General features: G+C 32.3%; 1 protein-coding gene across 1 annotated transcript; it reads right to left on the minus strand.

Annotated features, from left to right (window-relative positions):
* Positions 1–11,802: 11,802 nt before the first annotated feature.
* Smp_211020 (putative dock) lies at positions 11,803–60,426 on the minus strand (the record flags this gene model as incomplete). Its single annotated transcript, XM_018796812.1, has 10 exons — positions 11,803–12,113; positions 14,017–14,373; positions 16,347–16,539; positions 20,623–20,691; positions 28,082–28,254; positions 41,039–41,179; positions 42,750–42,888; positions 48,012–48,122; positions 56,972–57,189; positions 60,303–60,426. 10 exons carry the CDS (start codon positions 60,424–60,426, stop codon positions 11,803–11,805), a joined length of 1,836 nt encoding a protein of 611 aa, XP_018651917.1.
* Between the last annotated feature and the right edge of the window lie 522 nt (positions 60,427–60,948).

Consider the following 60,948-nt stretch of genomic DNA (forward strand, 5'->3'; position numbering starts at 1 on the left):
TACATTTTATCGTCTGATTTATTTTTTGAGGATTAAATGACATGATCCCAGAAGGATTTATGTAGCCGGCGTTACTGCAATCACCCCAAGATAACCATTATATTTAGAAGAACAAAGTGACCAACCTCATGAAAATTCAACCAACGAGCTTAAAATTTGTAATCTACAAATGTTAAACCTAAACAACCTAGAAACATGTCCAATATGTTATCACTGGGTTTACCTACTCACCTACTTGTGTATCGGGAAAGTTATGTTTTTGGATTGAGTGTAATAAAGTAAAATTAATCTTTAAAACGTGGGTATTATATTATCATTGGACACTGGTTATGTATGGTCTTAAAAAACATATTCTTAAAGTTTTGGAAGACGAATCACTGTTCGATGGGAAATCAGATTTGAAGACGAAGCAACTGAAAATAGTTATGTAGTAGGATGACACTAAACATGTATTATACTGAAGCTGGATAGTGCAGAATATTCATATTTCCGGACAACAAATTGTAGCCTGTAGCGGTATATTAATCCACAAAATCAATAGTTTAGTAGGTGTTTGACATCAGATATTGATCACACTGGTTTCAGTGAACTACCGTAGCCGAAAGTTCTCGGTCATGCATCTACATCAGGTCACGAGTAGAAACGCCGTACTCAACTTCTGCGAACGCTGTGCTGGTCTCATTTCACAACAACGCCGTCGACGAGCTGGCTGCATCTGCCGACCGTATTTTTGAGACCACTGAATCTTTTAACGCCGATGTTTTTCAGTCATAGAAAAACCTCAACTGACACAGAATGACATTACGGAACTATGTCATACCCTGACAATTTGCCTTCGCATTCACAATAACCGTAAACGGTCACAAACCCTTTGAAGTATTTCACCAATGCAATCGGTCTCTAGACCATGAGGGACTGATAGCCATGACTGGTGCTAGTATGGTTATGAGTACGGAAAATCTCGAAATTGCAGAAAACCCTGCAATTTTCTGAAGTCCAAACAGACCGACATGAAAAACGTCTCAGAAAACATATTGACGGCAACCGTAGCCGGCAAACACAACCGTCTTTTATACGTCCACGATAATATAACGAAAGTTCGTTACGTCGTCAATACTGGCGCAAAAATCAGCGTTCTACCAGCTAATTTTAATGATCGACTGTAAGAATCGTTTTTAAACATACAGGCGGCAAACGGAAAACCTATCACCACATTCGATAAAAGGTATGTCTATCCTAACGTGGGTTTATGCAGACCCATTGACTGGATGTTCGTGATTGTGGATTTTTCTGTGCCGATCATTCGTATAGACCTGCTATAACACCACAATCTACTCATTGATACACGCAAACGGAGGCTAGGAGATGAAAATACTAATTTATCTGTGTGCGTAACTTCTTTTTCTGGTTGCAGATTATCTGCAGTCACAGTTAGGCACCCTATAGATCATGTATATCATAAATTGATCGATAAGTACTTTGAGATACACCACACGCAACCGAAACTGCCATAGGTAACCAGCAATGTTGCACATCACGTCACGACTACGGAACCGCCTGTATTCTGGAAGGCGCACTTACTAACTCCCGGAAAACTAAGGTGGGCCAAAAATGAATTCAATCACATGATAGATCTAGGAATCATTCGGCCATCAAAAAGCCCATGCGTGTCTCCCCTGTATATTGTCTCTAGAAAGGATAGCATCGACTGGCGTCCTACTAGTCACTATCGACGTTTGGATGCGAAAACCCTTCCTGATCGCTACCCGTTGTCTCACATTAACGATATGACAGATACTTTGAAAAGTACAACTGCTTTTTCTGAAGATCGACTTGACTAGAGCATATAACCATATCCCCGTGGCTGCTGACAATATTCCCGAAACCGCTATCATTACTTCTTTTAATCTCTACGAGTCTTTGTGCATGCCATTCGCCCAATGGAACGCTGCCCAAACCTTCCAAAGATTCATCAATGACGTTTTCCGAGATCTCAGCTTCGTACATGATTAAGTTGATGACTGTTTGATTGCAAGTCCGGACAGAGAATCTCATCACCAGCATCTGAACCTTATCCTCGAGCGACTACAAAAGCATGACATTACTGTGAACACTCAGAAATGTCAAATCGGTACTCTAGATCACCCAGAACCGAGCACAATCAAACAAATACGTACGTTCAACGGACTGGTAAGTTTTTATAGACGGTTCATACGATACTGCGCATGCCTTATGAAGCCTCTAACCAAACAATTTCGTGGAAATGCAAAGTCCATCAACTGTGACGATATCGCGCGAAAAGCATTCTCACAGTTAAGGAACTTGTCGCAAAGGCAACCATGCTGGCACATCAGTACACTCAACTGCCTATTAGTATCACAGGACACACATCCGAAACTGAATCGAGGTGTAGCACTCTCAACAGTGAGCAACTAGCTATCTATTGTGCTGGAGAAAACAATTCGGTTTCAGACGTCTTGTCTCAGTGTAACTTCCTTGTATAGTTTTCAAGAAATCGACCTTCTTAATCTCGTCCAGCTTCAAAAAGAAGACACAGATGTTCATCACAAGTTGTCTTCAACAACCTTAAAATTGCGCATCAAACAGATTGGAACAGGTAATGAGACCTTAATATGAGACACATCTACAGGCAGGGATTATCCTGTCGTGCCAAAACATTATGGACGCAACTTTTTCAATACGTCACACAAACATTCTCTTCCAGGTGTTCGAGCATCCATCAAGCTCATCGCAGGACGGAATGAGCCAGCTCCTGTGTAAGCTGCCAGAAATCTAAACACAAATAAACACAAATAATGTCCCTCAGGCTCTTTCAAAACTCACGGTGCTCGTTTCGATCATGTTCATCTGCATTTGGTAGGACCTTTATCAGATTCAAATGGATACTCTCTTCTCTTAACATGTGTAGACCATTTCACTCAATGACCAGAAGCAGTACTCATCAGATCCATTATTGCTGAACCAGTGGTCTGCTCCTTCGTCGAACGATGGGTAGCAGACTTCTGTTGCCCTTGAACTTATACTACAGACTGTGGACGCCAATTCGAATCTAGATTTTCCCGTTTTCTGACTACACTATTAGTAATCTCACGGTTCCGAACGACTGCATACCACCCACAAGCAAATGGGTTGATAGAAAGCTTTCACCGACAACTAAAAGCTTCGCTATCAGCTGCAAGCGTTTCACAGTAGGCCGACGCTCTCCCACTAGTCTTACTAGGAATTCACAATGCAGTGAAAGCTGAGACTGAATACACGGCAGCTCAACGTGTATATGAAACAACACTTTGACTTCCAGAATTCGTTGGTCCTTCGTTTTCTCAGGTCAATATGGATCTAAGCTCATACACACGCAGGCTCACAAACACAATGCGTTCAGTTAAACCTGTTTCCATTTCAACTTGGCTGACAATACAGTACACAAGTCTTTGTACGTCCAGACTCATTTTGACGACCTATTGAAACAGCAAATGAAAGAATCTTCAAAGTTCTTCAGCGTTAACCTAAGTACTAATATCAGGAATAATAATAACATCAGCATCAATCGCATCGAATCAGGGTATTTAGAAGGAAACCTTATTGACGTCGATTATCCTTCGGTACAATCCATAGACACGAATTCTACACTTAAGATACCTCATCCGATAGGCAACAATCACGTTGATACTTTTGTGGTATATGAGGACAGACTCAAAACAACCCGTTCTGGAAGAAGAGTTAGGTTAACAAGAACACTTAAACGATTATTGAAATTAAGACACTAATTAACATTTTGTTTCGCCTCGATTTTCCTTTGCATTATATATATATATACATATATATATATATATATATATATATATATATATATAACAACCAACTTTATTATGCTCATATATATATATTTGTCGCAAAAAACAAAATTTTTCTTTTTTTGTTTGCTAATATGTGTATGTTGAAATATTTTTTTCAATAAAGAAAACAAAAAAAAACGTTTTTCAAAATCTGTTTTACGCTGTCGCAAACTGGCCCGTCCGAAAGCTAGAATAACCTGTAGGACTTTAACAGAGAAGCCGACACTACAATCCTCATGGTCGAACTCATTGCTTCCTTAAACTGTGTTACAACGTGGTATTTAGAACTTATCTTTTTATGGAGTTATTTATCGCTCCTAAGTTCACCATAGTGTTGGTATTGCTGGAATGTAAAGGTATTCTTTATGTGTGAGTGATACCGTGAGATGTTACCATGAATATTCAGTTGTCTATGTTGAACAAACCTTCTGCACAACTCAGCAACTCGTTTCAACATTCTGAACAGAACAAATTTACTGGTGAGCGATGTTGGATTTGTAACGGTAAATAAATCCCCAAACTGAATAGTTCTGTAAGGCTTCGACATTGACAAAGACTTCTTTGATTATACTAGACACACTCTTGCTGAAGACAGTAAATCACGCATCCGCATCAGATCAATAGTAAATATTCTATGCTTCGCATCCCTTACAACTACTAGCCAGCTTAGACCAAACGTCTCTCGACATATCGATAGCTTTCTAAATGTATCTTTGAGCCACTTCGTTTCTGACTTCTCATTTGATCGGGTTGGTGTACTACGGTTGTAAAGATTTTACCTTTAAAAATATTGCCAAACCCTGAATACCTGTGGTATCTTTAGATGTGATTTCATCAATTTAATGCATGTCTTCACTAGAACTCTTTGTGTCTGGGAAGCATTTTCTTCTTCATGATAAGACCATCTCTCTCGAGCACATTTTCTCTTCTGTCAAGCTTGCGTTTCGCGGGTTCCACTTATTCCAAGCACTGCCATGTTGTATCTTTTAACTTCCGTGGCTATTTGAATTGTCCTCTCGGTCTACTGTATCTCCTTGACATTCCAAGTACCTATGTTAACCGTTGCTATGATTGTTATAAATATCATTGGGCTTGTTACTATCGGGAATCTTTGTTTTCATTATGAGGAGTCATAACTCTCCTAAATGAAGGCTCTTCAACTCTCTGGGAGGGTATGAATGGTTTAAATGATTTTTTGGTTGTAGATCTTTTGATATAGGTTTCCACCTTTTGATGAAGTCACACACATTACTACTTTTTCCAACACTATAAGCCGATAAACCTCCAGGTGATTGGCAAGCAAGTTATACATGTTTATAAGCAGTGAGTTGTATCGTCTTTTCGGCAAGCATACAACGATATCTAGGACGATGCTTCAACCTTTGAATCATCTTTACGCTCTCATAATTAAATGTAACTATTATACAAGTTATATGTGCTCATTCTGTTTCTTATGAACTCATTTTTTATACGTTTTCTCGACTTCATTTGCATTGACATAATACTTGTATTTTTCTTGTCCACCGCAACTTTCTATGCAGTCAAATTTCCGCGTAATGTTTATATAGCTTACCATCGGTACCACATTGCTCACAAAATTAGTTATTGATTCCCGAGGTTATAGTTCACACCAAGCGCTCCACAAGTCTACTTTATAACGACTATAAACCTAAAAAGTCGCATTGCGTAAATATTTAGCACGACCAAAATACTAACACAATTTTGACGAGATTGGACCTGGTGTGTAACGTGGACGCGATACCACCTTGGAAAATATTTTGAAGATTGCAAAGTATGTCTAAACGAATCAACTAATATTCACTTTTATAGATTATATTTATTAAACAACCCTGCTTGGGATGCATACTGTGAACCAAGAAATGTTGTAACTTGTTGATCATGCCTGTAAAAATGCCGTATACCTGTCATTGCAGAAATATATTATTATAACATGTATGTCTCTGTCTGCTTCCTTAACTTGTTCGTCATATATTAGAACTATATGAACCAGGCCATATCTGATTTTACAGTCTAGCTTATTCGCACATTCATAATATGTACATCTTTTGTATTTGTTCACCTACAGCTATGTATGGACGAACTGCAAAGCGTTTTTACTTAACTTTATAGTTCTCTGGATAGTATCTATCTATGTAAGATAGATGATGTTAAACTTTAGGTATATTTTCTAAAGGCATTGCATTTGCTACCAATAAGAAACGTCACTGCGATTCGGAAACTTAAAAATAAAGTTTTCATGAATGACAGTTTATTCGGCTACTTGTAGATTCATAGTTATAAGCACGCTAATGGTCTGACTAGTGACATAGAGTATATTGAGGACAACGATTTATTCCTTCAGGAAAATTTGAAGTAAACATTAAACCTATTTGACAAAAATACCGTTCTCCGACCATTCACCCTTCTACGTAACTTACCCGCTCCTAGAAATAGTCTTAAGTTATGAAACAGTTTGTAGAATTCAGTTGTTATATCTGGAGATCAGATTCCTGACATATGGTGTACAATTCGAGTACTCAAACACTGTTACCCTCGAAGTCACAAATGAGGAGACGGAAATCAGGTTAAAAGAATGCTATTCCAAATAGTGTCAAATATGGTACAAAATTCTCAGGTGTTTATAGGTTTGGCAAGTTTGTGTTGATGATGTTGTTCAGAATAACGATAAAAGGTCTAAGACCAGACCATCCAGCTCAGCGAATAAAACTTCAAGAAAAGTATTTATGTGTCGCTTATCATGTTCATCACTTATCTTTAGATTATTATTGTCTGGCAAAAAATATTGACCCACGCTTTATAAGACTGAGTTGACAACCAGCCTTCTCCGATTCGCTTCGCTTTTCTCTTTTCATTTTAAATGTCAGTCTGCATAAACGAATCCCTTAAATAAATTCATCCAAGGCAAGTCGTATTCGGCTTATGAGTACCGCAGTCCAACAAACAGGTTTGCCTTGGCAATATTCAGAGTTGAGTGGAATATATTGTTATATATATATTATATATATATTATTATATATATTATTATAAAAAAAATTTTTAATATGCTCATTTTTTTATTTATATAAAAAACAAAACAAAAAAAACAAAACGTTTTTATTTTTTTGAGCGTATATATATATTTTTTATATATAAAAAAACCAAAAAAAACATTTTTTTCCGATCGCTTTTACGCTGTTTGTAAGTGTATTAGTTTATCCTTTTTTTCTCCCGCTCATCTTGTGTCCTTACGCAAGTACGAGTGTATTTTCGACATGCACTCACACGTTTTATTTTTCCTCTTTTCCAGGACGGCTGGAAAAGAACGACGAAGTTTCGCAAGGAACCGAAATTTTCATTGTACTTTATTTCTTTATTGCTACGTTGTACATTTTGGTCCCTTAGTTTAAGGAAAGACGACCAGACGCTGCTAAACGAAGCAAGCTATCAGAAGAGTGTTTACCAACGACAAGCTCGTTGGGTTTAAACTTCTGGCTGGTCACGTCTTAGGGGCATCACTACCTCACTAGGGGGGGAATGATCTGTAGCTGTAAATAATTCCCCAAAATCAATAGCTCATTAAGTGTTCGACATTGGATGCTGACCACGTTGTTTAAGTGGACTTGTTTAGCTGAAGGCTTTCGGTCATGCATCCGTACCAGATCACGTTGCAACACGGCGTGGGACACAGCTCCTACGTTACAATAGCCAGTTAAGAACGAAGTCTCTCGATATATTGGTGACGAATCAAATATATCTTTCTTGTCTCTTCTCATCTGACTTCTGGTTTCTATTTGACTGGGAACGGTCGATTATAGAAGATACTACTGGTTGCTAGTTGCAAAACTAGAATATCCGTGGTATCCTCAATATTTTATGACGAGCAGAATTATTCCAGTTAATGTACCAACTAAGAATTCCCGAAACAATGTAATTTAGGAAAAGTAAAACTAGGTGAGCACAAATGAATGTACAGCACTTGGAATTCGTGATAAGCAGGCAATAAAAGTACAAAGGAATAGTTAGTTCATACAAACACTGCAACTGCCACAGCTCAAATGGGAATCCAAACTTCCATCCTTTACCATGTCTTCTTCTTAGGTTATATGTACGTCTATCAGACTGTGTATTGGATATAGACTCTGTATTATTTACAATGTACTCATTAGTAATGGAATTAACAACTGACATCGGAACAAACTAACCCGGATCCTGGAATTGTATTTGATCGGCGTGTCGGTTGTGTGTTTTAAAATCAATAATATCTATAATTCGAACCACAAGATTTCCAACACCACCCTTCCCCTGAAATAATGTGGGGTCCTTATGTTTCAAAGTTATGACCAAGTTGACGTTTCTAGTTTGCATTATCTTCTCATATCTCACACTTTGATTATTATGTGTGGGTATTTGAGGATATACACTGACATAAAATTTAAGACATTCCATCATGTGACTTTGACTTGCATATAAAATATGATACATATTCCTTTTGCTTTTCCCGTCAGACTCTGTCTAACCTAGAATATACTTATTAGTATTAGAACTAACGACCAAAATTGGGACAGACTCATCTGATTCCTTATGACCTATTCACTTGTTGTAACTGGCTCGCATATCAACCACAGGTTTATTTACCTGTTTTGGCAGACCCTCCATAGATTGTAGAAAAGGAGTTCTTTTACAGAGATTATTATGTTTGAGCAATTTTACCATTGTTCCTTCTGCGTACGGTCTAGTTATTCTGCACTGATAAACTTTGTCTCCTCTCTTCTCCGGGTGCCTTAACTTCGAAGCAGTAACAGAATTGATGTTTGTTTTCAAGGTTTTGAAATTTCTTGCTTGCATATGAGAATGAGGAGACTTTGAAGTCGTGTGTAAATTTTCACACTTCGGTCCCGCAGTTTGCAAGTTAATAGGCACATCATTAGGTCCATTTTCAGTGATCAATAAGGAGAGCTGACCCTGAAGTATTCTTAAATTTCATAGACCCAGGATAAGTATTACACAATCTGTGATGATAAATCCACAATTAGGAATTGAGGACTTATCATCTCTGCTTAAAATATTACAACATTCGGCAATAGAATGTTTATGACCAGTGATACTCGAGATAAAACTTTGGTAGGCATAATTATAGAATCAAGACTTAATGGCTTCAAATTTTCAACCAAAATTATGAACTTAGTACTGTCACTGCCGACAATAAAATCGTGAAAAGCATCATTGGTCTGACATGATCGTTTTCGAATATGAAGTGTATTATTGGGTGATGTAAATGAGGATAATATATGACCATTAAAAGCGCCCGAATTACTCGGATCTGAATAACAATATTTGGTTTTACCTGTGGTCAAATGCACAGTAGTTTTTCAAACTGACTCGATGTGTCCAATTTCACCACACTTATGGTATTTAGCATTACGAAATGCACGTGAATCATGAGAATGAAATTTACCCCAGGACAAACATTTACCGCATTTGTGCTTACGTATGTAGCCTTCTTTGCAATTCCTCAATAAGTTGTTATCTTCATGACTTTGATTACGCATTAGATTGGGATAAAGTAGTAATATAATGAGATTTTCAATGTCCTGGAAATGAATTTCATGTAGTGCCTTGTAATTAAAAACACAGTTCTAGCATCTTGTAAAGAGCATTTGAGTGAGCTCTCTTTCCAGATTTAGTTTATTCATCCCTTGAATCGATCAAACACGCAGCTGCACATGAAGTTGGTCATCAGAATTACACTTGGCAGCTTGTTTTTGCAATTCAAGTACAAGTCCTCTAACCTTTCGGTTTTTCTGATGAATCATTTCATGAAATTTCTCTCTTTTACGGTATTCGAGACCAGTATACGTTGCATGTTTCAATAGTTGTTCTTTGATAGTTGCACGGCAAAGGTTTTATTAGGCTGTAGGCATCCTTTCCGTTGAATGTAAGGAAATGATCCACAATTTTTTCATCCAGAATATCTTTCCTGGTCATACTCCAGATTCAGAACCCTTCCGTGTAATCTTCGAAACCTTCAGAATTTGAATATATATTCAACTTACCAATCAAAGGCCTCATCGCGTCACGAATATGATGATTAAAAGTATTAGAATTATTATACTAATCAGGGATCTTTGAAGCAACACAATTTAAGCCAGAAAGAACTAGATGAGAACAAATGTACGTATTGTGTTTGGAATTCGAAATCGGCGGGCAATCAAGTACAGAGGAATCACAAGTTCGTACAAATATCACAGATTCATGTTCGTAGCATATTTATTCATCCATCCAAATTAAAGTCTTGTCAACGGGTCACAAGAAGCCAGCAATTATACCAAACTAAATATATCTGAGTGATTGATTTTTGGCCAGTGATTATTAGCGGGATAACTGCACAAGAATATAGTAAAAATATTATGGAACATATCACTTGTTTATGCCTGGTAAGCTTAAAAGAAATTCTATGGCTTGTACGCTTGTTCCAAATAGCTCGTAGATCATTAGCGTAAGTGCTCTTTGTTGGTGACTGGGTACTTGCTGAGACTGAATGGGTATGGCATGACTAAACAGCTTACGTTGAAGTCACACCTTTAGATTAAAACCTGACGTGGATTATTCTGTCATCGTATCCATGTACAATGGCTACTTTGAAGGCTGTACAACACAAACAACGTTATTATAGAAATATATTAGTAACAGTACGTGCAATAAACACAGTGAAACCAACGCTGCATTGGTCAGTCGATCGCATTGAACTGACTGATGTGCGTTGGCTGTCCCTGATATTGACGAGGACCGATAAACTGCTTAATATTCAATGACCTAAATACCCAATGGTTTGGCTGGGGTCGCGACATTGTACAAGCTTCACAGACTTGAATTATTTGCGAAGTTCATCATCACTGAAGCTGAATGTAAAGTTTCTACTAAAACGTTAAAGGTTTTTAAATAGTTTTATCAGTGAAAGCGAAACTCTTCTTTTTATGGTATTTAAAAGCATAAGTTGGTGATCCTATTCTTGATCAATTCTTTCCATGGCTGTCTTACAATTTAATCATATATCTTTATTTAAACATGTACGATTTCCACTGTTTCCAAGTCACTCCTTCACATATAGTTATTTTTCTAGCTCTAACCTCCACAGTATTCATGTGGCGAGATAAACCCTTTACCAGACTAGTTCTATATATTTGCTGATGCGACAGGAACAAAATATCTAATCAAATGATAGCGAAATTAAGTAAATTTTAAGAACACTGCGAAGTAATCACTCTTTTGAGCTCCTAATCATCTTCTGGGTAGATAATAAAACAATACAACAGCGAGACATTATTCAAAACACTTTTGTTGTCAGAGTTTTATTTCAAAAGGATTTATTTGTGAAACAATTTTCATCATTAAATGTAAAGTTTATGAATATATTTGCGTATAGGCTTACGGACTAAGAAATGAATTCATTAATGCATACTGATTAAAACGATCTGTTTTCTTATCCATAGGATGATTACACAGTTTGAAAAGAATAAAGTCAATGTGCATTAAGCAAATAAAGCTATTTTAGATTAAACAATTTTCTATATAAGTAACATGTTCGTTTAGAGAAACATTTTAACCATAATATGGATAATTACGGAATAAGCAATAATTTCATTGTTATATATGGAAATATATTTAATGAATATATATTTTGATGATAAACAAGTATTTCCTACGTAAAAAAATTGATATAAGGAAATAGTGTCATAAAACAAAAATAATGGTAACCAACGTTTAATGAACAAATGAACTTCATGTTACGTTCATTTTAACTGTGATACTTTCTTTCACCTTTACATTGTTAAAAGAATGATTGGTTCTGTTTGCTAATGATTATAACGAGGTATGAATGATAATTATTATAATAATTATAAATGCATTATTTGTCCTTTCATAGCACTTTAATAAAGATAGTTTTATTTTAATACACCATAACTTCACATAACAAAGCTGCAAACTCTTGTGACCACCTTCCACGAACTCCACGAGCTTCGACATATACATAACGACCAATTAACGGTTGTCTGCAAGGTATATGTAAACGTGGACTGAATATAGCATCATTAATTCTAGTTACAAAACCACATAGACTAGAACTTGATCTAGATAATGTTTTAGTATCGTGGTGACGTGGCTCCGATTCGACATAGATAGATAATCTTTCTAAATTTTCTGAATTGAATTTTGTTTTCTCTTCACTGCCAAATAGAGAAGACAGAAGATATCTTCCATCTAAATAACATAAAAGAATATTTTTTAAGGCAGAACTTCTAAATACGAAATGATTTCACAAATATGGTATTTGTAAACCTATTTTCCTAAAGATTTTTTCAATTATGAAGTCAATGCACACTGGCGTAAGTTGATGAACTAGCTTACTGTTCTAAAGGTATTATCCTATAAATACATCCTAAAGTTCCTGGAATCAAATTGTAGTGAAAACTACCTTATAAAACAAACCGGAAAGCATTGCTTTATGATGTTCATAGTTTAATAATCATATTCAAGATAATAATAAGAATAATGAAATGGAGATGATAATTAAAAATATTCTAAAGCATGAATAAATTTGACATGGTACATCTGAGAAGAAATATAATGTAGATGTGTGTATATCCCCATCAAAAATGAACAAATGGATGTAAGCTGAGCACCCAATTCCTTATAAATTTAATTTGCTTAAATAATTGATCATGTTCAATTCCAACGTACATCGTATTAGTCAGTTAGTGGTATGGTTAATTTGCATGTAATAGGAAAATATAATTTACCTTGAGGCTGACATAGCTCAACTAAATAAAGCTGAATACTGTCTCATAGTTAGTTTATGTTTTTAAATCTGTTATTGAGTCAAATAAATTACATTACTCGTGATAGAGGTGTGTAAATGGGTTGTTGTAGTACAGTCATAAACTATAGGAAAAGTCATTTGATTTTGAGAGCAAACTGGAGATTTGTAATTTATGATATCGGCAAATCATGCAAGTTTCAATCTATATCTTTATCGAACCCTTTGAATGTATTGAACAAGTAATATTTGGTGGAACGATTGTACTTAATAACTCACATCTCAGATTTTACTGCGAAAATAGATAAGGTTTACATCAGTTAGTTGTTGCTTTGTAGTTAACTAGGTCTTTCCAAACGAGAAAGTAATAAAATCAATGTACAAATTGGTCACAAAAGATTTATAGAATAATGAAAGCGAACAAACACATGTATGAGTTTCTGTAAGCCCTAGAGTATAAAAAAACATGTTATTACAAAGTATTCAATCATAAGTCAGAAGATAAGAACCACATGAAGACAGCCAGAACAGGAGAAATGTTATTTGGTGTTGAGTGTAATAACATATATTGAAAATATATCGCTACTAAATTAAAAAAAGAGATTACAAAGCATAAACGTGGAGATCAGTTATGATGATAGCAAAATAGTGTTAAGATATTCACTTTAACAAAATGAACTAGCCTCACTATTATTTTAGGTGAACACGATCGACTGATAGACTGAATTTATTCAAGTTGGCCCCTGCAGTGTTGAGCGTACATATTAAATTGAAAAATGGACCTTCCGGTGAATTATTATGAACTAAAAATAGTTCTTATATTTTGTTATAATATTTGTTATTAGCTGGCTAAGAAAGTATTATAATGTTTATATAATCATTTACAGTTACTTTCACTGGCTATTAGGGATAATACATTGTGAGTACTGCCTATGTGTACTGACTTAACAATAGGTATAGTTCGTGTCCTACAGATGTCTTCATACATATTTTCATTTTGTGTTAAACCAAATTACGCTGTACTTTCATTTCAGCTATATCGCGTTATATCATTATTAATATTGAGTGTTAATCATCCTTTGTTGGCATGTTAACTCATTGTGCTTATTGGCACGATACAGGCTATCTGAACTCAGTAGGTCAGTGAACAACGAATAAGAAAAAGGTAATGAATTTAGGTTATACTCACTTGATTGACTTAGGAATAATATACATTCAGAAGTTAAATCGATAAGCATACGAACTCTTAACTTAATCGAAATGTATATTTGAACAAAGAAATTAACAATAAAACTATTCATTATCCATAATTATAACATACGTGATTAAACAGGATTAAACACTAACCTCTGCCATGACCTGCTGTATAAATAACAACCCCTTTTACTTCAATATGCTCCCTGAGGTCTACATACCATGAAGGTAATTCAACAAACGGCCAACGATATTCAAGTATTGTGCATGAATGAGCCGACTTTTGTGTCACGAAGGTTGTGTGAACAACATTCTGTATAGTTTTTTTATTTAAACTATCATTCGTAAGTTGTTTATTATCTGGAGCATCGTTCATTAAACGTTCTGATGACCTGGTTGATAAGGTCGAATTTTTTAGAAGTATTTCTTCACCTGTCCAACCATCAACAGCTAACAGTGCCATTCCATCACTGCTTTCACCCACAAATTGTTCATTGATCATACCATTAACTGGTGACCATAGAGGTATATTACTAAATTTGAATGCATTTGAATTAACGGTATTATCTCTTATCCTATGATGAGCCAACATTGGCGGACGTTGATTTTCAGTATATTGAAAATGTGATGGATTTTCAGGATCAATTACATTCCTCGGTTCACTAGTGAAACCGTGTGAACGTGATGCCTTATCAGAATCTTGAAGATTTCTTTTACGATGATTTGAAGATTCTGGTGTTAACCAAGCATTTTTCTTGTAAGCAAGATTAGGGACTAGATAAATGAAATTAAATAGTGAGAAAATTTACAGTAACGCTAAGTCATTCAAATATAAATACCACAGGTGGACAATGCATGTATGCCACACATTTTTACGAGTCAAAATATTAAAAAGAGCTAATAATTAATACAAACGCCTTGTTATTACTCCTCTAAGTCCCTTACGAGTTATGAAATGAAGATCACTTTTCATAATGAAGTCAACTTCGATAAACTTCTAATGTAAGTGGACAGCTTTGACCTCGATCAGTTAATTTACCAGGTCCATAAATTCTTTAGTAGATCATTTATGAAGTTGCTTACAGATTTATAAATACTCAAGCATTACAAAATAGGTTTTCCCAAAAGTAAAGTCTGTGCCTTAAGTAAAGTTCTATGGCATTTTAATCTCGGTTCGCTGAAGATACTTATATTTCTATAGATAATTTACAACTATTGCGTTAGAAATGAACCATCAAAATCACTGTCAAAGTGTATAAGCTAGACTGCTTAAAGATGTCATGATCTTTGAGAGTTGTTTTCCAAGTCATTCATACATGACAACAGGATATCCAGTGTTCAGCGTAATGGACTTTGTAAAAGAGAAATTTCCCCAACTTAATCCAAAACAACTTGCAATATTTTGAATTATATGACAGTTTACAGCTAGATATGTCTGAAATATACCGTCCGATCATACTTTTCACAATGTGATTTTATCTGGATTTTAGTTACTTTATTGCTTTTTTGTGAACCTGTTGGCTTTTTCAGGTTTTCACGTTCCTTCTAATTTTTCCCCACTCTTCATATACTGAAGGATTACATATGTTTTATTGATCGTATCTTAGCTCTCTCTCTCTCATCATCATCATTACATATACACATGTTTAGGATACCTTTCATCCAGTTAGATATCTGTTTTTATATAAATATCATGCTACCTAATACATTTTCAGTAGTTAATTTCTTTCCCAATCATTTGTAAGCACATAACATTAAAAATCATTTTATTGTTATTTAATAATTCCATTTACGTGAATACTTAAATTTGATTTATTTATTATTCGCAATTGCACCTTCCTAACATTTCTAACAGTGATTTTCAGTTCTCTAACATTCATTAAAAAATTATTGAGTAGTAGTAGTTTCCATTTTTACGTTCCTTGTTCCCTTTTCGATTGTTGTCTTCTATTATGGTTGTGATTCAACTGCAGTCTATTTATATTTTACCTTATGTTCCATAAGTGATCTATTCGAGAAAAATTTAGAAAGTATTTTTATTACAATTTTATATTATTGCGATAAACGACTTAAATATTTCGCGAAGTGAGGTTTGTAAATAAAATGTATGTATTCTCATAAATACTGGGAATATATTTAAGATAAACCTCATTCGTTTGACTTCAGCATTTCAAGCGTAACCTAATCGTGCAGTTAGAGGCTCATCATGTTCATTAGTATAACGTGTAAATTTTGCTTTCGTAATTTACGGAATGAATTATATTGTAAAACGTCATTTAATCATTCATAAAATTATTCAAACACTCAGAAAGTAAAACAATTGGAAGCCTAAAAGTTTGGAATGAACCACTATAAGCCACTTGTATAAACGGTATCATTACCTTAAGTATTGTTAAGTGTTATTTAGATAGAAAAGACTAAAATACAATAGATGTATATTGAATTTAATATCTTTAAAATGATTTAAATCGAATACAACTTACCACAAGAACTTTCATTATTAATTCTGAAAAAACCAGCACTACAAGAACCTTTCTGTTTACATCCTAATAGACCAACACGCATAGCAATACGACTTCTCCATATGACTGGATGTATACGTACATAACGTGCAATAAATGGTGTAGCCAAATAATGAATACGTTCAGTTATTTGTTCATTATTTCCTTCAAATATCTTTAAAAACAATCATGTATGTCGTTTTGTTTCAATCCATTGCATAAATTTGATCATGTTGTAAATATTAACAAAATAAACAAAAATTAACAAAAAATTAATCAATGATTTTCAACATAATTACCCTTTTTTTTCTTTTTTGTTATAAACATGCAAAATTATAAAATAAACAAAAAAAAATTTTTTTTAAGAAACTGAAATTTTTTTTCACTGATACACAAGAAAGCAGAACCAAGGTAATTGAACAGAAATTATTCAACGAAAAAAAACGAAAAAAAAAGAAAAAGGCATACACATTAAAATAAATACAAATGCGCGCAAAAATGTAATTCAAATTAAAATAAAAAATATAAAAGAACGTATAACTGAATCTCAGAACATTCTGTTTGTTTTCATTTGAAATCTACATGCTAATTATTCTATATATAAAGATAGATAGAAGTTTATAATTATGATAATTATATATAAATATCTACTCCGTCGTTTATTATTATTTGCTTACTATCATACGACATAAGTAAATGATAAATAATTATAAAATACAATTAGGTCATGTTATTCTGTTATAATTGTTGCATTAGCTTTATTCGATTTGGTTAACGGAACCAATTGAATGAAACATCTTCTTGATGGGTTATCCATTTCATATTCATATATATTCTTGTACTATTTGAGTATGATTTCAAAGTTGAATATGATTTGTCGAAAATGTAAGTAAGATCACTATATGAGCTTATTACAGTTCTTCATAAATATACTTAGTCTTTCACTTAGTATTGTTTGCTTTAATCTTCACATTGATGTTTAGGACTGCAACTGGTCAGTCTCTAATTGGCATATGTGCATACTGTGCGTATTGCCTCGATACAGCCTTATTTCACAAACATTAAAAGCAAAGATGGATAGTGGGTAGCAGTGGAATCCAGGACGCGCGTTTCGTTCTATTTGGGACTCGTCAGCTGGATGTACCTGCATCTCAGAGTTGCAGTCCTAAACATCAATGGGAAGATTCAAACAAACAACAAAAAGTGAATTTATATTCAGTCTTTTTTCAGTTTGACTTAACATTGACTTTTTAAATTTAACGTCTGACTGAGAAAATTTGTAGGAAAATATATTTCAATTTAGATGGTGATGATACAAACCGTCATACATGATGTTAAGTCATGAACAGGGATTACACAAAGAAAGCATTCAAACGTGAAATCCCAGTACCATATTACTAATACATTTCAATCGCAAAACATACGAAAATTGTTATTAAGTCTAAAAAAACTAACGAATAGAACTAGAGAATATTTTGAAACCATTACTTATTCAAATTTTACTAGTTTAAACTAGCAGATTTTTTTCCGTGTGTTATTTTTCAAACAAAACAACTGAATATGTAACATTTAGTAGTTTATCGGTTTTTTAAATTTAAGAGTTTAGCTACTCAGTCTGAATTGGCATGTGTTCTCCCTATGGACATGTAACCGACTACTTTCAAATAAGAGGAAAGGTACGGAATGGATTAACCGAAATTCTACCAAATCAAAGAGTACAAATTAACCGGATGTTTCTTAAGATGTATCTATCCACAGTAATGATTATCAGTACCCAATTTATTTCTAGTGTCATTAAATTTATAAAATTTGCGTAATTATATTTAATACACTTGATATTTTTCCAAGTAAATCAATTACCTATATCCGTAATAATTTCTCATTTAAGCTGCAGAATTCTCATACAGATAACATACAAATCAACGGATTAATTATATAAATGTTACATTGAAGCCAAACACGAGTGTTAGATTAGAAGACCTAAAGTTTGACTACAATTCATTAAAAAGGATATTTGGAATTCAGTTGATTATTGTAGGAAATAAAACTTTATTCGAACAACAGTAATTAGTTTATTTACAGTTACTTGATAGTTTATGCATAATTTCAATTCAGTCTTATTTGCAGTTTCTTTACGGTATCAAGTGATAACCCCTTTTTAAATTATACAAACTGAGCAATCATTAGACTATTGTGGCTACCGATTTATTTTTAGAGTTGACTATCGATTATGAAATCACTACTCGCCGAAAGACAATGCTCATGTTAACAATATTGATAATAGAGTTATCAATGAAAATAAGCCTTAGATAATACAGCGGAAATTTGAAAATCCAAAGAATAATGTTAATCATAAACTTAGAAGGCTTTAGATAATAAAACAAGATTAGTGTGGTGCATAGCGAAAAACGTGAAAGATTTGATACATAAACCAATTCTTCATATGACTTAATCTTATTTGCTGATGACTTTTATTTATTCTTAAATAACAAAGTTTATTCCACGTAACAGCCAATGTATTTGTGAATGCAATAAAGGAGAATCTAGTATAATAAATAGACCTATTTGATTAACTAATTAAATGAAGCGTTTAATTGATAACGTGACCTGAATTGATGTAAACGTTTTACGTGACAACAAATGTTTACTATTACATATGATATTGATAAATCAATGTTAGACGAATTACTTGTTTTATTTTTTGTACCGACTCAGGATTTAAAGTGTTATAGACTGAAGTTCTTTATAACCCCAATTTATGTAATATAGTGATTATTACATCAGGTAAACATAAGAGTATTGATTGTGGCTTAATTTGAATTGCACCAACATTGAGCTTTTCTTTATTTGAACAATAATTTAAAAAAAAACCAGTTGCCATTAGACCAGACATCCCTCTGCAATTTACAATAAAGTGTATATCTCTCAACATAATTGATAAGTCTAATTAAACTAGTCTAGACATTTATACTGGCTAATTAAAAATTTTCTACAATAAATTTCACCTAACATAATCCTAATTAAGTCTTTGTAAATTTACATGAAAACATTGAATCCTCTTATTCATACAGTCTGTAGGAAATAATTGACTGTAACAGGTACATTTACATGTTCTAAACATTCGTTATTTTTTATATTTGAAATCAAATTATAGTGATGGTCAGTGTTATATCCCCTGGTGAAATATGAATGGTAACTCTGAGGACTCTTATGGACCAATGTAATATGTATATTTCCCATTGTATAATTGTTAAGTAACTAAACTATTCATATTGCCGAGGCTGTTATTGGTGTTCCGGACTCAACTGGCTGGGCTAGGCAGATAGCAGGGCCGATACGCACTCTAGACTGCTCGTATAGTTTTCGTGTGTCACTGTCTCGATCGATAATTCGCTGTTTCACTGATTGGAGGTTTTATCACGTCATACATTAACAAGTCATCCACTCGGCCTCTAGATATAACAGCCGTTTTCCATATCAACCTTTCAATTTTCAAACAAACTTGATTGTGAATTTTAATTATTCTTATCATTTTCTAAAATTAAATGATCGAAATAATAATTTAAAGACAATGTGGGCTATACTTTTATAAAGGTTCAATATCATTGCTACATTAGTCAATCGTATTACTTAAAAAATAGATTTACGTTAATTAGTTCAAAAAGAAAAATGGTTGCTACATGATTTCAGTGAAAACCAACAAATAAACTTAATTTCTTCATCAACAACACTGATTTCTGTCGTTTTAATGCATTAAATAGATTAACTTTTTAAAGTCTTGTTTATATGAAATATCAAGGTTAATGCAAATCAACTAAACTGTAAACTAAATCATTCTATTTGAATAGTTAAACATTTTACCCTACCAAATTCAGTATTATTTGTATACATAAGATAATAGCTACTTTTTCAGTGAAATCAGTCGGGTAAACAACATTTAATTTATTTCATTTTACACTACCTGTTTCCTAACTGATTTTAAATTAACCTAACTAATTATAAATACCCATTAGAAACTCATAGTTCAATATTTTATAACATGTTTTAACTGTAAACTAAGCATATACAATTTCAATAAAACAGAAATTGTAAGTAGTATGCATCTGATGGAACTAAAAAAGTTGAACGTAAATATTCATTAAACCATGCATTATAACTGAAAAATAGAATTGAACTAAATACGAAAAGAAGTGATTATGTTTAAAACAGATATATAATATTATAATTAGTTGAATGTGACTGAATATATATTTTTTACTTTATCAGATTTTATTTTATCATCTGATTCTTTCATTTTTTGACTCCATTCAAATGACCACACAGTAGACTTAAAACAAAAAACAACCAATAGCAATTTTACATTCAGTGTTCAATAACCAAAATAATAAAAAAACGGTAACAAGCGAGAAAATAAGTAAATAAAATGAAATTACCAAAACAAAAACCCAAAATAATAAAAGTTTTTATGAGGGGTTGGGGGGCGATGAAGGACAGAGTGAAGCAAAAACCATAAAATCATAAATGAAGATTTTATATTATACGATGAAATGTTGACAGTAATTGTAAACATATTGGTGATGATGTTTAGAATTCATGCGATAAAATAAAACACAAGGAAAAAAGAAAATAATTTAAATTAGTTAGTATTAAATTCCAATAGTCATTTGATTAGTTGATTTCCTTCTTTTTGTAAAAGATAATCTGAATTTCTGACTTAATTGAGCACCTCGAAAAAAGGAATAGTCCGAGTTTATAGACTTATTCAGAAAAAGTTTACAATATTATCTAATATGAATAAATCTCATTTATCTGATGAATAAGTTTTCACTTAAATATAACGTTAATGTCCTTGGATAAAGAGTTAGATCTGTCAGTGTACTAGCCATAACATGTGATTCTCTTTCGGTGAACTTAAACATGTAACAATACTGGGTAATAGGGGTATAATCATCATATGATATGCAAAAGTATGCATAATTTAATTGTTTTCTGGAAGCAAATTCATGAAGCAGGGTTTCATTTTCTGCGGTAGTTCTATAGATTTGAAATAATATTTAATTTTTTTGATAATAATCTCCAAAACACTGAAGAGTAATACATGATCAGGACAGAGACGTGAAATAATAAAGTTATTGTAGGTCACTACATATGATTCAAACTTGTTTAGAAGCAATGTCAACAAACTGTAATTTAGTTGATTTACCGACAAGCTTTAGGTGTCATTAAAATAAATAAATGGAACAAAACATTAATCTTATTTTCAACGTTCAGTTTAAAAATGTCGAAAATGTCAAACTATCCAACTTGTGTAAAAAATATAAAAGTTAGACAACCACTGATATTTCCTGCTTATAGGTTGAGTAGAAACTGTAAGGAAGAATGAATGAATATATATCATCAAGTAACATATGATTACTATGGTAAATAAAAGAAGAACTGGGTGATATACTTGTCAGGTTACTGTATTTATTTCTTTTAACTGATTCTAGATCATGTTGTCAATAATGTTTTATTGAGTTGATAAAAACAATTTGAATTATTCTCTGAATGTGTTCATATTGACAGTTCTTATACGGAATATTAAATGTATATGCATTGATTATATGGTGAAAATACATTCTTGAAAGATTGTTCATTTTGGCAGTAAATAAGATAATAAGATGATAGTTACTACTTACTACTATATACTACTTTGCTGTAAACCTAAAAACTTATTTGTGACGTTTCTGGTGTCAAAAATCGAATTCGACAAATGCATTATGCTTATATTCCAGTATACTGTTTCAGATAATTTCACCAGTTAGTTGTAAAAAAATAAGAAGAGATTCATCTTTTAATTAATAGTTAAGTTTATTGAACTTCAATTTTCGCATTATTCGTTAATTAAATGTTCTGCATCTTAAAGTAAACATTTTTATGGTAACCAGTTGTTATATCCTAGCGAAGACATAAGTACGGATAATTTCCGGGACCTATTAATGAACGATTATTGTATACATATTTTTATTGTTTAACTATTGAGTACTTAGATTATGTATATTTATATACATCTTTTTATAAGCTTCATTTGACCTATAAATTATTATTATACGACTTACTGTCCCTAAATTATATTCAGTTTTTGATTACTGTATCCCACGTTCACAGCCACATTTGGCTTGATCCTGTGCAAATATTATTTCCTATTTTATGGTGTGATGCGGTCTGTCTGTCTGGTATATAAACCGAGTATGCCTGAAATGAGTGATTCGCATAGCAGAAGCTGTAATTAGTGTTCTGGACTCAATTGGAAGGGCTAGGCGAACAATCAACCAAAAAGGACGCTAGACTGCTCATACTGGTTGAACGTCATTGATTTGGTACAGTGTTAAGATTAGAAAGGTCGTATTTCGATTGGTGGATAATTCACATGATAAAATGCGCGACATGAAATCATAACGAATTGGTAATGGCCTTCTTTTATGAAGTCATAACACCAGTATCTTAGTATACAAACATGTATTGATCAGTAATGCTAATTTAATCTAGACGATGCATAATTAAACTGTAATTGATGTTATATAACTCGTCGGGCTGAAGTAAGTGAATTATTTGAAACTAAAATGTCAATAAACTGGAATCTGGTGTTTATACTTATAGGCTAAAGTTGTAAGTTCAGATTTTCAGTAATAGTTCAAAAGAAAACGTGTTGATGTAGATAAGTGAAGTGTAAGTATAGTCCGTACAGTTACAATTTGATTATTTACTTATTGAACCACAGAGGAGGGCAACAAATTTTTCTTATGATGGTTACTGAAAACATCAGCAAATAATCGCAAACCTATCAGTACGTATGTAGACTTAGTTAAAAGGTCTTTAATACTATTTGTGTGAGGTGAAAATATTTAATGGAGAAACATGGTAATTTTATCGTATAATCAGTTGTAACTCCGACTGTAACTCTTCAAGGACTGCTGCCAGTCTCAAGAAGAGATAAAGGAGGAGGGTCCGGCGTGGAGCCAGAAACCATATCTCGTAGAAAACATCCTTGCTAAAAAACGCCAACCAGAACAAATTAAACCATTTACACTCTGCCCTCCGAGTTGAAGGATCTTCATTCAGAAGAACTATGATGTCTCATGGTGAAAGTCAAGATTTTTCGGAAGTCACGAGGCTGAGTCCCTTTCTAACAAGCAGAGCAACAATTAATATAGTACATGGAACTTCCGGACAATATGGTAGACCGAGAGGACCAGTCGAATATCAACAGAAATGAGGAGATACAACTTGGCAGTACTTGGAACCCATTGGAGCTAAGCTGGACAGCAAAGGCTAGATACGAGAGAGATGTTGTTGTACTCTGGTCACGCGAAAGAAAATGTTTATCACAATCAGCGAGTTGATCTGATGCTGTCCAAAGATGCAAGTGAAGCACCTATAGGATAAGAATCTCATGGACCCAGGATCATTAAAACATCATTCAAAACGAAGAGGGAGGGGATCACAATGAATGTTATCCAGTGTTATGCACCATCATGATAGCAATGACGACAAAAAAGATCAGTTCTATGACAGGCTGCAATCAATCATAGCATAATACTCAGGAAAGAACCTGGCCATCCTGATGGGAGACACAAACGCCAAATTCGGCGTAGATAACATTGGATATAAGGAAATCATAGGACGACATAAGTTAGGAGAAAGGAATGAAACTAGGGAGATATTTACAAATATATATACGTTCAACAAATTAGTTATAGGTGGCACAATATTTCCACACAAGCGCATACACAAAGCTACATGGATCTCACCGAACCACACCATAGAGAACCAGATAGATCATATTTGTATCAACAAAAAATTCCGAAAGACAATGGAAGATGTCAGAACCAGGAGGGGAGCTGAGATAGCTTCAGATCACCACCTGGTTGTAGCCAAGATGAAACTGAAGCTAAAGAAACGCTGGACAACAGGAGGAACAGCATTACAAAGGTTCAATTCAGTCTTCCTTCTAAATACTAACAAACTGAAAGGAATTCAAGGTAACTTTCAACAACAGGTTCCAAGCCTTACAATATCTACTGAAAGAAGAAGAAACTACTATGGAGAACAACTGGAGAGGGATCAAATAAGCATTAACTTCAACGTGTCAGGAGGTTTTGGGCCACAAGCAGCATCTTCATAAGGGATTGATCTCTATCGAATCTCTGGACAAGATTCAAGAAAGGAAGACCAAGAAGACAGCAATTAACAACAGCCAAACAAGAATAGAGAAAGTCAAGGCATAAGCTGAATACACTGAAGCGAACAAGCAAGTGGAGAGGAACGTTGGAGTCAACAAGCAGAAATATGTTGAAGAGCTAGCAATGACGGCGTAAAAGGCTTCAAAGGTAGGAAATATTAAACAACAATATGACACTACTAAGAAACTGGCAGGTAAATATAGTAAACCAGAGAGACCAGTCTAGGACAAAGAAGGTAAGCTAATCATTGCTATTCAAGAAGAGGGTAAAATACGGACGGAACGCTTTGAGGAACTCTTTAATATACCAACTCCATGGAATCCACCGGATATTGAAGCAGCACCTACAGGGCTTTCTAAAGATGTCACTCCACCAACAATCTAACAAATCAGGGTAGTCATCGGGCAAATCAAGAGTGAGGAGGAAGTAGAACATGACAATTCACCGGCTGAAGCACTGAAGTCAGACATTGAAGTAACTGCAAATATGCTTCACCTTCTATTGAGGAGGATTTGGTAGGAGGAACAAGTGCGGACAGGCTGGAAAGAGGGATACCTCATCGAGATACCAAAGAAAGGAGATCTCAACAAGTGTGAGAACTACAGAGGCATCACACTACTATCGGTACCAGGAAAAACGTTCAACAAATTGTTGCCGAATCGGATGATAGATTCAGTAGACGCCACACTTCGAGATGAATAGGTTGGATTTCCTAGGGACCGGTCGTGCACATATCAAATAATGACACTACGAATCAATGTTGAGCAATCAAGTGAATGGAACTCGTCACTATGTATCAACTCCCTTAACTATGAGAAAGCATTTGACAGTGTGGATAGGACAACATTATAGAAACTTATGCGACACTGTTATGTGAATAGCTGAGAAAATTGTCAACATCATCCAAAATTCATACGACTGACTAGACTGCAAAGTCGTGAATGGAGGATAGATGATAGACAAGGCTGCTTACTCTCACTCTTTCTCTTTCTTCTAGTGGCTGACTGGATTATGAAGACCCGAACATCTCAGATTCATATTGAGGTTTGTGTAGTAAGGACAAAAGGCCTACGGCCTATGTAATTATTTCTGTTGTACGCTTCTGTGAGTGTCTAGTCTTCTCTTAAATGAGTCAATTGAAGTTGAGGACACCACAGCTTCGGGCAGCAAGTTCCAGGAATTGATGACTAGGTGTGAAAACCTGTATGCCACAGGTATTTTGTTCGTTCTTGGCTTTTCTACTCTCCTGGTATGTCCTTTGAGATGTCCATATCCAGCAGGAAACAAAAGAGAGGATGTATTAGGTTAGAAATCACTTCTTATTATCGTATACATCAAAATCAGACCACCTCTTACTCTTCAATAGGACAGACTAGAGGTGTCTAGCTTTTCAAATCGTTCTTTATATGACAAACGCAGGAGTTCTGGAATTGCAACGGTAGCTGCCCCTGATACTTTTTCCAGGACATCCGGGTCACTGTTATTTCTAGCCAGATTTTTACATCACCAGCGTATAGTAACATTGGGGACTGAACTATACCTGAAAGATCATTTACATACAGCATAAAAAGCAAAGGATCTAGAACAGGACTTAGAGGTATTCCACTGAGTACTGGTCTCCAGGTGGAGCACTTCGAATTCACTCTTACTTTTTGTCTATGACCTACTAGGAGAAGTCCAAAAATGCATAGATTATCCAGCTTCAAGAGCAGTCTATTTGTTGTTACCTTTTCAAATGCTTTTCTGAAGTCTATGTAGACCACATCTACTGACTTTCCACCGTCTAGAGCCTCTATCTATTCCTCCTTTGCTATATGGAGATTTGTTGTGCAAGGCAAATCTTTTCTCAAACCATGCTGTTCGCCGTTTAACAAGTTGTTGGCTTCCGCGAATGTCATTATGGTCTTCTTAACTATTTTTTTCCAGCATCTTAATTACGACACTGGTGAGGCTGACAGATCTGTAATTAGATGGAAGTTGTTTTGGTTCTATTTTATGTATTAGAATGACGATTTCATCCTTCGAACCCGAAGGTAACACACCGTAACGAAGCGACATATTGAGTATCACAGTTAGTGGGGCTGCAATATATTGTGCAATTTGTCTCAGGATTTTGGAGTGTTCTTTTAACTATTCTGTGTCTAAAGTACTATGAGCCTTAAGCAAATCGTCTCGATCAAAGTCCATGGTGAACAGTCGGTTCGTAAACTTTGTATTTGTGTCCAGTTCTTCGTCTAGAATAGGCCCCTGCGTAAAAAATGACCCGAAATAGTTTGCCATAGCCTTTGCATTTTCGTGATCATCTCCTATCATTTCAGATCCACTCCATTCCTTAATTAGGTTTAGAATCCGATGCTGCATCCTTGTTCTGTAATTTATGTACGAGAATAGTCTCTTAGGCTGCTTGATAACAGATTTGGCTAACCGCTTTTCATGTTACCTTTGAGCAGCCCGGATTGTTATTAATCACTTAACTTTTACCGACCTGTAGCGTTCCATCGTACTTGTTGTTCCAGGGCTAATGGCAATGTTCAACATTCCTTCTTTTGCCTTAGTAAACGTCTAATATCCTGGTCTATCTAGGAATGACCGTGTCTCCTCTTCTTTGGGACTGTCTAGGGTATGAATGGTTGAGTTACTCGATTGTAAAACTGCCGGAAATGAGTCCATGCCTCTTTTACTGATGCCCCTGAGTCAATTATCCAGCTTTTAGCTGACGCTGAGGAGTTTATCGCCTCTATGTCTGCCTTCCATATGTTAGGACGTGCCGGCGCAACTGTTTGACAGGCCATCTCAAACATGAACTTGAATAAGATGACTGCATGACCGCCTCTCCCTAGAGGTCAGAGGAAATTCATTTTCCAACGTCATCACCATGTGTGAAAACCAAGTTCAAGAGAGAGGAGGAGCCTCGTAAGTCATATCTGGTGGGATCTATAATGTGATGGAATAAAGCTAGCGTAATTGCATGTTCAAGCAATTTGTAGTCAAATGACGTTGAAGACCCTACTTCTTAGTTTCCCCAGTTTATATACTACCACGACCATCATCAAAATAATGCATGTATTTATAAACAATTGTCAACACAAAATATTCAATATCCGTTGATCGGATATCGTCAGCAACAGTCTGTGGTGGGATAGGAGAAACGAGCTTCCACCCGATGAGGAAACTAGGAAAAGGTGCTGGGATTGGATAGAATACAAATTATGTAAATCCTCAAACTGCGTCACGAAACAACCACTTAATTGTAATCCTGAAGGGTGAACGAAAAGGGGAATACCAATGAATGAATTGTGTCGAGAATTGGAAGTAGACATCAAAGTAATGATTAGCAACCGGAATCACTTGGAGAAGATTGTTCAGGACAGAGTTGTTTGGAGAATGTTGGTTGGTGGCCTATGCTACTCCACGAGGAGTAACAGGCGTAAGTTAGTATGTAGGTATGTAATCATCTGTACTCCACTCTCACTTACTGATCGAAAAAAGACTTACTCTTGGATCTAGAGGGGCTGCATCCTTGTAAAAGTACCACAAGCGTGTATCATTGCTGTAAGAGAGCTTGAAACGTGTCACATATTGCGAATTTTTCACATCTCCTCGTGATTTCAAAATAACTCCAGTTATTAATGTTGGTGGACCAACGTCGATCTGAAGCCATTGCAGAGCTGAACATTTTTAAAAGATATGAAAAACAATGTAAAATAAATAGAATTTTGAATGAAAACACTTCTCAACAAATTAGGACAAATTAGTTATAAAATTATTCGAAATTGGCTTCTACAAACTAATAATATAGTTGATATAGTTTGTTAGACAAGCAGTAAACGAGAGTCTATAAAGTGATTTTGGTTAGGCGTTCTAAGTGCTATGTGATCCTGTTAAAAAATAAAAACATACGAAGAACTACAGACTAATATGGTTCATCAAAATTATAATTTTCAGAATGACATCAAACTATAGGAATGATAGTGATTTCAGGTCCAAACCAATAGGCCGTTTATATTTTAACTGATATTCGAATGGTATTATCAGTAGTCAAAATTTAATGTAGATGTGATAAGCGAACACGAAAGATTAAGCAATTTAAAGTTAGCTAATGAACACATATATTATTTTCAATATGAGACTGTGGAGAATGTTGAATTTCATTAAAATTCTGACCAGTTAGACCACCATTGAAAACCTGAAGATAATAAACAGTCGTTTCGTTCTAGTATGGGACTCCTCAGCAGTGCGCATTGATGACCTCGCACGCCGAACTCGACCCCAGGACCTTCGGCCTAGCGCTAACGCTTGACCTCTAGACTTCTAGTAAGAAACCGTGATTGGTAGAATTCAACCGTGTTGAATTTGAGGCAGTTACTCAATGGAGACAACGAAAGATGGTCGCGCAATATTGCCGATTGGTTGAAGTTAGACATAAACATCACTAGATGCTGGCTTAGTGGTCCAAAGGTCAAGAGTTCGTGCGCGACTGAAGGTCCTGGAGTTGAGTCTCGCGTGCACACTTCTAAGAAGTCCCATACTGGAACCAAACAGCCATTTAGTGCTTCCGGGTTTGCAATGAGGGTCTAAAACTTATTGGTTTATGATAACAATGGAGCACATATTGTTAGTACATCAAATTAATAATTTAAAATATATGGATGTTTACACTCAAAACATCAAGCTAAGAGTTTTAAAAATTTGGCATTATTATACAAAATATACACTCCAAGCTGTTAATTTCTTTTTTAATTTAGATATTAGGGAAAATCTTCTACTGTCAGATAAATTTATGTACAGAAATCACGTACAAGTTTTAGTATTTTGTAAAAAGAAGCCACTTCACTTCAGTTTTACCTATGTAATTCATTCATTGTACCACTTTTAAATAGCTAAATCCGAGTGGACATATGAGAATTAGAATCGAATGGAGCATAGATTATAAAACTATAAATAACTTGCCAATTATCGGTTACAGTTAGTTTCGGGATATTTAGAAATACTTACATGGCAAAATTCATGTACACTTGATTAGTAACACCTTAATTAACTGAACAGAGCCATGAAATAAATCCTAAATCTAACTGCAATACATTTGGTTTTTCTAGCATTTCGTTCACACATAAATGAATATACTGGTTCTGCAACATTCATTAAGACAAATTCCAGTTTTCGGATTTCTCAGTTGTTATATATATTGCTAACGATAGAGAAAAAGATATGCCATAGTATCATCACTACAAACATTAGTTAAGTCTATCATTTTTATCATTAACTATACAGTGTTTCCCACAAAAAAAAGTGTTTTTTGTGATTATTAACATAATTGCATTTTGGTTATATTAAAATTTGTAAGCTATTTTAAATGACAAAACATGATGAGTAGTTTTATGTGAACAAATCATTTTCAACATGCAATTTTAAGACATCATTAATTAGTTGGAAGATACCGGACATTAGTTTTTTGCAGTATTGATTATGAGACGTACTTACGAGAATATGATTTTGAGATGAAATGATAATACTATATTTCTACGATCCTGTAATTTATAAAAGATAGTTTTCCTGATGACGTATAAGAAGGTTATCAGTTTCTCAAATCAAGATAGAATGAAATATATTACCTCACTATTATGATACAAACTTAAAAATTATGTCGTTATTTCAACGAAGATAAACCTAATATTAATTGCTGACTGAATGAGAGGTGTTTACTTATGATACTGTCGGAATGTATCATAACGTATAGTGACTCAGGTTGGTAACTTTGGGTTCATTTAATGATAGAAATCATAGTTTGTAAGTCGTTCTAAAAAGTGTTTTCAGACTATAAAGTGGATAATCCTTCAACTCATAATTCTTTAAAAATTGTAATTAAAAAGTTAAAAACCACCAAAAAATATTTATCCAAAGGAAGACAATATTTTATTGCCATAAGCCAATGCTGAGTATCAAATTTTACACTTCACAGTATTCACTGAAGCTCTAAGCATTGATATTCTCATTCTATCTTCGAAACTATCAAATAAGTCTGAAAAATTAACTCAGATCATTTCATCATTGGAAAAAATCTTCCAGAAACTAAGTAAGAATCCATTGATTAATTACATAAAATGATAAATCATAACTTCATTGACTAATTATTATTTAGTGCAGCGTTAACGAAGTTGAGTAATCGGTGATTTAAATGGATCATTAAAACGAACCTATTCGTATGACATCGATATCAGGCAAAATAGTTTGATATTGTAATGATATATATAGTGTACTAGGTGACTAAAACCAACATCAGGTGATCTTAACTACTTGATCATCATTATGACATGATCTATTTGTGTCGTAAGTAAAATTCAGGGTTGTATTCAACACTAGGACTAAAAAAACAAAGCAAACAAGTCATGGAATCGTGACTCAAAACACTTATATTTCACCTTTCCAACCTATAATATTTATTGTAGTAGGACAAAATGAGTTTAATTTATGCCCAGATAATCTAAACAAACGACATTACCTGATAGAAATTTGAAAAAACTAGCGTAGCTACATTTTTAAGCTTTCAGTTACTTGGCAATACGTGCAGTTTCAGCTTCACTTTAAAATTTTAGTTTAGAGATCATTTATTCAGTGGATCAATATAAAGTGTCTATCAATAATACTTGCAAACAAATAACAATCACTGAACCTTGTAAATGAAACAAACCACTTGAAAACTATCTAAATCTACCTATTTGATGTCGATAGTGTTAAACACTAAGGGATTAATTATCCATTTCTCTCTAATCCACAATGTATATATTCAAATTAAATACTTCAATTAACAGAAGGAAAGCAAGAAATTGGTTGACAAATAAAAGAAATCTTATACCTCTTTCACAATTTAATTTCAGATTGAAATACATTATTCTCTAGGGAAGCTATATAATTATTCTGGCCTTATTATCGAGTCGTAAAATCAATTTTTGTTATTATCGGTAAATTTGTTGACTATTTCTCAACGTGCAAAAGATATTGAGAAATGTTTAGTTAACTGTTCTCATGTTATTTAACTTCATACAAGTTGACTGAAGTTTGCACTTGATCATGGAATAGTAATCAGTGTGGTGCGTGTTTGCTGCACTAGCGCTAGTCAAATTTTATCAGTCGATTTATAATAGAGGTCACTAGTCTTAGTGATTAAACACCGTTTAATCTATGTTGAGATTTTACGTGGTTTGGAATAGTCAATAGGAAACCTTGAACCTTGATTTCTTGCTGGTTGGCGCTCTCTAGAAAGTATACTTGTAATCTTGAGGCAATTAACTCGGATAACCCAGGTTTATAATATGAAATTATTAACTGAACTCTCTGCTATTGACTTATCATCAATATTTATGTTTTAATTTAAACATTATTCCTTTTGTGTGACTGTGATTAGTAGAATATTTTTATTAGAAGGATACACCCAATGAGGCATAAATTAAAAAGTGGTTCAATAAAGAGAACTGTTACTGTTATGTCCCAATAAGAATAGTGAATGGTAACTTTGAGATCTGTTTATGGACCAATACTATGCATATATTTTTTATCGTATAATTGTTAAATAACTAAACGATTCATATTCATGTCCCTCTTATTATGAGCATGATTTTGACTTATGAACTACTGTTATACGATCCCCCATTCTGGAATTATGACCTGTCTATCACTTACTATATCTCTCATTTACAGCCACATTTGGCTAAATCTTGTACAAATGTTGTTTTTGTATTTTACGGTACGATGTGATCAGTCTGTTTGGTATATAAACCCAGTATGCTTGAAATGAATGGTTCACATCGCAGAGGCTGAGATTGGTGTTCCTGACTTAACTGGCTGGGCTAGGCAGAAAGCAGGACCGATAAGTACTCTAGACTGCTCTCACGGCTTTTATGAGTCATTTGTCCGATCGATAATTCACTGTTCTCTAATTGGCGGTATTATCACGTTATACATCAACAGGGCATCCAGGCAACAAGTTATAACAGTTTACTACCCGGTTTCTTTTTTGAGTTCTGTATAGATTATAAGTTTTTCTTCGCACTGATGATCAATGATCTGTTTTTTGAAAATAATAATGGTTTATCGAATTAAATAATGCAAGAGAAATTAGACAAAATGCAACAAAATGTTACTCTAACCAGAGTATTGATAGTTCAGTCAATGATGATACTGAATATTTACCAAGAATGTCATAGAATTTATAAAATCGTTATTAAATGTGAACGCTCATCGTGACTAGATATATTTTCAAATTAAAATGAAATGTAGCCGGAAAATGTAAATTGATGGAATTAAACGAATTGAAGATAAAAGGTTTGCTGAATAAATGGTTTTACAAAACTGAAGACTATGACCACACCTTTTCAGCCATTTGGATTAAAGTTCTTTGATGAACATCAAGCAGCCGTTTTACTTAGATTCAATAAATATTTATTAACTCACCAATTACTGTATTTATCTTGATTATAGTTGACTGTGGATTTTAGTGTATTCAAGCAACTTACCTAATAATTAATGATTATTTAAATTTCATAAGCATTCGACATCCTAACAAATACAAGTTCAGTTTTCTTAAGAATAATATTTCGTCGTTTTTGCATTTTATTACATATCTGAAGGTTTTCTGCGTAGGGCTTCCGAACCACCAATGTCTTTAGAGCATGTCAGTAGCAGTGCTTTCTCAAATGTTGCGTTGAATATCGAACACTTACAAGACCTTGGTGTTTATTTGCAGGACTGTGTCTTTCATGTAAAAATATGAATTGTTTCAAGCGATGTAAAACTGATTCGTTGGTCCATGGTTGATTTCTTTCTTCATGTTTGTGTTTTCAGAAAATGAACTCATAATTTTTTAATGTCATCATCTGTTTGGTAATAACACCTATTATCTATTTTATCAGTAAACCAGTTAGACTCAAATCTTTAATACGACAAATATATTATGAAATACTGCATAAATATCCTGGTATTTGTATAAAATAATTTAGGGTGCTAGATCTAATGTATCTAAAAACCACGAAATTCAAATATTTGTCTTGAATGATGAAATTTCTTCCCTGATTTCCACTATCTCTCCGACTGATGATAGTATAAGATTCAAATTAACTTCAAATTAAACTAACTTATACAAGTATCTTACGTGAAAATGACTTTTCTCACTTTAGAATATTGGAGAAAAGACTTTCTGAGTATTTAACACGAGACTATGACTTTTGAAATTCAACCGTTATCTACAGTAAGGTAGATATCACTAGTGAAATTGACAATGATCAAATGAGTTCACTACCGTTGTAAATGTAGATCTCTAGCTTCCAAAGTAAAATTCTAAAGCTATTGTTCATACGTAACGTTATTCCTTAATGAAGACTACAGATGAGCTCTTGTTAAGAGTTCATAACTTTGACCAATATCAGTACATCTTAATAATATTCTACCTTATATCAGACTATGGAAAACAAACCTCCGAATCTTATCTAATGTCTAAAGCAAAACAATTTACTGTTATTTATTTCTTATTATATCATTTAACACACTGAAATTTTATTGATGAATCATTTCCAGTGAATTTGATGATTATATAACTATATTATGTAATTCAAAACATGGAAAACATTTAAGTATTTATATCATACATTCACCTTATTATGATTCATTTCACATTTTAATTATTCAAAACGTTTATGATCAGAGAATCTATTTTTTTTTCTTTCGTAAAGATAATACGATAAAATAAGAACAGTCACTTGTAACCAGTCTATATTCAACTATTTTGTTTGTTTTTTTAGTTTGGTAACACTATTTTATTTGCCTTTTCTTCACATATGGAAACTATTTAAATTATTTTTTTTTAATACCATGAAAAAATTTTTTCTTTAAAAAACAAACAAACAAAAAAATGATTCATAAATAGACAACATTATTTACTCAATGAATTTTAAAGATATATAGTTTAAATAGAACAGCGCATATATAACAGACGATCATTTAAAAATGATTAAGTTTTTCCTTTTTTTTCTAGAATTAACTAGAAAACATGTAAAGTTTATGGAATTTTATTCCCTATTTTACATCTGCTAAGTCATTTAGTTATTTGTTTAGAAAAAAAACCTAAAAAACAATCAACAGATTTATGAACTCTTCTTCTACCCCTCTAATTTTATTCTCTTCTCTCCCTCCTCTCTCTCTCTCTGTCTCTCTCTCTTACTACTTTTTAATTGTAAAACAATGAAAAAAATTGAATTCACTTAGTATTGTTTGTTTGAATCTTCCCATTGATGTTTTTAGGACTGCAACTGGTCAGTCTCTAATAGGCATATGTGCATACTCTTGCGTATTGCCTCGACATAGCCTTATTTCACGAGTCCCACTATCCATCTTTGCTTACAATGAAAAAATTGTTTTATATTTTGATTGTTTAGGTAAACATATGTAAATTGATTGATGATTAATAGTGGATTAAAATTTATTACTGAAATGTAATGCTTAGAATAGATATAAAAATTAATTTGGTTTTTACTTATAGTTTAGTCTGTTTTTTTTTTGTTTTTCTTTTTTGAAGTAAAACTTTCTTAAGTTTACATTAGAAATTAATTTTTTGTTTCTTACAGAATTTCAACATCAGTAGTATATAATTGAAGAAATCTTTGTTGCTGTGTTTCAAAATGAAATAAGGTTTTAAAATAGGTAGATTTTTACTATTACTGAAGATTCATTATCTATATTTAAAGGTTTAATTCAATTTGAAATGTCCAACATTATTCTATGTTTGGAAGGGAATTTTGTGGAGATTTGAGTAATTTTATATAGTTGAGATCATGAGTCAATTGAAGCCAGACCACCATCGAAAACCTGGAAGCACTGGACGACCGTTTCGTCCTCCTGTGGGACTCCTCAGCAGTGCACATCCACGATTCCGCCTCTCGAGATTCGAACCCGGGACCTACCAGTCTCGCGCGCCAGCGCTTAATCTCTAGACCACTGAACTGGTAACGGTGTTAATGTCTAACTTCAATCAATTCACGAAATTGAGCAACCATTCACCATTGTCTTCAGTTAGTTGATATCTCCCAACAGACCTAGTTGAATTCCACTGGTCACTGCCTCTCACTAAAACTCCAGGAAATACCACATGGAGCCAGTCAGAAGGGGTTTCGTGGAGATTGGAGTAATTCTATACCGCTGAGATCATGAGTCCCACCGCAGGATGAAACGGCCGTCCAGTGCTTCCAGGTTTTCCATGGTGGTCTACCTACAATTGACTCATGATCTCAACTATATAAAATTAATCTTTTTGACTGAAATCTGATCAATCTTGGTTAGTATATATGCATTTTGTGTGGAGTGCCTTGATATAATCATTGTGGCATAAATTATTTTTAAAAAAACAAATAGAATGTAGAAAATAGTGGAATCAAAAATGCATATTTCATTCTACTCGAGACTCACCAGCTGGGTTTATATGCAATCCGAAGTTGACTTGAACCCAATAATGCTGGCTTCAAATGCTATCGTGTTGCTCACTTGGCTATTAAGTTCAGATATCCACTCACTTGTGCTATGGGCTTACATTATCTCGTTGTTCTATTCTGTATTTAAATTTGGTATAATTGACTAAAATTAATCATTCCAGATTGTTTGAATAGTTAGGTTTTTCTAATGTATATATTTAATCATCATGAATGAATTATCTCAGCTTATATCAAACACATTGAATAAACTTAGGTATTTAGAAATCTGTACTTTCGGAACTTATTTACATTTTTCACAATTAGAGGAATATTCAAACACCAATGTGATCTAAAGCTTAATTAATTAGATTAGAGAAATTGATAGTTGTATACATGACATATTTCATTTAGCATAGGTAATATCCTGTATTTTTAATAAAAATAAATTGACACACTTATTTAGCTGTAATTGTATCTATGTTACATTAAAAATATATGAACTTTAAAAAACATGATTTGCAAGTGACTTGGAGATAAAGATTATTTTCACTAAAACACCTTAAATTGTACTAAGCACTTGTATAAAAGTTTGATCAATAACTAATCCAGAATAATTTTCCTTATCTTTTTCTACAAAGTCATACTTTGCTAATGAACATGTAACTTATCTGCGTTTTATAGCAAGGTTGTTTTCTACAAGATTAGACTGTTGACCCCCATGTTCAACCCTGTTCCTTTAACCGGTTTTAGGACCGATAGTAACCCTAGCAGAGCTAAAGGCGGTGCTAGGGCACTAAAGTCAGTTGTAGAGATAACTCTATTCAGGAAGATTTGTGAAAAATAGACAAGTTCCGACAGACTGGAAAGAAGAATAACTCATCGAGATACCAAAGATAGGAGATCTCAACAAGTGTGAGAACCACACAGGTATCACACTACTCTCAGTATCAAGAAAAGTTTTCAACGAAATGTTGCTGAACCGCAAGAATGATTCACTAGATACTCAACTTTAAGATCAACAAGCAAGAATCCGTAAGGATCGGTCGGGTACAGATCAAATGGTGATACTATGGATCATCATTGCACAATCAATTGGATGTAACTCATCACTATACATTAACTTTCTTCATCATGATGAAGCATTTGACAGTGTGGATAATAAAACATTATGAAAACTTATTCGACACTGTGATATGATTACCTTAAAAAATCGCCAACATCATCCAGAATTCATACAACAGATAACACTACAAAGTCGTGATTGCAAGACAGATGGCAGACTCTTTCCAAGTGAGGACCGTAGTCAGAAAAAACTGCCTACTCTCTTCCTTTCTGTTGCCTCTGGTGGTCGATCAGGTTGTGGAAACCTTGACATCTGAGGGGAAGCACGGAATACAATGGACAGTGTGGATGATGCAAGAGGATTTTGGTTTCGTAGATTACCTAGTCCTTCTCTCCCATACACATCCAGGTCAATACAACCAGTGTAACAACAGCCTCTGCATCGACAGGCCTAATTATACGCAAACGAAAAAGCAAGAACCTCATGTACAACACTGAGAACACTAACCTAATCACAATTCGTGGAAAAAATCTGGCAGGGATGGAAACTTTCTTGTAACTGGTCTGTGTCATTGATGAAAAAGGAAGATCTGATGCAGATGTAAAGGTGGGAATTGGTAAAGTAAGGGCAACTTTCTTACGGTTGAAGAACATATGAAACCCAAGTGTCCGCAATCTGACATCAAATTCAGAATCTTCAATATGAATGTCAAGACAGTCAGTCATAATGTACAGAAGTGAAACTTAGATAACTGCTACCACGACCATCATGAAGATAGTACAAGTATTTATAAACGATTGTCTGCACATGATACTCAATATCCGTTGATCGGATACCATTGTCAACACCCTACTAAGTGAGAGAACAAACAAGCTCCTATTTGGAGAGGAAATTAAGAAAAGACAATGGAGTTGGAAAGAACATACATTACGAAAATGATCAAACTGCATCACGAAGCAATCGCTAACTTGTAATCCTGAAGGCAAACGGAAAAGAGGAATACCAATGAATGAATTGTGTCGAGAATTGGAAGTACACATCAAAGTAATGATTAGCAAGCGGAATCAACTGGAAAGAATTGTTCAGGACAGAGTTGTATGAAGAATGTTGGTTGGTGGCCTATGCTACTCCACGAGGAGTAACAGGCGTAAGTTAGTATGTAGGTATGTAATCATCTGTACTCCACTCCCACTTACTGATTGGAAAACAGACTTGCTCTTGGATCTAGAGTGGCTGTATCCTCCACGAGGGGTAACAGGTATAGGTTAGTAAATATTTATCTGAATCTGACTGATATGTAGTCGCACGAATATTTTGATAACGAAAACTAACATTAATTTGAATGATCCCCTTTTCTACGTACTCCTTATTGTATTGTTTAAAATAGTTAAAAAGTTTTCAAAGGTTAGCTTCTATGCCACTTGGATTACCTATATATCTAAACAATCTCTTGAACATTGATAAGCTCTTTTAATTCTCCGTTAATGATTTCCAGGGAACCGAGGATCAGCTCCTATTGAGATATCTTCATACTAGAAGCGTTGCCAAGTTATAGTTTTTAGTCACAAGTTTTAGTATATTTGGTCTATTGCTCATTATTTAGGTATCTGGGTAGTTCCTATTTACTAAAACTTTTGTTAAAGGGTTTATTTTTTGAATGAGAATGGGAGACGTTACGAAACTGATATTGTTTAGATAAATACATTCCAATAAAATCTCCAGTAGTTCAAATGAATTTTACAGAAATATCTTTCTAGTCTCAAACATCTTTAAATAAATTAAACGAAAATCTCTAACTATAAAAGAAATGATAAATTTTCGATAATCATGATATGTGAACTAATCAGGAATTCCCTAAATTTGTTTGAAACGTTAACTTTCTAAAAAGAAGAGGATTAGACTGATACAAGCCAAAGTGTGAAAAAGTGATAATTTAGAAATTTGATCACTGAACTGGATAATTTTATCTCATTGAATGTTTATTGAAATGTACATGAATAAAGTTCTATCTAATGAATAATACTACTAAAAAGAAAGCATAATAAAATTTGCCAAGTAAAAACCCTATATATTTGAATATATTTTTAGATCACAATGGTGTGGTGTGGGCTACTTATATCTACATAAGTAGTATATGGTGATGGTCAGACATAGAATGTATTTTGGCAGAAGATCGATAAGGAAAAAACACTAATCAAGCGCAATCGGTATGAAAATACATGAACAATGAATTTAGAGAAGACGGACTGATATTTGCAGAAGGAACAGTTAAGATTGATACAATTGATTGTTATTTTGCAAATTAACTGTTTATTGTATGGTTATCAGAATTTAGTGATATAGTTTGTAATTTGTGCTTAAATACATTTGATTGTCCCCACCCGTGTTCTCATTCACTACAATAGGACGTGGGTATTTAATACTTATTTGAAAGTTTTAGGTTTTTATTTGATTATAATTAAAACAAATGTGAAACCATAATTTTACTTGAAATTGCTTTGATATCTAAGATGTTTTGTTTGTAATCTCTACTCAGGAAAATATTATGAAATCTGCAATTTAGTAGCTATGGTTACAAACAGAATAAGTTCACAAATCATTTGATTTCATTATTATGCAACCAAAGTGAAAAGATCAATAAGTAATATAATTGAAATGTAATTACTAAAGAACCTAATAAATATAAAATCAATAAATGTTCCCACTATAATATGTTAATCTCATTTTAGAATATCTATGGAGTTACTGAAGTGTAAAGTATGAATGAAATTATTTTTAGAAAAACAAAAGTTTAAGTTAATTGCTTTTGTTCAAGAAACATTTAGTATTAGCTTGTTGTCTACTTACTAGTTATCAGTAATATTTAGTATAATATATTTCAGTTTTCGTTGCCAACCTTCTTGATAGACAAGGATATTAAAGCATATAGATCAATTTACTATGGTTAACAAGTTCTGAACATTGATAGTGTGATAAAGGACGTATTTATTTAACTTTTTAGTAGCATTATGTCTTATGGTTGCTATCTAACTTTAATACTCACAATTGTTGCATGATACCTTTAATTGATTGGTTCTCAACAATTGCTTATCCAGGTTTCAAATATTAGAGTTAAGAACTTGATTTTGACCAATAATTCTAATCTGGTACATTATAAGATTATTCACTTTCATGAGGTTGTTCAATGTTAGATTAGTAAACCCTAGTTAGATACAATCAATTCAGTGACTGGAAAACAAAAATTTCGGTTCATTAAACATTCGTCACATAATTAGCTGACTCATGAATTTTTAGTTATATTTCTTACAAAAATGTTTATGCTTGAACAAAGGTAATAAAATGTGATAACTGACTGAGTATATTATTCATATGAGAACATTCAAACGGAAAAAAATATAAACATTTATTTAATAGACAAAAGTCTGTCTAAGAATTCGACTGTTTCATAAACTGACTAAAAAAGTTAACACCATTTAACTTCCAGAAAAAACGACTAAATGATCAGTTTATCGTTTGTATACTTTTAGAATTAGGCTAATAAGTTCAAATTATTATAGATGGATTTATCTATTCTATAAAAAACATTTTCAGTATCCCTGGACAGTGAATAAGAATTTGCAATGATTATCTTGTTATTTATTTGTGGTATGTATGTTAGGTTAAGAGAAACAGTCATCACCATTACTGCTAAGATATCATTTCATCAATTCAGGAGAATTTCTACGCAAGAACAGATCAATTATAAACCATTTTAAGGTAGCTTAGTTGTTGTAGGATACAGCCGTTGAATATCAGTTTTGCAAATGGATCAGTCAAAAAGCCCTTTTGTTTATTGCATAGTGAATTAAATTTGAAATATGGATTCAACAAAATATTTCGAACAGTAATGTTAAAAAATAGATGACTATTTAAAAGTAAACAGTTTACTCAACTTACCATCTTGACGCTGAGCACACCATGCTTTATTACTTAGATAATGACCATATTCTGGAGTACAAGAACGTTGTGATCGTTTGCCACGAGAACTTGAAGCAGCAAATCTTGCATAAGGAGGTATACCAATAATTTGTTTACATGCTTAAGTAAAAAAAAGTATAAACAATGAATATAAAGATTCAAATGGATTTCAACCCCGCAAATTTTAGGGAATGTTTAAATAATGTTTCATGTGAAATATTTGTTTATCCATCTGACTTTAAACAAATTTTTAATTAGAATCACAAACGTATCTTAAAATCTTTAGAAAACTTAATTTTATGGCTGGTGATGACTAACACTAATCAACGTCTATGTGACGTTCATATTTTCACATTCTGAGATGGTAGATCTATTGTCAGATGTACTGTATTGATTATAAGTAATAATTCCTGAATGTTATTAGGTGTAACATTTAAGAATAAAACCTCTTTCTCCACATTAAGCTTTTAGATCATTCACCTTGTTAGCCTAGAGATTGCAGTTAGTTACAAAAGAATTTTAGAAGTAAGCTTACAACATCAAAACTATTGTTTCGACTACACCCACGAAAATTATTCACCATTGTTCCAACAAATTTGAATTGAGGAAAGGTTCGTAATTAACATTATGCAATCAAATAAGGATGAGGAACACTATACAAGTCAATATCTTAACAGTATGGCTAACATGATTTCATTTTTACATCATGTAACTATATTTCGTATTGGTTAGTAATGTAATATAGTAGCCAGTCAGCACGTGGTTGTTAGGAGAACAACTAATTATTCAACATTGATGAGTCGAAAATGCTAAAATATACCATACACAAATTTATGACTTGACAGTAATTCAGTGAAGTAAAACAGGATGTCATATTTAAATGGTGATGGAAACGTGTGATAAAATATGTGAAAACATAATCATTTAGTTTGAGGATGAATGAATGAACTTTAGAAATTATTATAATAGGATATAAGACAAAGTAATTTTCATAAGTTCTAAGCTGTTAACATTGTAGTAATTAATAGATTTAGTAAGATACTCATTGTGATGTCTTTGGAAGTACTTCAGTTATAGGTAATTTTTCTCCGCTTAGGAAAAGAAAGAATTTCTGAAGTTCTATTGAACAGTTATTTTCACTTTGTATATAAAATAATTGATGAAAGGAAAAATTCACAGTTAAATGTTCATACGATGGATACGTTTTTCATGATAACTATTAAACACTGTTCATTATATTGTGACATTTACAGTTAAAACTAACTAAGAAGTTAAAATTATCATAATGCCGTCAAATTGTCCAATAGATTCTATAAATCAATATTATATTAAAAATGCAGTCAACTAGGTTATGTAATAATCAACATTGTAACTGTTTGATTTTATTAAGTTAACTGTCACCCTTTTATTTATTATTAATTTCTTTTTACTTTGCCGCTTTGATGATTTCACCATTTCTATTTATGTGTTAATAAGTTTATTTATGAATGTTAGTGTACAGCAATGAATTTGGCGATTTCTACATACTATTATTGAACAAACATTCTGTAGTCAACTATATTCATTTTATTCTGTCACACAGCTTGTAACGAGATTGGAAAGTATAATTGAAAGACTGCATAACAACCAGTTTTTGATTTATGTAATCATGTAATAATTATTATAATAAAAACCCAAATCATTCACTTACATTGACAGCCAACTAGTTCAACTCGAAGACTAGGATGATTATGCCATGTGTATGTATGAATTTTAACAAATCTCGCTCGAATAGGTTCATCAAAATAATTATGTTTTACTGAGTACGAGTCTGAATTTCCTTCAAAAATCTAGAAAAAATAATGTGAAGTAAAGTCTGAGTTAATTAAGAGGAAAATGTTTGTTGTAGACAAAACACAAGCTTTAACTGTTATCAAATAAAGCAATCTGTTAAAAATCCTGGGACAAAACGCCTACACACTCCTTCCAGATTTTCAGTGGTAGTCTAACTAAGATCAGAGTCTGATGTAAATGGTGAAGACTCTGGATGGATGGTAAAATAGAAGTAAAATATTTATGGAAAAATCGTTAACTCTATCTGAAAATATTTTTGTATAAATCTCTGGTTAGAGAGTGTTTCTTGAACCGTAGAACACAGATCTTTAATTTGGTCAATAAAATCTATTCTTTCTGAGCAGGAACTATGAGGTATATCCAAAACATGCGAACATTAGGTTTTTTTCAGTAATCTTCATAAAGTATGTAGGATGATTACTACTTCAGTGATTGCACACATACTAAAGTAACTATTAGATATTTTAATTATCAAAACGTTGTTTCATTTTATTTACTATTAGTGAAGGATGTGAATTTTTTATATGAAGTTGAAATCATGAGTCATTTGAAGCCAGACCACCATGGAAAACCTGGAACCACTGGACGGCCGCTTCGTCCTATTGTGGGACTCCTCAGCAGTGCGCATCCACGATCTCACCTCGCGAGATTCGAACCCGGGACCTACCAGTCTTGCGTCAGAGCACTTAACCGATAGGTCACTGAGCCGGTATCCAACGGTGTTAATGTCTAACTTCAACCAATCCACGAAGTTGGGCAACCATTTCACGAATGTCTTCAGTGAGTTGATACCTCCCAACAGACCTAGTTGAACTCCACCGCTTCTTACTAGAACTCCAGGAAATACCTCATGAAGCCAGTCACTAGTAAATTGTTTGTAAAATATGTCTGCTAAAAATATCTGATCACCCAGGAGTATACTAGATTACAAGTAATGATTGGCTTGTAAGTTGTCCTTATATAATACTTCTAGAAAATAAATTGTTTCTAATACATGAATTCAGCATAAAGTTTGATATTCATGAAATTGTGGAAAATATTTCAACATAATCAAAATGTAAATAATGATCCTGTTGAATAAATAAAGATGAATAATTATTTCAAAGTTGAAATCATGAGTCAATTGAAGCTAGACCACCATCGAAAACCTGGAAGCACTGGACGGCCGTTTCGTCCTATTATGGGACTCCTCAGCAGTGCGCATCCACGAACCCGCTCTCGCGAGCGAGATTCGAACCCAGGACCTACCAGTTACGAACCAGAGCCCTTAGCCGATAGACCACTGAGCCGGCATCCAACGGTGTTGATGTCTAACTTCAACTGATCCACGAATTATGAGCGACACTTCACCAATTGCCTACAGTGAGTTGTTTTCGATGGTGGTCTAGCTTCAATTGACTCATGATTTCAACTTTGAAATATACTGAAATCTCCACAAATCCCCTTCTGATGAATAATTATGTTGATTGACTGTTATGAATAAATAATCTTCAGTTCAGTCTGGTCAGTTAGATTTTTGTTCATGGTTGGAGAAAATAAACATTCATTTCATAATTTCCTAGAGTCAGTTACTTTGATCTCGCTTGTTTTTTGTCAATTCTATATTCATTAATAATAATAATGCTTGATTATTGCTCACTAAAAATCTGTTTTTATTTTTCTATGCAGAATTGTAAACTTGAGTAAAATGTAATTAACTTTTTGCATTTGTTATTCTACTTTTTAGCATGAAAAAATATCCACATAAAAACCTGTTGAATAACCTCTTTAAATTACAAATCATGATAGATAAGCATTTCCCCGAAACAAAACGGAAAAGAGGGAAACCAAAGAACACAATGAGTCCAGAATTCGAGGCAGACATCAGAAGAAGGAATTTCAACTGGAAATAATTGTAAAGGATTGTTTAGGACAGAGTTCGATGGTGATTGCTGATGTTCTGCCTATGATCCTCCACAAGTGGTAACAGACGTAAGTCAGTAATTAAACGGAAATATACTCGTATTGTATGATTATATATTGTTACACCTCAGTTTGCTACTATCGTGTAATTTCGAAATTAATTTATTTGTTTGGAAATGTTTTGAAAATTACATAATACAATACAAATTGTAATTTGTTAATTTTTACTTCCAAAACATGGATAGCCGTAAGATTTTATGATTTCCTTTTGCTAATAAAATAGAAAGGATTCACAAAAGCTTTGCGTAATCCAATATGTAAGGCTTAAAAGAACTCAATGAAGATGAGAAGCAACCTACTTGAAAATCCATATTATTATGTATGCATTCAGAAAAAAATAATTTGCTGAATTTCAAGTGCTCGCAATACATGATTAATTTCGTTTCCCCACACTTGTAGTTTTTGTTTTTAATTACAAATATATTTGTTGTGAAAATGGAATATGGTAATTACCATATATATATATATATATGTATATATATATATATATATATATATATATATATTAAGGTATGTCACACTACACTTGTGTACTTCAGCAAAGCAGTTGTTGAAACTTTAGTTACAAGCGGAAAAATAAACATACACAAATGAAATCTTTCTCTTTGATGCTTAATAGTCAATGAACGTAGTAAGCATAATACGTAATTGATACTTTGACAGAAATCAGACACTTAAATCACTGAAAAATGGTATTCCGTTTATGCCCAAACAAAAATATAGATAATTTTTGGTATAGGCTTTTTTCACATTAGTTTGCTACTTTTTCGATAGAGAGAAGAGGTAACTGTTCAAAATTTTAGAAAAAATGTAACTTACATTGATGTCATTGTTATTAAAAAGTCATAATATTCTTATGTAACTTAATAATTTTTTTAACTATTTCATCTAATGACTATAGTATGAATGACCGAAAATTCGACAAGTAGTTGACTACAAATGATCTCAGTAGTTTGATCCTAATCAAATTAATTGTTTATCTGGAGTTATGATAAGACTAGATTAATGTCGAAGTTTGTAATCGATTTGTATAAGTTGACATTAAAAACAGTATACTAAAATATTGTATTCTTTTATTGTTCCCCATGTATTTATTTGACTCTCATGTCCCCACATATATGACCAGATTTCAAACAGATATTTTCATTTAAGTAGTGTTAGCTTTATATTTTCACTTAGACTTGAAAATAAAAACTTAATCTATTTTAATAGTAGGTATTAGAATATTCTAATCTGTCACATCCACAGAAAACAATCCTAATGGTAATTAACCATGGAGAAGAATGAAAAAATAAAACCGAAAAATCATTTTAGTTGTAATAAAGAATCAGCATACAAACAAAAAAAGAGTCATAAACCGATATACAAATAAAAACAAGCTATTTAACACAAAAAACAACCTTAATTAATTTTCTATCTATATATATGATCTCTAACACTCTTTTTTAATGTAGGACAGTGTCATACTACGTCATTTAACATATAACGCGAAAACATTTAAGATATAACTAACTATTCCAGATGTATATCAGTATTGTATAAAATTCAAGTGTTATTTTGACGATTGACTCCAGGAAAACATATGTTTCAGTATTAAAAAAAAATCTATAATAATGACTTGTTAGAAGCTTATTATTATCTCGTCTAACACTTTATTCTCATTTCAACAATAGTGGTAACAATTCTATTCAGTTAAACAATAAAATCCCTTCATTATCCAGTGTTATGTTATTCGAAATGATTAAATGTTATTTCTTTGTAAAATACCTTATAATTATTATATAGTTAGCTGAAAATGGACATTTATAAGAGAATTGGCTGAGAAAAAACAAACATAAATCACTGTGGCAAAGAAAAAAACATGGCGCCGAATGATATTACTTATAGTTGTTGAAAATTCATGTAAAACTTATTTAGTTCTGTTTAATAAATATTTATTACATGGTAACAGATTGAACTACAAGTAGATAAATATTTATTCTGTTATCTATGGTGTAAGAGTCATTCTATAATGGTTTGCTTATTAAAAATACGGCAAGAATAACACATTAATTAGAATTCAATAAGTTTCAGGGTTTTATATATTAGCTACTCGTAAGCTTATTAAAATTAATAGTATATACTAACTGGATTAAAAATTAACATAATGTTACATAATTGATGTTTGGTACCCTGATAATCACTAACAGTGATGTTGTCTATAAAACCGTTTATAAGGATAATGTTTTAAACAAAGAAAGAACGATATAAAACGGATAGAATAGAATAATTAGGAACATAGTTTGGACTACGACTGTGAAAAAACGCCGAAAGTTTATTATAGGTGTTATGAATTTGGTGAATAGAAAATGTATGGTTCAGAATGGACATCTATTACTTTACTTTTTTAATTTACTCATCTCTCAACATGAGTTCGAATACAAGTTGTTGGGTGAAAATGAACAAAAAAACGATTGTTAAATACTACTTATGTCCCAATGTAATAGTGTTAAGAATTATCTTTAAACATAGGCACTTTAAATAACTGACGGTCAAAATTATGAAAATCACCTTAACTTTAACAAAATTATCGAGAACAGTTATCATTAAGAATTTATATAAAAACTTTCGTCTAAATTAGAGCGAATAGCTTCACAGTATTTGAGTGCCGAGTTGATGTAAGACATTAAATAGGAATAATATATTTGTAAAATCTCAGCGAATGGATTTGAAATAAATCCAAGGAATTAATTCCTTGAAAAAGCTTGGACCAGATTGCCAGGCGAAACGTTGGATTTACTTCAAATTCATTCGCTGAGATTTTACAAATACATTATTCCTATTTAATGTATCAGGAATTTATGTTTTTGAATGAATATTATTCTATCTTACCAAGTATAGTGTTAGCCCATAATTTATGCAAATGTATGCTAAGATCTCCGTAAATAGATAAGTTTATATTATGGGTCAGGTACTTTATCCTACTAGTACTAATTTTAAAAATATTCAGACATCAAGTGTAGCGTGTTTATCTGATCAATTTATAAGGTTTTGATTGTATCAATAAACACATTTCTGGGTGATTATTCAAGAAAAGTTCATGTTAGATTGTTATACATCATCCGGTTGAAAACAATAATTGAAATACATGTAAAAAAAAAACTAATAAGTAACTTACTTTTTGATTGGCATATTGGTCAGTGACAAACTTCCAGTGCATGGCATCATCACTGTAGGATACCATAAATGAAGTTACCCATTCCGAACCATCACCTCGACCCTGAGTCATGATGCCCGTGACCTTGAAAATTTCATGAATAACAAATGAAATTTATTTTATCAGTTCCTCTGTCGTTTGGGAAAAACGATGTTTAATGATAAATTGATAGGCCAGTCATGGCGTAGAAAATAAAGTTTGAAAATTACTATTATAAGTAACAATAATTAGTTTGTAATTTATAGTTGAGAGGATTGTATCAGTTTGACTAACATGTTTTCATCTGTATTATCCAGTATACTGGAAATAAATGTTACTAGTAGAATTATGTTGAACCAAGTTTTCTTAGTTTATATTACCACTCATTATTTCGAGACAAGGTTATTTGACGGCGTTACTAACACCAGACATTTATTTCACTCTATGGTTAAATGTTGGTTCAGAAAAAAATATTTCAGATTTGGGTTTAGTATTTACAGCAGACTTTTTCAAATATCTTGTCAATAAACATAAAAAAGTACCTAAACGTTCTTGTAAAATCTTATTAGTTAATTACTTATAATGATTTCTGAACAAATTCTAGTGATTTTGATGTGATAACCTGGAATTAAACTTGACTTGGTTTCATGATTTAGCCTTAGAAAGATGTTAATGACAAATTGATAGAATAATAATTTCCTGTTTGTTCTCTGATGATGGTCATATTAGCAGAAAAACCAATGAATTTACTTCAAAACCAATCAAAGTTTATATCATAGTACACTCATTACATAAAGCCGCAGCAACTGAAATTCAGCTGCCAATGTCCTAAAGGGTTGGCGCAAAATTCATTCATCCATTTGGCTAAATAACGTCTTGCCATTTTAGCTTATATCAGTTCGTGACAAAAGCTCTGAATCAGTTCCTAACCTTAACCATTAACTGTCAATCATAATTCTAATTCTACATACTGATTTATACCCGTCGTTTAGTCCTAGTTAATAGGTGGACATTCTCATGGTCACTTTAAAGTCGCTCAAAGGTCGTCCATAAATTATAGTCTCATTGATTGACGTCATCGTATCATCTGTTTATTAGTCTTGAAGTGATAATAGCTGTATACATTGTTCCAAAGTCAACAGATATTAGTTGAATCAAATATATGGACTGGTTGAAGTTGGACATTAACACCATTGGATGGTTTCTCAGTGGTCTAAAGGTTAAGCGTTCGCGCGCGAGACCGATAGGTCCTGGGTTCGAAGCCCACCAGGCGTGGTAGTGGATGAGCACTGATGAGGAGTCACATACTAGAACAAAACAGCTCAGCAGTGCTTTCAGGTTTTCCATGGTGGTCTAGCTTCAATTGACTTATGAATTCAACTATAAAATTACTGAAATCTCCTCAAAACCCCCTTCTGATATATGAATAAGTTCAGATATCGACCTATTTGATGTATAAGATAATTGCCTGACCCATAGGAAAGAAAATTGAGGTTTATAAATTAATTAAGCAACTCTGATTGTAGTTTATCAATAGGAATTCAAACTAAGAATGCCATTACTATGACATAATATTCTCATTTTATATTCATGATAACAAAATAATATGTTTAAATCGTCTACTGTTTTAAGAATAGTGATTTTTCTCATCCCCTATGTTTTCTCTAATTACACTATCACACTGTTAACTATTGATTTTTTTGTCGTAGTTTATTTCGTTTGTATAAGTTAACCGCACAACTGATAATTGTGTCGTTTTATTTAATATTCTAAATATAGCGAATTGTACGGATTTTTTCAATAGAACAATAATTATAATATATATCTAAAATATAAGTAGGCGCCCAAACAACTGACAAATAAGGAATGTAACCTTGATAACGTTACCTCATTTGCTTTAATAATTTCCTGAATATTGAAAAATCAATATTTGTTAAAAGTGAGCACAAACATGTTGGAAAGTAACTAAATATTTAGTGGTTCGCATTTTTTTATAAAAGGTAAATCTAGTTTGCTGAATTTTTTGAAAAACACTTTAACCTTATTAACCACTGTATAAATCAAACCGCTTTGCGTATTGTCCACATCGACGCATCTATAGTTTCAGACTAGCAAGTTTAAGTTAGTCGTAACTAATAAAGTTGATGTTTTACATACTTCAGTCTTTCAAAAAGAGATCACTCACTATAACAAAAACCTTCATCTAGTACATATTTATTGTTATTAGATAGTGTCTTTCAGTGAACAACTACTCTGACTGACCAGTGTATTGACTTATATTCTAGTGTCTTTATATGTAATTAGTAGCAAAATAAAACTTAAGAGTGTATACCTAGTCAAAATTTATTTCAACTTCATTTAACAAAGATAATATCGTTAAATATCGTTTTCATCTTAATTAGAAAGATATGTATAACCAATAAATGAAGAAGAATTTATGTTATTTAGGCAAAAAATGTGGTATTGTAATAAATGCTAGTAAATACATAATAGATTATAGAGGTCAAACGAACTTACTTTACATTAGTGAACTAGATTTCAGAAGAAATTTTTAGCGAATCGAGATTATTGCAGTTTTATTCGGAACATCTATTGGCAACAAATTACGCATCGGACAGCATTAGTTTAAGACCTCTTAATATTGTGATCCCTACTACATATCAAAAGCTTTTCGTTGTAAAATCGTAACTTATGTCTCTTACTCAATCCAGATAATTAGATGCTGATCAAACGAACATGATATATTCCATTAAACTAATATTTTGGTTGAAAATGACACATATTAAAAGTTTTGCTCAGGCTACAATTTTCAGTACAAATGTAAATTCTTGTTGCTCAGATGAAAACAAAATAATAATAAATAACATACTTGTTATATCAGAATGAATTAAAACTGAATTTTTGGGGTTTCTACACTCAGAATAAATTGCTTCTCCAAAGAACGCATAACCTTTTTCGAGTTATCAAAAGTTTCAATACTATAATAGGCTAAATACAGACATGATAGGCAAGAACAGATCTGACCATATTGATACGTAATCTAAGTTTCAGGCAATTCTATAAGTGACCTCTTCATGTATATATATGTATGTGAAGAGCTGTGCAGAAATTTGATATTTGTAATATGAATGAGTAACCTTATTTGGTTTGATTCTAAATAAATTATTTTACCAAGAAAAACCATACAGGTTGATTAAGAAAAAAAGTATTGAGTTATAATAATGTATGTTTTTGAGCTATTCAACTTTCTTTAAAGTATCGAGCTTTGTTGATCCAAAGCAATGAATATAACAGTATACAGCATGGCGGAAATTCAGAAAGATATATGTCTTTGTATTTCTTAAAATCCTATTTCCTTTGTTATGAGTTCGATTACTGATGTACATACCAATTTATACCTACTATACATATTGTTTAAATAACAAAAACCTTTATCATTATTCAGTCAGTCAACTAATAAACTATGATACTTTCAAATTAAATTCATTATTGTCGGCTTTTATGAAATTTACTTCTACATGATATATGTGTTATATTTATTCAGTCGTAAAAGACATTAATTTTTTTTCCCAAAATTTTTCAAAATATATCCATGAAACAAAAAAAATTAAAAAAAATAAAACTTGTAAAATAATAAATAAAAAAATATTAGACATGTATTATCCTTTTTAACCGATCAATAAAAAACATTTTATTACTATGCACAAAAATGAACTTTAAGTCAATCAACGAAAATAGTGTAGTAATATATTTGCCAAGCTGAAAGTTATGTAATATTATATGTTGGTGTTATATGTTTCTCTTTTAGAAAAAATAAAATAAAATGATTTGCCATACTTTAAAGTACATAAAAGAATTAATCTTATCCAAGTTTTTCTTTTTTTTCTCTTTAAACTACATTAACAAAATTGTTTCCAAGGTAATAACATCTAGAACAATTAACATTTTAACATGAAATGATTAAAAATGAAAGTTACTCCTAATAGTTGTGAATGAGAAAAAAATAAAACGACCGAAAAATCTCATCACATATGTCGTTTGTGAAGCGAAAAAACAACAACAACAACAACTAAGGAAACTATTCAATAATGATCTTCAATTACATAATTTAAAAAAAAATGAAACTAAGTTACTGTAATCGTTATTCGTAGTATAGAAAATTTTTTAATAAAATTCAACTGACGTTTATTAAATAAGAGTGAAATTTAATTAATGACTGTATAGTAGTAAGTTTATATTTTTAAATATAAAAATTTAATGAATAAAAAGGTAAGTTTCATATTGTTTAAAAGTAGAATAGTTACAGTGGTAATAATAGTTTGTTTGTTATTTAATTCTTAATCGGTAGTGTAGTTAAATGATGGTTCAGTTAATTGATTTGCACTTTGTGAAATATAAAAAAAGAGAATGAGATAAAAATAGTCATAAAAATGTGTTTCCAATTTGATATCTTCTATGTATAATAATTATGCCACATTTTACAGTAGTGAACACTACTACATTAGTTGATTTCTTTTCTGTAGGTGATAGGATTTAAAAAATATATTAGAAATATTGACGAGACTATAATTTATGGACGAGCCAATCAGAAGAGTTTGAGGGATTTCAGTCCCTGATGCTCATGTACGATCGGTTCACAGAGAATTTTAGAGAAGACTTGACAAATAAGCGGCTACAATAAATGAGACTATTGAAAAGTTCCTGTATTTATGATTGCGGGTATTAAATGATTTGTAGACCTTGTGCAGACTACCGTGATACTGTCTTTCGATGTAATATATGTTGAAGGAAGACGTTTGCTAGAATTTGAACCTTTATCGCTCGATCCACATTGAGACTGAGGCATATTATAATAATTGCCGTAAACTGTATAATAAAAGCACCAGTAACATTGGTTGCAATGATCGTAGATGTTACTGAAGCTTCGGCTGTTCAGTGGTATGAGTATTGTAGGGACGTATCCATAATAAAAATGATAAACTTACACAACCGGAGTACACATAAACAATAATGAAGCTATGTGGTCGAGGCTGAGAGGGTTTTTATGACCTTATCATGGCTCCAGAGACCAACTATTATGGAGTCATAGGGATGAGTTATTTTACCTTATGCATTACGATTTTGGAACCTTTGAACCTTTTTCTAACCTTGACAAGTTTTTGGACCATATAAAAGAAGTGTATTCATTTTAATTATTTGGTTTTGTATAATACATTTTTACTCTATGCTGACTGTTTACTGATTGGCTAACATTTCTCAGGGTTACTTAAGATTCGTTCAAAGGTCGTCCATAAATCATAGTCTCGCCGAAATATCTGTAGGACTTGAGCAGATAATTATTGGGGTTTTTTTATAAAATTTAATTAGGAAGAGAATTTAATCAAAACCACTCAGTAGTATTATTAGTTATTGGTAGGTAGTAAACATCATTAAAATAGAGGAAGCTTTCTCTGTTTTATATCAAGTTCCGAAAAATCTACCTCAAGGAGCTAGATTGCGGTTACTCTACATAGCCGAGGCCGTCTGGATCAACTCCAGAAAACCAAACTTATGTATCCAGAAAAGGTATATCCATCCCCTATGTTTACCTTGACCTTCGACTGGATCACCGGATACCTAAACTGAACATTATAAACCTCTTACCCCCTTTCTTTTGATCACCTCTATTTTTATCTTTACATTCATCATTCCCAATTAGTTTATCGTGATTACTTTGATAACACCCCTCTTATTACGTATTATATTCACATAAAAATATCATTATTATTACTATTAATATTTATCATTATTATCTTAATTGACAAGATGAAATTCTCCTGCTATGAATTTTATTCCCACGATTTTTTGCATTTTCATTTTTACTGTATTACTATTATAGTGATTGTGACTGGACACTTTACTCCAAATCATTTTGACCTTTATTAAATGACCTTTCTAATTTACAAATAACACAATTTTGAAGTATATATATGTCGTAACAGATGCAAACGTTCACCATTTTTTAACATATAACATTGTCAAATTAATTAATACATGCCTCATTTTGGCCTTTGTAAAATATCATAATAATTATGGACTTATAACTGTAGAGACTGATGATGAAGTTATTGAAAACAATTATTCGCTCAAATATTGTTCATTTTTGAATACTACATTAGTTGATTTCCTTTCTGTAGGTGATGGGATTCAAAAAATATATTAGAAATATTTAAAGAACTTGAACAGATAATTATTTGGATTGTTTTTGTAAAACGTAACTAGGAAAAGAATTTAATCAACATCACTTAGTAGTAGTATTAGTTATTTCCCCTGTAATTATCCGTCTGTTGCTTTCATTTAGAAGCACAGTTTTTTCGAATAAATCTAATATTCGGTATCATATTCATTAAAACTGTAATTAAGAGACTGTTGCTACTAACTACTCTTTATCATAATGTTGACTATTCAAATATATCCGAATATGAAACATACTCTGACCATACCTGTTACGCAATCCAGGTGAAATACAAACCGGATGTATTAAGTTATATTTGAAAATAAATATGTTCATAATTATACATACAAAACTACCAGATTTCTAGATAAATTTGTTGAATAATGCCACTGGTAAAGATCATGAAAAATGAAGGCCTCCGTCTACGTATTTATTGTTGGATTAATCTGAGATACTGAGAAATAGGAAATTGTTATGAAGGTGCACACTACAAGTGTACAGTTTAATAGTCTATACCATACCTGACAATAAATTTAAGAGTTTTATGCATCAAACATTATTTTCATAGATTTAAAGGGAATTGCTGAAAGAACTAGTGGATATGATTGGTCGGTGCGTACCAAAAATGTTTTTTATTGAGAAGTAGTGTGATGTCCAAGCCACTATGCAGGAGATTTTCACAACCTTTTCTCATTTTTCGGTGATGTTATCTTCACATTATCATGAAAGTTTGTTTAATAGACGATTGACACACAAAGTATTTTACATTTCCACTTGTAAAAACGATTTTTTATTTTAAGTTCTGTGATTTATTGAGATTCGTTCGTCAGTGAACGATGTCAGCTGGAGAACAATCGGTATGAAGTATTATTTGAACAGTGCATATCGAAGACTGCTAATTTGTATATAAACCATTAGGGATGTTATTTATTATTAGAGAATCGCTAATCTAACTTCGCTGACTGTAAACATCATAATGGTTTTGCGAATATATCTGAATAAGTGGTTTGATATCCGTTAATGTGACATTGAAATTCAGAGAGCGTTAAAAAGTTATTTATAAAACGGAGTTGCTTCTTATTGAGTAGATAAACTAATGGACAAATGGTATAAGAGCAGCCGAAGGGTTTTCAGATCTATGTAGGACTGAACAATTGTTTCATTCATGCGGAGTAATGCTTAAATGATTGAATCCTGTCTCCTAAGATGGCACCTCTCTGTATTAGGAGTTTTGTTAAATTGAAAATGTGAATAAAATAACCAAGTTTAGAGTTATAATTTTGATAGTAACCCACTCTGCTTGTTTTCAGCGTATATTTATCGACAACTGATCAAGTCCGATATTAAAATAAGAAATAGAATCAACATCTTTTTCCATTTTGCAATGGGTCATTGTTTAATATCACCGGTGACACACAACCGTATTCATCTAAAATAAACTCTACAAGCCTTTTAGTCAAATAATTAAATAAAACAAAGTTATTTCGGCCTATGAAAATAACGTTTTTGTATACTATGGAAAATTATTCGCTTTTAATGGTAGTATTCAGGGATACGAATAGCTCATCTAATAACCACTTGGAAATAATGTCAACAAAATCATCTAGAACTGTTATTTATGTTATAACTGAGGTAACTAAAGTAGTATGATTTGCTAGGTCCAATTTAGAATAGGGAAAATAAGTTACAGTTATTACAGTGAATCAATAAAAATAATTTAAGACTTTTAAATTTTCTATAAATTTAAATGTGGTCATATTTTAGGGATCATTATTTACAAATAGGTTTACCTCGCCAGGCGAGTGGTGTTTTATTACATTATAAACTTCAAATATGATATTGAAGGTATGGACTCCAAGTAGTAATCTCAGTAGGTCATCAGAGAATGATTGTTTTTGGAAAACACAATGGTTTGATAGATTTCACACTTAAAAATTTTTCAACGTTGAAAGCATTAGTCAATTGAAGCTAGATCACCAAGGAAAACCTGGAAGCACTAGACGGCCGTTTCGTCCTATTGTGGGACTCCTTAGCAGTGCGCATCTACGATCTCGCCTCGCGAGATTCGAACCCAGGACCTACCAGTCTCATTGTAAACTCATTTATAAGCAAATAAAAAGTATATGTTTCGTCGTTATGCTTCTGTTCATAGTAATGTTGTTTATCAGTGAAAGGTACTAACAATAATTTCAGAAAACTTAATCATTTTCTATAAGACAGAATAACAAACATCATTCATATAATAATATTACATTAAGCTTATCCTACTGAGGTTTTGGATAAACTTACCACAAGTAAATAAATATGGTTGTAACTAAATGAATACTAAAATTGTGTTACTGTAACCCTTTAATATCGAATAACATCATTATGTTGACTTATTTTAATATAACGTAACAAAGAATTGATATGTGTACGTGATATCTTCTCTAACTTTTGAAGTTTCATATATCTTTGTCTGAATATAGACTTTAAAGTAGGTTGTCATATACCAAATTTGACTTTAAGATCTCAGTGTTTAGAAAAATATAGTAAAGGACACAAACTAACAGGGAATTTATGATTCCTATGGTCATAAGAAGTAAAGGGTAGTTAGTATTTCGAGATACTTAACTATCTACGTAATTAATTTTCTAATAAAAATTAAGGAGATTAATTAATTTAACTGAGACAAATTTTCGACATTCAAAAGATATATAAACATTTTTTACACAAAATATTCACTTACCAATGCTTGTACACCTAAATCAATTTGAAGCCATTCCGAAGAGGATTTAAATTTTGCACACCAAGCTAAACCATTTGTTCTAAATAAGCGAGCATTTTTTTCTTCACATCCTTTTACCCAACTAGATGGATACGTTGACGATGAAGTAATCTGCCAATCAGCAATTGAACCTGATATCATCCCTAGTGGATCATCATTTTCACATTCTTTGTTTAGAACTTAAAACAAATATAAGAATTAGATTAAACGTAACTTTTAAATATGCACATTAGTTGCTAGTGAAAAAAGTCTAGTGAAATTACAAATGATTGATTTATAAATAAAATACACAGCTGTCACAATCCTTTAGCTGTTATATATACCATAGTTATTTTGGATATTTAATTGGTCAGCAGTGTGAATCTATCACCATAAAATACAATTCCTTAATGTTAACCATGATTGAACATTAACGCTTATAAAGACTAATTAAATAAGTAGTGAACGAACACTCCGGTGGGAAGAATCAATTTTATGCCTAAAACAAAATTACAGTGTCTTCATAAAATATGAAAATCATATATTAAATACTTCAATACTTGCATATCTAACAATTGTCTTCTACAAACTTTATCGTTCCTTTATTTCTGTTGTTATTACAATTAGTATCTGTCTACATTAGGGTTCTCTTCAATTTGATCTTCTCAACCAACTGCTGCCAGGCATTTCACTTTTGACTAGAGTTACATACTACTTATGTCTGCCAAAATAAGTAGTATACACCGCAGTAAAATTGTACTGTCATTCTCAGAATATGAAATGTAAGTTAATTTTCAGTTTTAATAACATTAAGTATGATAAGGAAGTGTGTACAGAAAACTACAAAACGTTAATATGTTTTTAATGATAAGTATTGTGTAGAGAATTTGTGCATTATGGAAAAGTGAATCAAATTACAATCGCTTCTCTCCGAAAAAATTGCCAGTATTCGTATGATTTCAAAATCAGAAGAAAACAGTGACGAAAACGTCATACATAGTCTCAACTTGTCAAAAATCCGGCTGATGATTTAACATTCATAGTAGCAAATTTTGAATCTGAATCATAATACCCCCATTAAACTACCAAGTTTTACAACGCAAGAACAATTTATTTTTTGAACATGGTGTTATGTGATTTTATTGATTACACATTATTCGAAAATTCTTTTAATTTTTTTCTTTTTAATTTTGGCCAAATGAATAAAGCTTAAATTGGTATTCTACATTATCTATCAAAAAATAGTCACATTATCTTCTTAAAATACATAATATTTTATATTATGAAAGATAAATGATAAACAGCTAGATATTGTCAAGGTTGTGATTACCATGGAAACTTTTAAGAAGTGATTATATTTAGACGTTTAACATTTAAGGTAGGAAATCATGTCAGAAATATACAAGTCACTCGTAATTTACATAGTAGGATAATTAACAATAAATGTAGAAAATTAGTCGAATTCACTGAAATTGACAACAAGTACCATGGTAGAGAACAGGGAAAATGGTTCTCAAATCTGAAAAATAACGACTGAATACTCATATTCAAAAACAATTTTTGAATAATTGCAAGAGTGCTTTTTATCATATATATATCATATATAGCTGTTTGATGGAATTCAGTTCAAATACATTCTTCGTACTTCACATCATATTCATATAAATTATAAAACTGAGTATTTTCAATAGCATTCCGTACATATCAAACCGTTTTGTCGAGTGATCTATTGCTCTACATCACGCCAACATCTACTAAGTTTTGCATTCTAAAACTTGTAATTTAATGAAAAAAATTAAATCCTCTATCACTGGGTCAGTACATTTTAATGTAAGAAAAAAAAAAGATGTAATCAAGTTGAAAAGTTTTAAGCAAAGATGGACAGTGGCTAGCAGTGGAATCCAAGACGCGCATTTCGTCCTATTTGGGACTAGTCAGCTGGATGTACCTGCATCTCAGAGTTGATGTTCACTCTGGGACTGATCAGTTACAGTCCTAAGCATCATTAGGAAGATTCAAACAAACAATACTAAGTGAATTGAAGTTGAAAAGTGTTTAAATTTTTAGTAAAAACTGATAACATTTACACTGTAACCGATTTTTAGATAAACTGTAAACATCTTTGTCTCGGCATCTAAGTCCTGGGTATATATAAAAGCAATCTATTAAATGTTAGACAATCATCTGTATATCAAATGATATCTTTTGTTAAGATTAATGACTCACTAAAATGCATGGGACTAGAGAAAACTATCATGCTTTATATATTTAGCTAGCTTGTGATACTATGTTGTTGTATTCTTAAAAAACGTTCTCACGACTTAATTACTGTGAAACAGTGAATCAAAACGGAATTCTTCCCAACTAATCCTAACTTCAAATTATAAACAACTTGGTACATACTCTATTTACAAAGCACTTTGTACAGTAAAAATAAAATGATTTTGCCAAGTAAGCTCTCTTCGTTTATTACATAAATAATTCATATGTATTCAGGAATTCATATTTGAGACAGTATTCAGAATACAATTCACCAGTTAGCAAAGTAACAATAGTGTGATTTGCTTTCTACGAATTTTAATTGAAAAGTTTTTTTACTGTTTCGTTTATAAAGTGAAAATTCCTATTTTTCATGAAATCATACTTTGATTTATCCTGTTAACGAAGTGTAATAGAACTATTTAATCAATGGTTATAATCTTAAATAATGTACTAACTACTGAAAAAAATACGTTATATATTATCCAGCGTATATACTATAGGTCTATATCCTAGATTTAGGTAAAGATTCAAAAAACATTCCATGTATCATCTGCTGAAATCCAATAAATAGTTATTATAATCTTCATTTAGATCAAGCTTTGCTTGTTAGTACAAAAGAAAACCTTCATTGAAATATAAAAACATAATAAAAATATAAGCATTCAATGAATCAACTTTCAAAGGAGGTTTTGTGGATATTTCAGTAGTTTCGTAGTTGAAAGCATGAGTCAATTGAAGCTAGACCACCATGGAAAACCTGGAAGCACTGAACGACCGTTTCGTCCTATAAAAGGGACGCCTCAACAGTGCGCAGTGGGTTCGAATCTCGCGAGGCGAGATCGTAGATGCGCACTGCTGAGAAGTCACACAATAGAACGAAACGGCCGTCCAGTACTTCCAGGTTTCCTTGCTGGTCTAGCTTCAAATGACTCATGATTTCAACTATGAGAATTACCTTTCAATAAAGCTACACTTTAATCAATTAACATACAAAATAATTCAAGATGTATTTCTTATTCATAATTTCAAATAATTATTCATTAAAACTTACTTGTTGTTGACTCTTGAACATGTTCATTTAAACTAGAAATGAATGATAACTCATTCAAAATTAATAATAATAATAATATAATCATATTGAATAATAAATAATTATGATATAATAATGATTTCATTGAATAATTTAATTATGATTGTTTTTGAAAAGAAAAAAAAGGGAAAAAGAAAAAAATTTTGTTTATTTCGTTTTTAATCCACTAAATAAATTAAATTAAAATCCAACTGAAATTTGTTCAGGTTTTCTTTTATATATATTCTAATAATCATATGTATGAATATTGTATTAATTCAACTAATACTTTCGTAATATACTACTGAACTCAGATATTATATTCACATTCCAGCACACTTCAAAATTCACTTATATTTGAGTAGTAAGTAGTATGTTTCAAAAAAAATTTTTTTCAATTTAATATTTTTGCTTCTGTTCACTTAAATCTGATTTATAATATTTTTCACCTCATTTATTATACTAATGTGATTATAAATATATAGTGAGAATGGTATTGGTCACCATGTATTTGATTTTATATTTCACATGCACACATGAACGAACTAGTAATACATACATTCAAAATGTGATGTGAAGATGGATAACTAACTTTTTAAAAAGAAAACATAATGAAATCTAACTAATA

Source organism: Schistosoma mansoni, chromosome 4, assembly GCF_000237925.1.
Source record: "Schistosoma mansoni strain Puerto Rico chromosome 4, complete genome".
Lineage (NCBI taxonomy): Eukaryota > Metazoa > Platyhelminthes > Trematoda > Strigeidida > Schistosomatidae > Schistosoma > Schistosoma mansoni.